The 64,152-nt window shown below is 32.5% G+C and overlaps 8 protein-coding genes across 8 annotated transcripts in view; 4 read left to right on the plus strand and 4 right to left on the minus strand.

The window, feature by feature from the left end:
• Window positions 1-80, plus strand: part of LOC133669408 (probable prefoldin subunit 4) — a 2,482-nt gene extending 2,402 nt beyond the window's left edge. The window contains exon 3 of the mRNA XM_062089529.1: window positions 1-80. This exon is cut by the window's left edge and continues 356 nt beyond it. The gene's annotated coding sequence lies outside the window, so the exon portion shown is untranslated.
• A 3,839-nt stretch (window positions 81-3,919) lies between these two features.
• Window positions 3,920-4,440, minus strand: LOC133669890 (PRA1 family protein E-like). Its single transcript, XM_062090219.1, has 2 exons — window positions 4,107-4,440; window positions 3,920-4,023 (listed from the first exon to the last, which is right to left on the minus strand). Exons 1-2 carry the CDS (start codon window positions 4,438-4,440, stop codon window positions 3,920-3,922), a joined length of 438 nt encoding a protein of 145 aa, XP_061946203.1.
• A 699-nt stretch (window positions 4,441-5,139) lies between these two features.
• LOC133669252 (uncharacterized) lies at window positions 5,140-12,687 on the minus strand. Its single transcript, XM_062089313.1, has 13 exons — window positions 12,465-12,687; window positions 12,211-12,273; window positions 11,886-12,056; window positions 10,904-11,035; window positions 10,581-10,720; window positions 10,047-10,133; window positions 9,679-9,804; window positions 9,095-9,244; window positions 8,610-8,681; window positions 7,232-7,333; window positions 6,111-6,281; window positions 5,949-6,028; window positions 5,140-5,429 (listed from the first exon to the last, which is right to left on the minus strand). Exons 1-13 carry the CDS (start codon window positions 12,484-12,486, stop codon window positions 5,375-5,377), a joined length of 1,371 nt encoding a protein of 456 aa, XP_061945297.1. The 5' UTR covers window positions 12,487-12,687; the 3' UTR covers window positions 5,140-5,374.
• Window positions 12,688-17,212: 4,525 nt separating this feature from the next.
• On the minus strand, window positions 17,213-18,009 carry LOC133669892 (uncharacterized). The gene is made up of 2 exons (XM_062090220.1): window positions 17,499-18,009; window positions 17,213-17,292 (listed from the first exon to the last, which is right to left on the minus strand). Exons 1-2 carry the CDS (start codon window positions 18,007-18,009, stop codon window positions 17,213-17,215), a joined length of 591 nt encoding a protein of 196 aa, XP_061946204.1.
• Window positions 18,010-21,636: 3,627 nt separating this feature from the next.
• Window positions 21,637-24,485, plus strand: LOC133669086 (receptor-like protein kinase ANXUR1). The gene has a single exon (XM_062089096.1). It carries the CDS (start codon window positions 21,637-21,639, stop codon window positions 24,220-24,222), a length of 2,586 nt encoding a protein of 861 aa, XP_061945080.1. The 3' UTR covers window positions 24,223-24,485.
• An 8,238-nt stretch (window positions 24,486-32,723) lies between these two features.
• LOC133669407 (probable WRKY transcription factor 74) lies at window positions 32,724-35,062 on the plus strand. Its single transcript, XM_062089528.1, has 3 exons — window positions 32,724-34,021; window positions 34,104-34,229; window positions 34,602-35,062. The coding sequence occupies exons 1-3, from the start codon at window positions 33,228-33,230 to the stop codon at window positions 34,747-34,749; spliced, it is 1,068 nt and encodes a 355-aa protein (XP_061945512.1). The 5' UTR covers window positions 32,724-33,227; the 3' UTR covers window positions 34,750-35,062.
• A 6,005-nt stretch (window positions 35,063-41,067) lies between these two features.
• LOC133669188 (histone H1-like) lies at window positions 41,068-42,113 on the plus strand. Its single transcript, XM_062089238.1, has 2 exons — window positions 41,068-41,241; window positions 41,328-42,113. Exons 1-2 carry the CDS (start codon window positions 41,179-41,181, stop codon window positions 41,805-41,807), a joined length of 543 nt encoding a protein of 180 aa, XP_061945222.1. The 5' UTR covers window positions 41,068-41,178; the 3' UTR covers window positions 41,808-42,113.
• Window positions 42,114-43,937: 1,824 nt separating this feature from the next.
• On the minus strand, window positions 43,938-48,863 carry LOC133670118 (protein WVD2-like 2). Its single transcript, XM_062090584.1, has 7 exons — window positions 48,718-48,863; window positions 46,707-47,136; window positions 45,808-45,896; window positions 45,565-45,655; window positions 45,385-45,456; window positions 45,175-45,285; window positions 43,938-44,655 (listed from the first exon to the last, which is right to left on the minus strand). Exons 2-7 carry the CDS (start codon window positions 47,130-47,132, stop codon window positions 44,359-44,361), a joined length of 1,086 nt encoding a protein of 361 aa, XP_061946568.1. The 5' UTR covers window positions 47,133-47,136; window positions 48,718-48,863; the 3' UTR covers window positions 43,938-44,358.
• Window positions 48,864-64,152: the final 15,289 nt, after the last annotated feature.

Here is a 64,152-nt window from a genome sequence, read left to right on the forward strand (position 1 = left end):
GAATCGACTTCTTCAAATGGTAATTGGATATTTTAGATTGTTGTCCAAGCTTCATGAATATAGATGGTGTATGTTTCTTACTCTCAGGTGTATCTACTATGAAGTGAACTGTTCTCTTCAAATTTTAATATTTTCTGTCTCATTTGTTATGAAAGCTGGTTTGTCTTCTGCTAGTTGTCGAGTTGCTTAAACTTAGGTTTTTTTTTTTTTAATCTTTTAATGAATAAAAGTAGTCGAAGCCCCAACAAAATTAAAATTCAAGTTTCCGTCTAGCAACAAACTATTGACAATGGACTTGCTAGGCAATCAGAAGGCCATTGCAGAATTTTCCTTTACAATTGCTTGATGTATGTCAATGATCAGATCACATATATGATTGAAAAAAAAAATAGAAATGCTGATTAAGCAAATCGGACTGTTTAATCATAAGCACCCGGCGTTTTCTTCCAATCCAAGTTAACCATTGGGGATCACTTGATACAACTCTGTAGCCTTCATTTGTGTATGGTTTACGAGCATCCACATCATCTTCATATGCCCTAAGGGCAAGATATTCACAACCATGGATGGGAGAGCATGTCACATGCTTTTAGCAAGGCACTTCCTATTTTCTCTATTTTCTGCCCCTGATTGTTTGTCACTCAGCCTTAACATAGTGTTCCAGGACAGAAGAAAAATTGTTTGTTACATAGCCTTAGCATGATGATGTTTCAGGTTACTTTTAATTAGCGTTCAGGATAGAAGAAATAGATATGTAAGAGATATAATCGTGTTTAGTTGACGAGATAGAGACAGAGACAGAGAAAAAAAAAATGTTTTCCAAACAATTTTAAAATGAATTTTTATACTTTTAAAACATAAGGTATAAATAGACATGTTTTCTCTGTCATCATTGTCTGTCTTATTGTAGAATCGGCAAAGCAGGAATTGGTTGTGACTATCATTGCCATAACATGAAAATAATTTGTTAAAAGGTTAAGATTTGTTTTATGAACCCTATATTTGCAGTTATTCTTTGAAAATAAATATAATGAAGTTTGCCTCCTTAAAGATTTACAAGATCTTTAAATAGATTAGAAAACTCTATATCTACTAAAAAATAACTTAAATTTGAAACACAAGGGGAATTAAAACAAAATGCATAATAAATTAATAAATTAAAAAAAATAAAAAATAAAATTAGCTCAAACAACAACTTTTATACCTAATTCTAAGAGATCCAATGGTCAAATCTCTCGTTATCACAGTTTTAAGATGTTAGTCTAGACTGGCGAGATCATACTTCCTCTTAGACCTAGATTTGTACTGGGTCATAATAGCATTTACTAAGCTATTCATATAGTCTGTTCGTGTTAGATTCCTACTTGAATTGTTAGAACCTTCAGTTTCTATAAGTCCAGCTACATCATTCTCTTTGAGTTAAAGAGAACTCACCCTCAAATTCTGTTTTTTTTTTTTTAAATAGGGTGTCAAATATTGAACATTAAAGACATCAGAAGTCTTTAGATGGTTAGAAAGATGAATCCTATAAGCATTGTCATTTACCTCTGTAACACCTCACAAGAACTTGTATTTTTTCCTTTAGCTTGTTGTACTCGCCCACTAGGAACCTGCCACTAGTGAGTGTTGTCTAGACTAGACATCAACCTTAAACACCACTCTCCTTGGAATCGGTGACTCCTTGATTGTAGAAAACTTAGATTGATTAGTCTAAACACCATCAATATACACAATAAAACCTAGAAAAGTGACAGTATTAATGAAGAACTTACACTTCTTGTGGTTCCTATATAACTGCTTATTTTTCATAGTGTCAAAAATAGCTCGTAAATGCTCTAAATGAGGTTTAAGAGTGAGATTATAAACTAAGATATCATCAAAATAAACTACAATAAATATGCCTAATATTCTTAATATATAATACATGAACCTCATGAATACTGAAAGCATTGGACAGGCCAAACAACATCATCATCCACTCATATAACCCATGTTAAATCACTTGGCCACCAAACACGCATCTGGTTAATGTTAAATAATCATCATGCTTTCAAGCAATCAATTAGCCAAAGCACCAATTTGACCTATAAAAAGATTAATGGTTTTAATTCTTTTAACCTCTTGGAAGGCTCGAGTGGTTTAACGTGCTAAACATAGAGTTCACATTCACGAGATTGTAAATCCTTACTTAATAATCATGTCTCATCATCATAGATTTATACATTGATGATCAGTGGTTCTCTCTCTGCTTTGGTCTCTCCTCTTTTGTTTTTATTGCTAAGGTAATTATAAGCAAATATTATAATATTTTAAGTAGTGGAATTCTATACTTTCTCATTTTTAAAGTGATGAATTGTATTTTTATTTTTTTTACTAAACACTAACAAATCTCACATGTCGTGAGACATGCATGAAATAGCAGGTTTATCTCTTTTGATAGAATTTCTGATTTATATTATTTTTCTTCTGTACTGGATTATGAGAGAGCCGAAATAAAATTTATTAAGAAATTTAATAGGGTTCCAGTTTTTCTGGTTTTTCATGACAAAAAGCCTACCATAATCGAACTAAACTGGTTCAATTTAAATCGATTCTTGATTTGATCTGGATCATATTATCAAGAAATATCATATTTAGGTTAGATTGGATTTTTTAACCTGCCCAAACCGGATCATAAACACCCTACTCACGATATGGTCATGATAATTACAAAGGGTAAGGAAGAACCTTGAAGAATTCGATGAAAATATCATCAAAGAGGGCCTTTGGTGTGTGGAATGCTTCCACTAGAATTTGAGCTCCTCCCCTCATCTCATCAAGATTCCCAGCTAACCTTCTTTAAACTTTTGCAAGAGATCCTTTTTTTTTTCTTTTTGTCCTATTGATGCCAATCATCAATATTTCTGTATATATTACAGGAAGCCATGTTATCCTTCCAAACTAGTTTTTATCAAAAAAACAACTACAGAAAAGCTGATCCCTCAATTTAGCTATTTAAGTGGCGGGAAATGCAATAAGGATCCACATATTTAACTCCTCCCCACTTGCCTATCCTTGGCAGATAACCTCACAGGGATAGCAAGCAAACGCATAGAACTGCCATGGAATCATATATATGCTTTGTTCTTGAAGTTATTAAAGGTTGGACATGTGATAGGAAGAGGAATAGGACGAAAGGGAAGTAAATTGGCTTCCCCTCTTTCTAAGCTTGATAAAAGCATTAAAACCAGGCATCCTGAGTGCTGCATCACAAACTGCGGGGATGCTAGTGTACCAAAGCACGAAAAGATAGAGTGAAGACCTACCTGATCGTGCTACTTAAACAGTCTGTCATCCACTCATCATCAACCATTACTTTACTTGAGCTTCGACTACGAGCTGGTTTAATGATTTTGAGCATAAGCCGCCACAATCAGATATGTCAGGTCCACGATAACCATTCTTCAATAAATAATACCAACAGGAGACGAGAATTTTTTAAGTTGGTTGATCATCTTGATGATTCACTTTGTGCCTGAAGAAAAACAAGTTTCCATTAACAGTCAATTGAAACAGACAAATTAGTAATCACGCTTGAATTGCTACAATAAAGCTGGCTACCAGAGGAAAAATTCCCCAAGAAAGACACAAAAATCACCTCTTTGTAACTGCTGCCAACCGACACGTTAGGAATTCGATCTTATCAACCAGCATTTTTATGGCCTTTCTTTGTAGTGGTTTTTTTTTTTTTTTTATGGTCTCAGATTTGAACCCTGTGATTATTCATATGATGGTCACTGGAGGTTTGCATGCTTATTAATTTCAAGATCTATAAAATTAATCGAGATGTATATAAACTAATTCGAACACCCACGTTAAACTAAAAAAAATAAAAGCTACAGGTTACAACAAACCAAAAATCCAAGCTACCAAAACCAAGTCACCATTCCCCAATTCCACCGTCAGCAACAAACTCCATCGTCATCTTGGGCATAAAGCCTCGATTCAAATCTCCTAAAAACAATGGGATTCCACCAACACAAGCTTCAAATCAAACAAAAATCAAGCTTCAAATCAAACAATGAGATTCCGAGTACAACCCGTTTTGGGTTGCAAAGGCCGACTACCAGCTACTGAAAGCAACCCACCTTCAACAGCACTTTCCTCGTCAAGAAACAAATCCTCGGTGCCCCTAAACGCAGCATGAACTCCAACAACAACCACCCCAATAATCGAAGCAATCAAAACATTCAAACCCACATCAGTATACGCCAATGCCACTATAGTAACCAATCCAAGAACACACAAAACAACTCTACCATCAAAACTCCTATTGAACAGCACAGCCGGACCATCACGCTCGAAATAAAGAAACAACCACGCGACAAATACCCCAATAAACACAATAATAGAAATTGGATGCCACAGAAGACTTAAAAACAGGATTGCATGAAATATCATTGCATAATTTACGCGAAAGTAATCGACGTTGTATTTGATCCGTGAAATGGATTCATCATTAATGGTTTTTTAAATAAGGAAAAAAATATAAAATTCAGGTATTGATTCGGATAGAATCAATAATTTTAATTAATTTAATGATATAATTAAAAATTTAATGATAATAAAAAAAACACCAATAATTATTTGAAAAATAAATAAATATTTGTTATTATTATAAAAGATATCTTTTAAATACCCTTAACCTCATAAAAAAATCAAAATTAAAATAAACTCGACTTTGAAATCATTATTGAGGTAATAAAACCGAGAGTACTCGAAAGCTTTTAAATCTATTCAAAAGCTTCTTACAAATACATATAACAAGTTCTAACAAGAACATACAGAATCACACATGTACTTTCTTGCACAATTTATTCTTTTTATACTTTTCTCTCTTACATTTTACTATCTCAAGCATAAAAAAATCCCTTGATTCAACAGAAAACCTACTTTGCGAGGAGAACCAAGTAAGCTCACACTTCTCATCCAAGACTGCTCGTAAAAAACCCAGTCCAATTCTAAAGTTTTCACAACTTCATATGCTGATAAGCTAGGTGATGAATTACATAATTAAGTGCAAGAAAGAGAATAGGATTTTATTTTTATTTTTATTTTTGAAAATCAACGGAAGAAGATCACTATCTTCAAAAGAAAGGGTAAAAGAAAAAACCTATCAAGTCACATGGATTCATAGCAAAATGGGAAAAGAACTCAACATACTAAATTTATGTCATTTTCTTCTCCTTTTCCTTTCTCCCCCACGAGGATTTAATACAACTAATTTGATTTTGCAGCTTCTTCCAGAATAGGAAGGAAAGAGAAAAACCAGCAAAGCTTTCATAGACAACTTTCAGTCCCTCATCTCAGTACTGATGTATTTGCCATAGACACGTCATGGTTTTCCCTGATCTGTGCCATGAAACTTTCTCCCAGCATCAACTGCTTCCCTGAAAGAAGAGGCGAGTTGCAAGGTTACAAATAAATTTATCCTAAAGATGGCATAGAAAAAGAATTAGCAATGAGTTCTGAACGTGCACGCTAGGCTAAACATGTGTCATGAAATGTAGCCTGTTATAATCTATCAGGTGTGCTCATGCAATGAGGGAAAAACTCATTTATTGCTTCTATGGGTTCTGAAAGTTCTGCAGAGGTGCTCCAAAGTACCGAAATGCAATGCAGCACAAAACAAGATTAAGTCTAGTGCAGAATGTGGAGACTGTTGCAAAATAACCATATATGAGATTAACTAACAAAAAATAAAGAATCTCCAAATAGAAAAACAAAATAAAATTGTAGAGATACCATTTAATTCACAACCAGAAATGCTTGTATTCTATGTTCATTATACAAATTCATCCCTCCACTCCTCAACAATCACACAAAGGAGTTATTTTTAAATGGAAAGAGAACAGAAGTTTGAAGGGTCAGAGAAGCAAAAATTTGTAACGTAGTTTTTGATCACATACCTAAAGGATTTCACAAGCTCCTTATTTTCAGGGTCAAGCTTCACACCCTCGTAAAAGGAATTTGCTGCTTCATCAAACCTCTGCAAGTAGAAGGCAATCAAGAAATGCTAGACAATGTAAATCAGTACAACACCCATGGAAAAAAGAAAAGAAAAGGCATACCTGCAACAAGCGCAGAGCTGCGCCTTCCCGATACCAAGCTTTTGGCCAATCAGGTTTTAGCTCTCTGCAGGCCTTTGCATCAGCTAATGCTTGGTCAGGTTTCCCCAATCGAATCCAACACAGGCTTCTATTCGAAAGCACAGCAGCATTTGTGGGATCCAGATCAATTGCCTGCAAATGCAACATCAACCTTCTATTCAGTCAAGATCCAGAAAGCTATCCAATAATGATGGTCAGTCAGTCAACTAAGAATTCTTCAATGTTGGGTATACAACTTTAATAATAAAGTATCAGAAAGCAACCACAAGCACCTAGAAAGGAACATTTGCTTGTGTTTTTCTAGATCTTCTGGCATTCCATCTAAGGCTTGACTACTTTAAAACAAAATTTGCTCCATTAAATATCCCATCTTGACATATAACCCATTCCACAAACAATTCAACTACTTTCCATATTAAAGGGAAACACAAATTTAGATTTTAACACCTAATTCTTTAGACAATCATGACTCATGTAGGGTGTCCAAAGATCCAATGTATGACATGAGTTTCGGTAAAATTTCAAAATAGGATTAGACTATCTATCCTTATATATCAGGATAATTCTCCAATATGTCCTTGAATCCCTAATTGATTCAATTTTATCCTTGAATATAAGTTAAGTTTCTAATATATTCTTTTGGCAAGATTTTTAGGCTAAAGCACAGGAAAAAGTCACGTGATTTGCACATGAAAACCTTCCGTTTGTCTAGCTTGGAAGGGCATTTTAAGAATAAAAATAGCTGTATGCACATCACATGACTAATTCCAGTAGTGTGGCCTGGAAATCTTGTCAAAAGGATAGATTAGAAACTTAACGTATATTCTAGGACAAAATTGACTCAACTCAAGATACAAGGATAGATAAGAGAATTACCTTATTAATAAGGATAGATTGAGTCCTTAACCCTTCAAAATATCTAGTAACAGGACAAAAGTCATTAAAAAGCTAGTTTCCAAATGCCAAATAGCATGTTATTTGAAAAAACTAATTTCATGCATAAGGACCGAACACTCTAATAAAAGAACAAGAAGAAGAATAAAAACTCTAAACCTCTGAAATAGGATACAGAAATGACATACTTGTGCATAATCATTCACTGCTGTAAGATATTCGTTTCGTTTGAAAGCATCATCTCCTCTTGATTTTGCTTCAGCAGCTCTCTCCTTTGCTTCAGGTAACACCTGAAAAAGTTGTTGGAACATTTATTATGGTGAGACACACACTGAAATATAATTCCAACCAAATTGCTTGAGTTGTGGGATCACTTTGCCTTGGCATAAAAGACAAGCCATGATGCAAGGTACATTTCCAAGTGAATTGCCATAAACCCCTAAAAACATCATGAATGCTAGTGTAATGCCATTCAACTCAGATTGGTCTGTTCATGTTATAACAGTAAGATTCTGGATTTGATTTTAGTTGAGGTTGGCTCTTGGGATAATGCTTCATGTTGCCTGGCTACCCAACCCTGTAACTAATTGACAGGCTCAGTTCAATGATCAGGTTGGGATTTGATACATAAAAAACTTATATCTATCTATAATGTGTATGTATTCTTCCCTTGTTCATTAAAGCTGCATAAATGAAACAAACAGGTTAGGAGGTTGCAAGATCTAATTTCCCTATGTTCCAATTGGTTATCAAAATGCAAAAGATTACAGGATAAGGAGAAAAGAGAGCCAAATCAATCTGAACTGCTTCGGTTCAACTCTGGGTTGGATTTTTGGCATTAATAAGTCATCCCAGTCTGAAAAGTGACAGAGTGACAGTTCTGATCCAACCCACTTGTTTTCAGACCCATTCATAACAAATACATAAATCTTAAATAGCATTAGCAGCACTGAGCAAGCTTCAAAATGCTATAGATAAGTGGAGCAAAGAGCCAAATCAATCTGAACAGCTGCAGGTCAATTCTGGGGAGGATTTTTGGAGTTAATAAGGTCAGCTTAGCTCTGAACGTGACAGTTCTGATCCAACCAATTTGGTATGAGGCCTATATATAACTAGTACATAAATCTTAAATAGCAGTGCTGAGCAAGCCACAGAAGGTCTGCAATTAGCATGATTTCTTGCATGTGGTTGAAGGTTCCATGATTTCTTGCTTCAAAATAAGAATAAACAGAACGGCCAAAGACATGAGCACAATTGAAGCATTTGAACCAACAAACAAAACAAATCCACTTTATCACATGCGTTAACCAACTGCCATCATTAGAAACAACTTTTATGATTGACTGCAAAATTGACAAGTAAATCAAAACTGAATTCTAAAAAACATAATTGCGCCCAATGAGAGGAAGTTCCACATAACTGATAATTGTAAGCTATTCAGTAAAACTTTGGCAAGGAAGAAGGATCCATTGTCAAGGAATAAACTCAAAAAGCATCATGACAAAAAAATCACAACAAAAGCAACATGTAACCAGCAAGAAAATTAAATTCTAGCATAAGCAGAACCTCAGGCAGATCTCTTTTAAGTGTTTCTGTATCCCCTGAAGCATCAACTTCCTTTACTTTCTGTGTTTCTTCCTGCAAAGAATTCCAACCCAATCAAAGGGAAATTAACAACAGGAAACTGCCAAGGATAAAATAAAAATAGCTGTGTGAGTAGAATAACAATATCTGGTCAAGTTAGCCTGTTATCAGGTCATTATTTCTCTCTGTTCAGTGAAAATATCTCCATAGCAATTGATGATGTGATTTCTTGTGAAAATAAAACATTCACAACCAAGAGCTCATTCATTAATAGTACAACAGATCCTCATGTGAGTATGTATGGATGTTCACAAACTTCGACCCCTCAATAAGACAGAAAATGTAAATTAGTAATTGTTAAATAGTGATAGCAGATGGAGCACATGTATTTGTGGCTTTAGCAACAAATAGGAAAGCTTATCAAGTCACATAAAATTCATAACCATATCTTTTGAGGATCACAATACCACTTTGTTAGCTTCAGACTGCATGTGTTCAAGAATTCCATCGACAGTCCACTTAGAGATGCTCTTAACTTTTGTTGTCAAGGGGAAAAGAATCTCAACAGCAGCACGGTTACCTCTTGCAGCTGCAACCTGTATTGGTTTCTGACCATCCTATGATGCAAAGAAAATTCATAATCATTCCAAGTTAAAATAAAGTTGAAAAATAATTCCATGAAAGGAAGCACCATTTACATTTTTCTTTTTCTTTTTCTTTTTCAAATGAATTACATTTACCATGAAATTGCAACATTAAGAACTTTGGAAATTTCTATGGGAAAAAAACGAACTTTAACAATGTTCGATAAAATAGAAATCCTAGGGAGTAGGAGAAAACTCTAAATTCATGAAGACAGTCAGGTATTGCTACCCTTCTGCCCCAAAGCCAACCATAAGAAAGTATTGAAAATCAAAATAAATAAAAATATATTCATCAAAAAGATATTTCCCGAACTCCAACCTGTAAAAGCATAGAGACAAACAACAAATAACACTATAAAGAAAGCTACAGTAATCCCTCAAGTAACTGAATGCAGTAGTAGCCTTACCTCATCAGTGACATTAGGATCAGCTCCAGCTTCCAACAAACAGTTCAAAATTTCTGGGCTTCCAATATCAGCAGCAATGTGCAGCGGAGTTGCTCCTCCAGAAGCAACATTCACATCTGCACCAGCCTGCACAGAAGAAATCACAAAAGTCGCTATAAATTGGTGTTAAGCTATAAGCATGTAAGCATAACAAGTAGGATTAAAGATGCTTCTACACGAATGGATGTGATCTCCTAAACAATATTCCCACGCTTTGGTCTACAGAAAAATCCGTTCACTTTATAAATTGCTATAAAACCAGTGACGCAACCAACAAGTTCAAAAAATTTGATAGCCATATACAAAATAGTTAATGATTTAGGAGATACCTGAACCAACAACTCTAGGCATGCTAATGAACCAGCTGCTACAGCTGATAATAATGGAGTTGCACCATCTTCTGTTTCAGCATTAGGCTGCAAAAGAATATCAAGAGATAAAAATAACACTATACAAAAACAATCTAGTCACACATCATTGAGAAACATAAGAGCATGTCCTGAATCAGAAAATATTTAAATAGATTTGTGGAAGTTCTGGAACATAGCAAATAACCTGTTAGAGAAATCTATACATGGGAAAATACCAAAAATGCGATAATTGTTATCCAAAGACTTGGATATCACAGGGATGACTTTTTTACATGGTTATACATGATCTATATAGTTTTTCAAGTGTCGCTACATGATATGTGTTCAGCTTGGATTGTCACATCTGCCAAATTTAAAATGGCTTCTCTCACTACATGCAATTCATGGCTGTAACTCACTCCTTTTGTCTCTCTCTTGTTTGCTTTTACAATTAGTGACACATTTAACTGATAATGAATAACATTAATACAGTGAGAAAAGGGGGGAAATTACATTCGCATGGTGCTCCAGCAACACTTTCAAAGCATCCTGTTGGCCATGCCCAGCAGCCCAGATTAAAGGAGTACCAGCATCACTTTGTGAATCAACCTCAGCACCCTTAGAAAGTAAATACTCCATCAATTCATTATTTCCTGCAAACAAAAGCATGCAATCCAATAAAGAAAAAATCTCAACAGAAGAAGCAGGTGGAATGAATCTAGGAGTAAAACTGATTTTTCTGCATTAAGCATCACAGTGCGAATCATCAGAAAGTTCAAGCAGGAAACATTATCATGCAGAAGCGCAAGACTTGCCCTGTTAAACCCCAAACATACCTATCCCTGCAGAGTGGTGCAAGGCTGTGGCCCCTAAATCACTTGGCATAACAGGATTGGCACCCTGATCAAGAAGATATTTAGCAGTGGCAGTATGTCCTTGCCGAGCAGCATGAATAATGGGAGTCTCACCTGCATATGGTACAATTTCCTTGAGATGATCTATAACAGCAAGGTATCAATAACTGCAAAACACAAATGCATGTCATCTAAATTTCTGAAAAATACTGTAATGAGATGCAAACATAAATGTGAATCATAAGAACATGATTTCGCTTAAGTTTTCTAAACAAGCAGATTGAAAGGAGGAAGTTTTCAACTTTTGTGCATGCCCCAGTTTATTTTCTCATACATTAATTCTGTCCCTGATGGCTGATACCTATGGTGCTCTTCTTTTCTTGGATCTCGTTCAGGTGTCCAATCACAAGGGGGTTAATTCTAACAGCACTTTTCAAGACCTAAATCCATTCATAGCTTTACTATGTTCAAAAATGATGGGGTAAAACTAGTAAAGCTTTGAAAATTTGTTCATGTAATACATCTAATATGCATAAACAATACATCCGAGAGAATTACCTTCACCAAGTACCCAATCTAACAGCCAAGTTGCCAACTCACCATGTTCCATAATCTAAACTGTAAGGAAGACCCACCAACAATGATACCCATTTGAAACTAAGAGACCAGGATCAGGATATTTAAGAGTTCTTATGAATTTTCTTCTAGCAACAGGGTAGTCTAAAACTTGTCCCTGCAAAGTTGATATCTAAAAACAATGACACGATTTCTCATATTGCTCAATTACATGGCCAGTCAAACCAAAAGCTGGTCTCCTTAATGCGTGTTAGTCAGTCTTTGTTCATCTCAGTAAAACGGTGCCCAGGGTTACTTAATTAAATAAAATGAAGGGATTCTCAAGAATAATAAGGAAAGGGTATTCTCAAAACTATGAGTAGGGACAGTGTGGATATAAGAAAAATACCATCTTCATCTTTTGTATCAACATCAAGCTTCAATTCCTCAATCAAATACTTGCAAACCTCAGTCTGTCCTTCTCTTGCCGCAAAATGAAGTGCCCCTCGTTTATTAGCATCCTTTATATCTGCCACAGTATTCGACATTCCGCTTCCTTCATCAAGCTGTGAAGCTATATCTGTTTAACCAAACATCAATCATCAAAATTAAACATTAAAAAAAAACAATAGACCCCATATAACCAGAATACCAATACATAATAACCTACTCCACCAAAAGGCAATGCAAGCCGGGGGGGAAAAAAGGAAAGAAAAGAAAAGTAAAGAACTTACTTTTAAGAAGATCAAGATTCCCTACACAAGCAGCAGTAAGAAAATGCTGAACTTTCTGCCTCGCTGCAATCACTCAGGACCGAAGATAAACAAATTCAAGAACTTGCATTTAGACAAAACGAGAAACCCCTAAAAAAGATATTGCTGAACTCTCTAAAATGAAATGAACTTTGTATAAAAGTTTGCATCTTTATAGCTAGTTATTTTACAATATACACACAAACACTGATGAGAGAGAGATAGAGAGAGGTAACCTGCAAGGGCTTCAGAAGCCATAGTGAGTTTCACAGATGAATGGTTTCAAAACCCACAAAACAATTTTATCTTTTTTTCGATAGTCGTTTTTTATCAATTATTAAGGAACTGGGTTTTCCGGGCTCGGTCTGAAAGAACAGAAACAGAATACTAAGAGGGTCTGTCGCACAACGCAAGGACAGTAAGCACTTCGTCCCTAGAACGTTTCCCTGTTTATGCTTCCAGAGGGAAAAGGCAAATATAGTGAAGAACGGAGTAGGGTTTAAAACTATGGTCCTCTAATTTTCATTCATATCCCAAAACGATACCTAAACCATAGAGATTTTCAATGCAAATCTCTCTACTTTGTCCCCCAGGAGCCCCAACACGAAAAAACAATATTTAATCTAGCCCCTAATGTATTGTTTCGTAATTAATTGAATTCCAAACCATTTGATTATTTGAGTCTTGCCTCAGACATTATCTTATTGGAGAGAGAAAAATCTCATCCTATTTATCCTCTTTTTTTTTTTTGAAACTCTTAAAATTAAATTTAATTTCAATAATTAAATCAATTTTTTAATTTAAAATCTTTTTAAGGGTATTTATTTAAATTCCAAATGGAATTCAATTGTTAAAAAATAACCAAGAGCAAATTAGAAGGGGAGACCCTCTGATTTGCAACGGTAATTTCTCTTGAAATTGACATTAAAAATATTATTTCAGAAATACCCTTAACACAAACCCTATTTTTTACAAAACCTTTCACTATCTATTTCCTTCTTTTTTCTAACCCTGGTAGTCATTTCAAACACTTTCTTTCATAATATAAAATAAATTGGTCCCTCTCCTGTTTTTTTTGCCAACTTTTACCTTGGGATTTTAGCAAAGTTTCTTTTTGGTCATTTTAGTTTGGAGAATAAATGTTTTAGTTTGAAATTTTATTACGTTCATGCTCTGGTCCCTGATTTGAGAAAGAATAAAGAGGGTCATCAAAAAAATTATATAAAAAAAAAAAGTTATCAATTGGCCTCATTTTATTCATGAAAAAATCATTATGTATATTGACAAGTTCCTCTGAGATGTTCTTTAACCTATATATTGTCTTAAAAAGTAGATCGAAACTTGAAAAGCTGTTTGGATTCTACCTCAATAAACGATGTGTGAATGTTTGTTTTAATGAAAAAGCTAGATAAACAATGTGTCATCCGCACAATCTTAACGAAAAAAGGAGGCCAGGTCGTGTAAAATATATACAATTTTTTTAAAAAAATAATAATTTAAAATATATTTAATTATTGTTTTGTTAAATTCTCAAACTAAATAATTATAGTCATACTGAGATGTCATCATTTTAATATTAAAAAAAATAGCATCTTGAAATTATTTTTTAAAACAAACCGAGTTTTGATTAGTCATTCAACTCATCTTTAGATTGAATATCTTTATATATGTTTGCTTTTCAACTTTATGACTTGTCTATAATTAATGTTAGAATCTCTTTATAGTAATTGTTTGTATATAAATCTCAAACTATTTTATTAATTATATGCATTAGATTTTAAGTTCATGATCAAATTTATCTTGTTTACTAGATTGGTGTATTTGCAATTCTAGGATATTTTTTTATTTGTGTTAATATTTTGTTTTTTAATATGACATGTAGCATAACGCAAATCTAAGTAGTTCAAGCTTTATTTGAAAGCCAAAAATTCATTTGAAAAAATCTCACTATTAACAAAAACTGAATGAGGAGGGAAATTTAATGTCCTCATTCTCACAAAGCATTATTCATTTTTCTTTTAATCTTATCATTCAATATTTGATTTTTTTTTATCATTGTCTCATGATTTAAGTTTTGAATTTAATAAATTAACCCGGGTTGTTTTTGTCTTTTTTTTTTTTAACTCTTCTTCAATTTCATTCTTCAACATTTTGTTTATTTAGAGTTAGGCTTCATAATTGTTTTTATGATTTGTTTGCTATAAGGTTATCCCGGTCTCCTTACCCTATCCACGGGTTTGGAGAGTTTAGTCAGGTTGACTCGGGTCTTTTCTTTTTCCTTTTCTTTTTCAATTAATTTTTTTTTAATTTCATCATTTAAAATTGAGTTGAATGGAAATTGAGTTTCATAAATTTTTTTATTTATTTTCAATGGGGTTATCCTGGTCAAATGACTCGGGTTGCGGGTTTGGTGGGTTAATTAGATTTGCTTAATTTTTTTGGTTTTTTTTAAATATTTTTTTTACTAATTTCATCCTTTAAAATTGAGTTAATTGAAAATTGGTTTGCATAATTTATTTTAATTTGCTTTATAAGGGGTTATCCTTGTCTAATGATCCGAGTCACAAAATTTGACAGGTTAATCTGGGTTAATTCTGATCAATTTAATATATTTTCATCTCAATATTAAAAAAACAAAAGATATTTTGAGATTTTTTTTAGTTAAATGAAATTTTTAATAGTTGTTCTAGTTTATTTTTAAACCTGTCAAGTTAACCATATCACATTGAGTCAACTCTCAGACAATTTATTTTTTTTATTACTAGAAATATGTTAGCAACACCTAAATATTTTTTTTACATGAAAAAAATTGATCTAACTGCAACATAATACAAACCAATGATCTAATAAAAATTCTAATAGTTCACATTGTTAACAATTAACAATAAAACACTAATAATTCACATTATTAACAAATTATAATATTAATAAAAAAAATACAAAAATGATGTTGCTTTACTATTCATTCATTATTCACCAATAAACAAATCGCAATTCATATCGCAGATTTAAAAAAAATGCATAGAAAATTAAGAAATAAAATATTAAATACATAATTGAATTATATATTTAAAAAATTTATTTTTTTAATATCAAACACGAACTTATGAATCTATAAAAAATGTAAAAAAACTTTCTACTTTTCTTCATCAAAAGTGAATTTATTGGTAATTTTTAATAATAAAAAATGAAGATATATAACAATAAGCACGCCTTTTATTTATTTTTATATATTTATTTAATTTTTCTCATTAATAATATTTATTATGCATTAAAATATATGAGATTTGATTCAAATTTCATTCTAGGAATTCAAAGTCTTGATTTTTTTTATTATCTTAGAATTAGGTTTAACAATTTTATTCTACTGGATACACATGCAATAAAAATACTAGTACTATGAATAGATGTGAAGGCAATGTTGCAGGTGAGATTAGATTGGATTTTCTTTTTAAAAAAATATTAAGTAAAAATCTAAAAAGCATGGAATTTTAATTGTATAGCCGGCATTATTTACCCACACATAAAACATTGCAGATATATTATGTATTTTTTAATAATTTATTTTGCTCTTTAAAATTTAATTTTGGGCAATTTAATCCTATTTAAAAGCCAAATACTTTTGATTTCTTAATCACATATGGAATTGGAAGAACAAGGATCATAATGAAAAGGATATCAAACATGAGTGGTGTGCTAGAAGTTTCAGGAAAGATACACTTTGATTCTCACACTTTAAAAATAACACAAATTATATATTTTCGGCATCTCAATATTTTCCAATTTAATTATGGTACAAAAATTTATTTATTTTTATTTTTAGTCTTTGATTGAGAGAGAAGAGAGGGGGGTCGCTGGTTCTGACGGCAAAAAAAGAAAAATATTGTTGACACTGATTTAGGCCATAAAAATAATCGATAATTGTGCCAAATGATTCTTTTTTTATGAGGAGAGCTCATATTAGGTGTTTTTTTTACCTTTAAGATTCGTGAAAAAACACATCTGAACTTGAGTTGATTTTTGATTTCAAGTTGATTTTGGTTTATAGAATGATTTTTTAGTGTTTTTAGACCATATATAGGTTCATCACGATTTCTAAAGTGTTTTTTAATTATTTTGGGTTAAAAATGGGTTGCCAAACAAGTTTTTGAATAAAAAAACTTTAAATTTCAATTTTCTAACCTACTGAAATTTGAGCAAAACCATATATCATATCATCTGAATTTTTTTCCACTGCTTTTATACACATTGTTTTGTTAACAAGAAATCGAGAATAGATGGACGAAATGTGACATTAACCCCACTATTTAAGAATGAAAAATGTTATATGTAAAAAAAAAAAAAAACTAAATATTTGAGCTCTGATTTAAATATTCAAATTTATTACTTTATCGATCCATTGTTCTAACCGTACGTATACAATCTCTTGTAACAATCCGTATTCTCTTTAATGAGATTCAGTTAATTTTCTTAGGTTTAAATTCTTATTGATGGTGGAAGAACACATATCACTCAATGAACAATCTAAAAATATCAAAATATATATGTAGAACTAATTATATGATCAAAGGTAATGTAACAAAAGACATTACCTTCAATGGGGATTTCGACATAAAAAAAAAAAAAGAAGAAGAAGAAGAAAGAGGCCAAATAATACTAGAATGAAATTTGCAATACCTCATGGAAACTCTGGTAAAAAAAAAATTAATAAAAAAAAGAAGAGAAATGCATCAATTTCTAACCAAGTTATCAAGAGCCAACGGCAACTTCTACTCCATTGACTGACCTTGTAAATATCGACCCCATAACGCCTCCTCGTGTTTTTGTTGGCCTCTATAATGGTAGTAAATTCTATCAAGACCCTAATGAAAATTCAAGCCAACCCCTTCTCTCTCTCTCTTCTCTCTCTTTTTGGATTTATGTCTTCGTCTGATCTAGCTCTTTTATATGTATCTCTCACTGTACAATCTATCCCACACTTTGATCAATAAGACTGCCTGACCGAACAAGCTACAGCTTGTGCCCAGTGCCTTAACTTAGTCTTAACTTGCTTTGGATCATCACCTGCATGCAGAGAATCAGAAAAATCCAAGTTAATATGATTCTGAACTCAAATATAATTAAGAAGGGAATCTTTCTTTGTTTTGAATCAAGTATATGAAATTAAAATTTATATGCTAGGAGAAGGCTTATTCAAATATTAAAAAGCCAACAATGCCAAGTACTAATTAACAACATGCAATGTTCGTAGTCGTGGAAACTTTCTTTACCTGGGCTACATATCTTCCAATCTGGATCGCCCTTAGGGCTTCCAAATGAAGATGAACGTGTGCCCATTGCTGATGATGATGGTGATTCTCCACTATGAGGTGTGGACACCGGGCTTGGCGATAGTTGCCGGTTAACGGCAAAATAAAGATCCAGTGCTGGTAACGTATTGGTCAATTGTTGCCCCTCTTCCTCTTTAAATCCAAATCCAAGCTCTATGCACCCTTTGAGCTCATTCAAGTCTTCATCTGTCAAGTCATCAGAATCTAGCAGCTTGTTTTTTCTCCCCTCCTGCATTAGTATTTGGCGGCGACGTCTCTCCCATGCTCTGTCACGTCGAGTTTCGCACATTGAAAGTTGCTTGGACAGGCGTTTCTTGTTCTTCCATATCAGGGGCGCCAATGGCATGCGCTCCAAATCATCAGAATCTGACGAGTTCAGTGATGGTAATGACGACGACGAAGACGATAACAACGTCTGGTTTTTAGCCTTAATCTCATTGCCGTTGATCATCTTACAAGTTACAAATGACAGCGAAGGAGTCTAGGCACAATTACAACTATATCATAGGGGCTAAGATATTGAGGTAGCAGCGACAGGAAAAGCTGTCTGTCGCGCCACCAAAATGGGAACAGTGTGGGACAGGGACAGGGACAGGGGCACCTCTGAAAAGCTTTCTCAACAAGGAACGAAAGGCACCAGCCCAACCAGGTCAGGCTGGAATAGATTGAGAATTGGCTTTAATGGGGAAGAGAGGGGAGAGGAAAATGGGACGCGGCTGTCAACGCCTCTGTAGGAAGGATTTGTCAGCCATTCATTTATAAGTGTCAATTTGGAGACTTCTTGTTAAATTTGGAAAGGGCAATAGCCAATTCTGGTCATTTTGTTTCTATTTTTTAGAAATTAATATGACAAACAGAAGAATATAAGATTTCTGTTATATGGACACTTCTTCTTCTTCTTCTTCTTCTTCTTCTTCTTCTTCTTTTGTAATGTTTGTTATTTGAAACTTGGAGAGCTTCTTCTTTCTTTTTTTGGATTTGTTCTGGAATTTAACCTATATTGCTGCCACCTATTTCGGATTAAGCTAGATTGGATGTTTGTTATCTGAGTTTTTTTTATAAAAAAAATAATAAAAAAATTCATCTTTTTCTAGAAGCTGGAGTTTGGGTAGCTAACAATACTAATATTAACCAACGGCTAATCCTTACCACAGAAATAAAATCTAACCCAGCCACCATGTTGATCTAAGATAGCTTACTTGACTTTTTATTCAAGCTGAGTTTCCAAGAAAAGTCAACCCAAAGTTAAATGGGCTTGACCTAATCGGCTATAACGGTCAATCTAGAATTCACTTGGCGTAAATAGATTGACTAGAAAGACTAACTCATGACATGGTGAATTTAATTTTTTTTTTCAAAAATAAAATATTGTTGTTTTGATCGATATAATTAGGTTAATTAGTTCAACACATGATTCATATCATGAATTATATTGAGTTTAATAACTTTAATCATGACAGGTACACATTATTGACATATAAATTAGACTTTTTTTTTATATTGTTTATTAGATCATTTACCCGCGCTATGTTGTAAGTCAGATTATTAAAAAAATTAAAAAAATATCCAGGTATCGTAATGTGTTTTCAAGAAAGAAAAGAAATTAAACCATGTAGGGATTGATATAATTTGACTCGGTCGACTTGACAAGTTTAAAGGTAATCTAGGCAATATGAAAAAAACATAATTTAACTAAAAGAATCTCAAGATGATATCTTTTTTATAAAAATATTAAGACGACAACATATTAGATTCGATTCAAGTCAATAAAAGTTAACATATCAAATTCATGATCTTGGCTATGAGATCGTAATAATCTCATGAAAGGCAAATTAAAAATTATATTGAAACTCAATTTTCAATCAATCTAATATTAAAAAATAATATTAAAAAAATCAATAAAAAAAAACAAAAAAAAACCCAAGTCAACCTGCTAAGCTTAGATTATGAGATCATGATAACTCAATAGAAAAAAAATTTCAATGTTTAAGGATGAAATTGAAGGGAAAAAATTAAAAAAAGAGCCCGAGTAAACCCGTCAAACCCTTGACTCGGGTCATAAAACTATGATAACCTTATAGAAAATAAACAGAAATAAACTATGAAGTTTAATTCTAAATCAACTTAAATATTGAATGATAAAATTGAAAAAAAATCAATTACAAAAAAGAACTAAAAAAACCTCGAGTCAATTAATTTAACTTGTAAAACCCACGACATAGACATAAAACTTAGATAACCTCATAAAAAAATTGAAATAAGCTATGAAGATTAATCCACACTAAATTTAATATTAAAAAAATACAATTAAAAGAAATAATCATTCCATTGTCTGTGCTTTTATGAGTAGAGTAACAATTATTTCTACTTTTCAATTAGTTCTTCTTAATATATAGTAATAATGTTCTTTCTATTTTGTAGATTATAGTCACCTTCAACAAATTGAATTTCATTGTCTAAACTATCAACCAAGATGCATGGCTACTTTTGAATTTCTCTTTAATGGTAATTTTGGTAAAAAGAATATTTTAAATTTCTCTATCCATCTTAACAATACTGTTTTTCCATTTGTAACTTTATCCTAAATTTTGATATTGAAATTTTGAATAATAATAAAAATTTTCAATTTTTTTATTAATTAAACGATTTTTTTTTTGTATTCGTGGAATTATTCATGTATAATCACAATACAATATATCACTGGACAGGAACATACTCTTAAGAAAATAAATTGCTGGTTATTTTTCTTTTCTTGAGACAAAAAAACACTCTGTCATTACACTAATGACATGATCTTATCAAAGCATTTATAATTAGAATGAACTAACCAGATTTTCTGTTAGTAAATAGAAATTAAAGATTTAAATAAGATAAATCTTACCATTGACCTTCAGTTTGCATAAAAAGATTTACAAGTCATTTTCATGTCCTTTAGATTTAAGAAGCAGCGATGGGATGAAAAAAGGGCTAAAATTTATATAAATTCAGAGGATATAAAATTTAATTTTTGGAAAATGAATTTCTCTCGGTAATGAACTGGGATTAAGCAACACAAAGCAATTAAGGATAGCTAATTATCAGTAGACTTGCCACAGCCCAACATACTGCCTTACACCATTTCTTTCGCAGCATTAGAGGGCTTTGATGATGGAGTTACCGGACTCCCAGGTGCTTAGGAACATATTAGGCCATGTTCCACCTGCTCAGGTTAGAAGCTCCTCTCTATCGGTGGCACTATCAAATCCGGCAAAGGCAAGCTTGGTTGTTGATTTAACTGCAAGAGTATATCATAAAAAAAAATAGATTTTTGTCTAGTTATCAACCCTTGCAATGACAAAAATTATTAGTTAAGAGTCATGTACATCCATTTCCACGCTTCATAACTTTAAGCACAAGACATAGTCAGCTGCACTAGCATTGCACTTCACCTGTGCAATGTGGAAGACGTTAATTCCTATTAATTAGATCGAGAGCTCTTTAATTTGGAACATATGTTCTTGCTGTGCTATGTTGTTAAATCTTGAGACCTGCTGGAAGGCTAGAGTTTTGTAATATATCTGCACAGACACGCTTTTTTGGCAATCCAGCAGGTTCTTATGCGGCATGAAAATCTGGGGACTTATCAGCTAGACAAGCCAGTTATTTTTATTCAATTTCAGTGGCTCTTTTGACAACCTGTTACAACTGTCCAAGAACTTCATTAAGCCATAGACAACTGAAGGAAACAAATGCTAAATTTAGCATGTTTTTTAGGCCCTTTAGAACCAATCAAAGCAATAGGATTTACGATTCTTGCTCCCCTTCATCAATTTCCAACTACCTGCCAGTTCCCAACAATGGGTGTTTAGCCAAACAAAACTTGCTCAATAAAATAACAGGGAAAGTTTCATCACCTCTTTTTGCCTGGTTTGATACCCTGATTTGATCCCGGCATGAGTCTCCCTGGAAGATTAAAGATGGCTTAGGCTGGTTAACTCTCCATAAAAGATAATCAAGTAGTCCCGGCGTACAGGAAAAATTCGTTTTTCCTTTCCTGTACGCCCTTTTGCATTCCCTCCCTGTCCATTTCTCTTTAGTCATGCATACTAATATCCATGCTTTGCTTTCTCTATCTTGTTTTGCTCTTGTTTTCAATGCCCTTTATGTGTCAGGTATAGGGTCACAGCCACGGAGTTTGTCTTTGGACTGTGGATCAGAAAATGGTGGCACTGATGGTGATGGGCGAAAATGGGAATCAGATGTCAAATACATTGCTGGAAATCATCCACACGCCAGAGCTCAATACCAAGACTCTTCAATTGTCTCTGAGGTTCCATACATGGATGCCAGGATTTTGACATCCGAAGTAACCTATAACCTCCCCATCATGTTGAAAACCCATTATTGGCTCAGGCTCCATTTCTATCCTTCAGAATATTCTGGTCTCAATATCGCAGACTCCTATTTCTCTGTGGTCGCAGGAGGGGTTACTCTCCTGAACAATTTTAGTGCTTCGATCACAGCTCAGGCTCTCACCCAGGCTTACCTCATCAAAGAGTATTCTCTAGCTCCCATAAATCATCAGATTCTCAATGTCACCTTTAAGCCAGCAGATAGGCCTGATGCTTTTGCTTTTATCAATGCCATAGAGCTGGTTCCAATGACTGACCTCTTTGGTTCGGGGACAATGGTGGGGTTTGCTGACCAAAATTTTGACGCGGTGAGTGCAAATTTGGAGACAATGTATAGATTGAATGTAGCAGGGCAGTATATTTCACCCACTAAAGACTCCGGTAATCTTACAAGAACCTGGTATAATGACGCGCCTTATTTATTTGGTGCGGCAACTGGGGTTAATTTGCAGACTAATGAAAGTTTCAAAGTCCAGTACGGAGAATTGACAGAGTCTGTAGCACCTCCTGATGTTTACAGAACGGCAAGAGGCATGGGATATCACAAGGACCTCAACTTGGCTTTCAACTTGACATGGCTGTTTCAGGCTGATGCCAATTTCACGTATGTTGTGAGGCTGCATTTCTGTGAGTTCCAATTAACTAAAGTCAATCAGAAAGTCTTCAACATATACATCAACAATCAAACTGCCCAGGTTGAGCCTAATGCAGCTGATATTATCGGGTGGACAGGAAAAATTGGAGTGCCAACATATAAAGACTATGCAGTTTTTGTGAAGGACAGGCCAGGCGATGAAGAAATTCGGGTGGACTTGCACCCAGCAACCTATTCGAAGCCTGAGTTTTATGATGCAACACTCAATGGAATAGAGGTATTCAAGATGAGTGATAGGAACAATAACTTGGCAGGACCTAACCCTGTGTTATCAGAAATGCAGGCTCAACATATAGCTAAAGCTAGCCACAAGAAATTTCAGACAGATCACAAAACATTAACGATTGTAGGAACTGCTGGTGGAGTTGGCTTCTTTTTTGTTGCTGCGGCTTGCATTGCTGCTTATAGAAGGAAGAAGATAATTCCTGGCTTTGATTCACATACATCTAGCTGGCTACCAGTCTATGGAAACTCCCATACTGGTACCAAATCAACTATCTCTGGCAAGAGTACTCAAAGCGGTCACCTCTCTACACTGGCTCAAGGTCTTTGTCGCCATTTCACGCTTCCAGAGATACTAAGGACAACCAAAAATTTTGATGATTCTAATGTCATTGGTGTTGGAGGCTTCGGGAAAGTGTACAAAGGTGTTATTGATCAAACAACCAAAGTGGCCATCAAAAGATCAAATCCGCAATCAGAACAGGGAGTTAATGAGTTCATGACTGAGATTGAGATGCTTTCGAAGTTGAGACACAAGCATTTGGTCTCGTTGATTGGTTTCTGCGATGAAGATGGTGAGATGTGCCTGGTTTATGACTACATGGCACTTGGGACTATGAGGGAGCATCTTTACAATACCAAGAAACCTCGTCTGTCATGGAAGCAAAGGTTGGAGGTTTGTGTTGGAGCAGCAAGGGGACTTCACTACCTTCACACTGGGGCTAAGTACACAATCATTCACAGGGATGTCAAGAGCACAAACATTCTGTTGGACGAGAATTGGGTTGCCAAGGTTTCAGATTTCGGGCTCTCAAAAACTGGTCCTGACATGGATAAGGGCCATGTTAGTACTGTGGTCAAGGGCAGCTTCGGCTACTTGGATCCTGAATACTTTAGGAGGCAACAACTAACTGAAAAGTCTGATGTCTACTCGTTTGGAGTTGTCCTTTTCGAGGCTCTATGTGGAAGGCCCGCCCTCAATCCGAACCTACCAAAGGAACAAGTTAGTCTCGCTGACTGGGCTCTTCATTGTCAAAGAAAAGGAATTATTGAGGACATCATTGATCCTCACGTCAAGGGAAATATCACCACTGAATGCCTGAAGAAGTTCGCAGATACAGCTGAGAAATGCTTGGCTGAATCAGGACCCGATCGCCCTAACATGGGTGATGTCCTATGGAATCTTGAATTGGCCCTCCAACTGCAGGACAACCCTGAAGGTTCAAAGCATAGCTCAAAAGGTGAGGAAAGTGAAACTTCTGAAGAGAGTATAAGAAACCGCAACTTGGAAATGCATTATAGCAATCTCAGCCTCGGAAGCAGTAGTGAAAAGACTGCAGAATCAGATGACTCTGGGGATATCTTCTCTCAGATTGTCAATCCAAAAGGGAGATGAAGATAGCATTACTGGTAATAGCTCTGCTACCCGGGATCAATTGAGGTCATGAAACTCAAGCATATAAAACAAGTTTTCTTGGACATCATCATCTATTTGTTGTGATTTATTAGTATTACATAATGGTGAGGCCTGTTTAAATTCATAACACTTGTACTCTACAGACAGGATGAACACACAGTCAAGTCCATCAAGCCTGCTACTCTATGGTTTACTCAATCTATGATTTAACTTATGCATTAAAGATGTATTATCTCGTAGAAGGTTTTGAATCTTTTTTCAGCTTTTTCTTTGCTTGAATTCTGCTTCATATCAAAGCTACTGCAACATCTGCTATAACCTTGAAGCATACAATATGATAGATAGGTCATGCCATGACCAAACGAGGGGCGAAGAAAGATTTTCCTGGGAATTTCTTTGTTCTGATATATGTTCTTCCTGCCACTTTTTCTTTCACTATAACAAGAAGATTTCTCATTTCTTTTCTTCTTGATCTTGGCTGTGTCTGCTTTTGCGGGGTTGAACATCCTGTTTGTAGGGATATCGTGTTCAAACCACACCTCAGTCTAAAACACTCTTTTCTTTTCATGTATTACACAACTAGTGCCATTTAATCAAATCAAACTTTGTCGTCGATTTAATCTCAAATTAAAAAAAAAAAAATAATAATAATCGAACATTGATTTGTAAAACATTTCTGGGACCCACTTTTTGGTAGTCATATGATTAATCTTATCTGCTGACTATGTTTCATTAAATAAAATCTTGATATTGCTTGCATCCACCGAAGTCGTAGTTGCGTATTGGGTTCTTGTAGAATTGAATTTTCTATTTTATTTATTTATTTACTTGAGAGAGATGAATTCTTCTATATTTCTAGAAGATGAATAATCTCGATTAGAATTATGATAATAATTGTTTTTTAAATTGAATTTTATTTAAAAATATATTAAAATAATATTTTTATTTTAAAAAATTATTTTTAATATAAATATATCAAAAAAATAAAAAATAAAAAATAAATTTAGTTTTTTTATAAAACACGGTTCATAATATAATTATTAATCATGGTTTTAACTATATTTTTTTATTTATTAATGTGAATATTCAATTTAGTTCGTGCATACTTTTACTAATCCTGAAATTAATGAGTATGTAATTTTTTAATAACTCAAAAAAATCTCAAACTTGTATTTACTGAGAATAAACTCAAGACTTAACTGTTGAATTACTCCTCAAGGTTAGTCATATAATTTAACTGTTAGGGCATATGTCACTTGAAACGAACTCAAATCCTAAACTAATCAGTGAATAGGTTAATAATAATTTGAGAAGACCTCACTATTAGACAAATTTCATGAAATGACAGGGAATACTATTTATTGATAAATGTCACCCTTAAATATTAAACAGTTTTACTTATAAGTCAATCATGGTTAGAGACGGCAGCCAACAACAGTTTGTTTCTATAATTTAAAAGTACTTAAAAAATAATAATTTTCTTTATTTTAAATTATTATTTTTTGGTATTTTTAGATATTTTGATATATTAATATCAAAAATAAAAAATACATTAAAAAACAAACCCTATAAAATTCACAAACATCCCTTAAATATATTATAAGCTGAGGAGCATGAGGTTAATGGAAGTGTTGAGTGTTTTCAAAACAAAAGTAAGCTTATCATCTACTCTACTTTTTTTGTTCAGTGGAGGGTATCGTTAAAGGCTGCATAGATTTCCAAATTATTAACAAACAATTGGACAAATATAATATCAATGATGAACCCATTTGGAATAAATCAATTCTTTTAGGTTTTATGGGGTCATTACATGGGGACTTGGACTTGCTTATCAACTGTCACACTACGACCAGTGCTGCCTAATCCTGATCTATGTTACAGGCTGTTTGTTTAATTATTATGTTTAAAATAATATTTTTTTTATTTTTTAAAAACACGATTTTAACCCTTTTTAATTACTACCTAGATTTAATTGGTATTCCCAAATCGTTGAAGTAATGATAAACTACAAATAGAGGCGTGCTCATTCTTATGGCCGATGCCAAATATAAACTTCTAAAATTATAGATCAAGTAGGAAAAACAAATACAAGCTCGATAATTTTTTTAAAATTTTTAATATTAATATTTGGAATTAACCAAGAAATACTAAAAATATTAATTTAATATTTTGTTTCAAATCAAATACATTTTTAAAACATATTCAAGTACAAAAACAAACAATGCAAACCACGAATCACTCAGCAAGTACTAGAAACATTAATTTAATATTATTTTCAAGTAAAATATGTATTTAAAACATATTCAAATACAAAGATAACCACAAATCAATCAAGAAGCACTAAAAATATTAATTTAATATTTTTTTCAACTTAAGTAAAGATTCAAAACATATTCAAATACAAAATCAAACATCCCAGAGAAAAATTGAGGAAGAGGGTTTGGTCAAGCTAGTTAAAGAAGCATGATCTTGGCTGCTTTGCTATTTCTTTAAGAGACCACATGTGGGTAGTAGTTGAGGATAGCCATGGTTGAAAACATCACTTCCCCCTCGGAGAAAGATATATAAAATATGGTCAAGTATGATAAATTTAATTAATCCAACAATTATTATTTATGATCAAACATTATGATAATCTTCGAAATTTGACTTTTGTGGCTAGTTGATGTATTTGAATTGATAGTTGCTATTGATGATTATAATTATAAAAAGAGTGTCTAAATCAAGACTCAAAATCTAATTACCATTTCGTAAATTCCAAGGGTTCGAACAGGAGGGAATCGTGAGATGATGCTGCACAAGCTAGCTAGGTAGCTAGCTAGGTATAGGATTGGCAGCGAGGAGCCTAGCCATGCCCCGTATGTGAATTAAACCTAGGTGGGGCTTCGGGAAAATAAAAAAAGTCAAGATTAATTATAATGTCTCCTTTTTATTTATATTTTAAGGGTTAGTTTTCAGAGAAGTCAATTTTACTTGGTAATGGTTTAATTGACAACCTCATACTTATCTAGAAGACCATCTTCTATTTTTGAGAGAATGGTTTTGAATAATGGGTTTTTTACCTTATTATTATTATTTCATATTTAAAAATTTTAAAAATATTGGAATGATCCACTTAAAATTCAATTTAAAAGATTTAAATCTCATTTATAAAAAAAAAAACCTTGTTTAGAAATCTCCTAGTTCTTAAGAGTAAAATAGATAGGAAGAAGTGATAGGATTTTAAATTTAAAAGCGCAATAAAAATAAATTATTCCTTTTTAAATTCACTTAATAATCTAATTAATTGAAACGCTTCAGTTTGAAAATTCAGTTTGTTTGAATACTGCACAATCTAATCAAAAAAGAAAAATTTTATGGTCTACATCCTATTATTTACTTTTTTATATCTATTTTTTAAATAAAAAATGGACAAAAAAAATTGAGGACCCACTAAAAATAATAATAATAAATTATTAAATTTTTTTTAAAGTAAATCTTATAAAATAACTAATAAGATAGTACAAAGTAATAAAATTTATGAGCAATATAAAATTTCTTATCAAAGACACATTAGAACACAATTATATTTCATTCTAAAAAATTATAAAAAATGAGTTATTTAGCAAATTTTTGATTGAAAACACAGAAATAAAAATATCATTATTTTTTTTATTAATATAGATATTCAATTTACGCATATCTTGACTAATTTCATAACTTTTAAAATTAATTAATAATCATATAAGTATTTTTATTTTTTTTATCAAAAAAAAAACAAAGGCCTTTTTTTGTTGTGTTCGTAAATAATTATAGTACCTCAAAAGACTAATCATTTACCTTGCCATTATCCAAGGTGGTGAAACGGTGATAGTTTCTGGAAGAAGATAATAATTGATTTTTAAATTATTATTATTTTTTGTTATAAAATATAAAAAAATATTTTAAATAAAAAATAAATTTTAACCACCCTCTTTTTATACAGCAATTCCAAATAACATTTCATCTCATCTCATCGGCTCTGTAAAGGGAATAAAGAATTTCTGTTCAGGTCAACGATGTCCTGACGTGGCCCCCACCACAAACCACTATACATTTTTTAATATTTTTTTTATAACTTTAACAGTTTACGGAAAAAAAGACAACAAAAGGGATGCACCAATCGAAACGATTGGGACACGTGTCTTTCCCGTATCCACGTGTCACAATCTTGGACGTCTATTTCCCAGTGGCTGTCTTGGGATGTATGTATCCACTGTCCACAGTGGACTTCTGGGTCCCACCTTTGGCAGACATTTTGACAGAGAAAAGAGGTAAACCTATGAATTGATAGCCCAAGAAAAAAACTAGAAAGTAAATTATAAAAAATAATCCCAACGTAGAAAAGAAGTGAAATTCCTTGTTAGAGAAATATAATGAGGTTGAGGAAAAATACAAAAAAAAAAGGAAGAATAAATTACTTTTTAGTCCCTATATTTTTAAAAAAACTAATAATCAGTCTCTTTAGTTTCCATAATCATAAATCAATCCTTTAACCCTGAATTTACTAATAAATAGGTAATCTTTTAATTGAAACCTAAGATAACATGCTATGTAAATAATTTTGAATAAATAGAAATCAAAGATGAAAATCTTTGAAGCAATAGGAGTAGCTTATTGTTTTCTTGAAAACATTAAATAAAAAATTAAAAGAGATAAGCATTTTGCACCATGCAAATGCACTGTGTAAAAAGCTTATTCACTATGAACTTCAATAGACTCTTTCTTTAGTTATCAATTTTTTTTTTGAGTCATTTTCGGGTCAAATTAAAAGTTAATTAGTTCTAATTTATTAACAAATGAAAACACAAATCAAAGTGAAAAACAAGAAGAAAATAGGTGATAAATTCAAAATTTAATTGAAAAACTTCACTTTGATCCTTTTATTTTTCAAGTGATAAATGTCGAGTCCCTTATATTTTCACAAATCCAGATTTGATCCAAAACATCATTTTTCTTTTTTTTTAGGTTTCTAATTTGAGAGAGAAGAGAGTTGTCAAATCTTAGTAATAGAGAGAGAAAATCTCGATTAATATTGATTCCAATCATAAAAAAATATTGATTTTGATATCAACAAATTCCATTTAACAATGGAAGTTTTACCTACGACTTATTTGTCCTTCCCCTTACCTGAGATGCTATATCTGAGATTGGAAAGTTTTTTTGATGTAGATTGATTTTTTATTTGTGGATTGGTTTTTAGGTAACTTAAGCATATAAATGTTTTTATCAAGGTCTCTAGAATATTTTCCATGTATTTTGGGTAAAAAAATGGATTGAATATCAATTTTTTAGGGGAAAAAAATAAGGATTGATTTTTTGGTGACCCTTTGTTGTAGGGGTGAGAAAAAAATCGAGTAATAAAAAAAATTGATTAAAAAAACCAGTTTAGCTAAGGGTCAGTTTTAGAAACCTGAAACAGACCAAGCCGAGCCGATTCAATTGAACCATTAACGAAACCCAGGTATAAATTTGTTTTTTCTCTTACTCAAAACCCTTATTTCTTCCACCAATCATCATCTCCCTTTGATCTCTACCTCTTTGGTCTCTTCTGATATAGTCAAGCTTGCGATAACGAGTGATTCTAAGTATTCATATGTGAATTTGCTAAAACTAGATGAACATATGCCTTAGACAAATTACATTGATGGCCTAACAGATGTATTTATAGAGTAGTGAGATAAGTCTATGCTCTAACGAAGATTTGACCGTGTTAGACCAGAATGACAGCTCAAAAAAACTATAACTTTTAATCTGATCGTTGAATCGCGCTCAAATTATTATAGGAGTTTTTGAAAGTTTTTTTCCTAAGAAAAGTCATGGAATTGCTACTCATTTCATCGGATCTTTAGATTTTAAAATTTTTTATGATTTTTTTTATTATTTTCGGATTTCATGCATTGTTTTGGATTTTATGGTTGTTTTCTTGTTATTTTTTAATTTTTATTTTTGTTTTCTAATTGAGGTAGGATTTAGACTTCATCATTATTATTTTAGAGATAATAAACTTGTGAATTTAAAAATTATATTTGCAATCCCTTTTGTTCATAAAAAATTATGTGTTTTTTTGTTTAGTGATATCTTTAACTTCCAGCTGCAACATCTCCGGTCTCCCCCCCGCCCCCCTCTGTCGTTGGTCTCTTCTCTTTGCCTCTAGTATAATGATGTAACCTCTCTTCTTCGTAAGTTTCTTCCTAAACTTTATTTACTGTTAGAGATTCTCATCCAGAGGGTAATAAAACTTATGTTCGTCTTCATCTTTAATTTTCATCTAATAAAGAGTAATAAATTATATCATGTTTATTTGTTATTTGTCAAGGTTCGCAATAACCTTTAAAAATTGCTTTCTAAAATGATATGTGTGGATTTTGTTTGGTATGTTGCTAAAATGGAAATTTAGCAAGAATAATAAATTATATCATTTTCATAATATATATGAAAATATAGACAGAATTCATTTTCCGTACACCTTCACTCACCTTATCCCACAACTTTTTTTTTTTTTTTATTAACATGAATATTTAGACCAGCTTACATGTATCTCGACTAATCTCATGAATTTTAAAATTAACGATCATATAAGTTTTCAGTGGTTCCGAGAAAATTTAAACTCGTAACCATTAAAATATAAATCCGAGACCTGACCAATTAAACTATCCCTCAGGATTATAACTCTATTTTAACTTGATATAAATCAGTCAAATTCTTTAGCATCTTGTGAGAATATTGTTAGAGTAGCCCATTTCTATCCATTAATTTCATGTAGATACTTAATTTGTAATGTTATGAAGATTATTTTGACAATTCTACAAATGAAAACTAACATGAATGGTTCTTGTTTACAGAAAACAATGAAAGATGATGATGGCTATAACAATTATGACAAAATGGTTACGAGGCTTGCACCTAAGACTTCTCATGTTTTTGTGATTTTCTTGTCATTGAGGGTGAAATACCAAACTGCATATAGAATATAGAAAGTGAACTAGCTAATGATGTGAAGTTCCTTGGTTTTTCCTTTTTAATTATTTGTTGGATAAAAAAGGAATGAATTATTAGAAAATATATATATAAAATAATAATTATGTTGGATTGTTAATAAAATAGTATGGTATTTCATGCCAACCCTAATTAAGCTGAGAAAAGCCCAAGTCCAATAAAAATACCCAATTAAATGGACACAGGTCTAGTCGATTTTGAAAGTAAAAAATTGAGATGAACCGAGGCAAACTAGTTGGTCAGTTCATAATTTAAAAAAATATATAAATTTTGATTTGGTTAGTTTTTTTAATCTAAAACCAAACCAAACTAAAAATATTTACCCCTACTTGGTTGTTGAAAATCAAGCTAGTAGATGATATGTCGTTTATATTTTTATTTTTAAAGAAAAATTAAATGACACGCTGTTCACTCTCTAATATTAAAAAAAAAAACCTAATGCATGGGCTATGCCTATTTTCATAAGACCAGATCATGAGCCAAGCCTTTTTTATAGGTCAAACTTGTATGTATGCCTAAGCACTTGATCTTATTTTTGTTATTTATTTTATGTATTTTCAACCTTTTAAAATTATAAAAAAATATATAAAAAGGCTTTTTCTACCAAATTTTTAAAACAATTAAGGCTATTTTTTATTTCAATCCCACGACCACCCATATTTTTTATTTTTTTGAAAAACATATTTTATTGTTTGATATAAAAAAAAGTCCCATGTACCTAGTTGATGTATAATTAAATAAAAGTAATTTTAGAAATAAAATTTTTAAAACTCATTAGGGTACATGATCCAAATCGTGAGTTTGAAATGTTAACTCATATTTACTTGGGGTTTTTTTATTCTTTTTTCAATTTTATCTTTCAACATGAAATTGATTGAGAATTAGACATTATAATTTTTTTTGGTTTGTTTTCGAAGAGGTTTGTATTGTCTTAGGTCATTGATATAACTGGTTAACTCGAGTTTGTCCAAGTCAATTCAATTTATTATTGTCTCAATACTTTTATAAAAAGACATAGCCTATTATGTGTCAAATTTTAAATTCATGGTTTTTTTATATAGAAAACACATTAATGATACTTAAATATAATTTTTTTTTGCATTCTAATAAAACATTATACAACCCTCTTTCTTTTTTATTTTTTTTATTATTATCCAATTTAATAAAAAAATAATTTTAAAAAATAATATTATCAAATACAATAGATTCATTACTCATGTTTATACAAATCTATCTCTTAATTTTCAATTAAATCCTTAGCTATTATCATGATTTTTTTATATTTATTATTTCATATATTTTTTTATCTAATTAATTAAATGCATGTGTAAAGTTTTTAATTTACATTTATTTTTGAAAAAAATATATCAAGGGCACATGGTTAGTAGGAATTAAGTTAAAATTTACTCAAGAAGAATAACTGCTAGTATGTTTTTTATGGTGGTACCCACATAGGATCTTTGACACAGACATGAATTTCATTTTTCTGTTTCTATGCTGAGCTCTGCGCTGAACAGTTCTGTTCTCCTCTCCCTTTGTTAGATTCTTTTCCTTTTCCTTCTTTTGATTTATTTATGCAGCAGTAGTTGTTTTCAAGTTAAAGAGAGACCCACTTATCAAATTTAACTAGGTTTGGACTTGTTTTTGTTTTTGAAGTTGTTGCCTTCTTCTTGTTTCTTTCTTTCTTTTTAATTACCATAGTTCTTGCCCATAATAAGCCATGAAAGAATGGCTAATTTTAACTTTAATCCGGGAAGTCTTTGATTCTCCTATGATGCTTTAAACTGCAAGTTGCTTGTGTTTTGAGCAACTTTTTAATGTTGCAAACAAAATAAAATTGTCAACACCTCATTTGGGTAGGTGCCATTTTGTGTTGTGATGATTGTTTTAGGTAAGTGATGGATTTGGTATTTGGGTTTTGAGGGGTTTCGACAATTAAAGTTTGGTTCTTTGAGTTTTGAGTTAGAATGGAGGAGGTTGAGGAGGTACACAAGGCAGCTATTGAGAGCTGCAATAGAGTTATTGGCCTTTTGTGTCAACAAAAAGATCAAGTCCAGGGTAGGAACTTAATGGTGGAAACTAGAGAGACTGTGTTTAAGTTTAAGAGAGTTATATCTCTTTTAAGCACTGGTTTAGGTCATGGAAGAGTAAGAAAGATGAAGAAGCTTAGACCATCTTTGCCCCAAAACATCTTCCTAGATAGTCCTAATTGCAAAACAGTTTTATCACCAAAACCTCTCCAAATGGTGCCTCCTAATTTTCTTGAAACCCCACTTACTGACATGGATGCTAAGTCTAAACCTTCTATCCAAATTTCCCAGAAAATGCTTCTTGAAAACCCAGTACTTGAGTTGAACTCAAATATCAGGCCCCCTGTGCAAATTATGCAAACAAAACCACCACAAAACTTCCAGCTTCTCCAACAGCATCAGCAGATACAGAGGATGCACTTTCAGCAGCAGCAGCAGCAGCAAATGAAGTATCAGGCTGATAGGGTGTATTCTAGGAGTAATGGTGGGATAAACCTTAAGTTTGATGGGTCTACTTGCACACCAACCATGTCATCCACAAGATCATTCGTATCATCTCTGAGCATGGATGGTGCTGTGTCTACTTTTGATGGAGACTCTTTCCATTTGATTGGTATGCCTCACTCATCTGATCACATCTCACAACAAACAAGGAGGAGGTGTTCTGGTAGAGGAGAAGATGGGAATGCCAAATGTTCTAGCAGTGGTAAATGCCATTGTTCAAAGAGGAGGTAAGATTAAAATCCCGTGTTATATTCTATATTTGTCCTTTTTGTTGATTTTATCTGTAATCACCTTTGTTTTTGTCTTAAGGAAACTGAGGGTGAAGAGATCTATCAAAGTTCCTGCAATTAGCAACAAGGTGGCAGATATTCCTCCTGATGAGTATTCATGGAGGAAGTATGGACAAAAGCCAATTAAGGGCTCTCCGCATCCTAGGTAGGTACATCTGATTTAAGCTTCATTCCAATATCCTCATGTATGTGTAGTTTATGCTCTGCAGTTGGTCATTATGTTAAATTGTCTTAGTTTTCCTTTGTTTTGTTGGGACAACTATTTACATTTTCACCAGTCCGAGCATTTTTTTCCCTTTTCACTTGCCGAAGTTATCCAGCATAATTGTATGCATCTTTGTGTTATGTAAAAATGGCCGATTAATAAGTATCATAGTGCATATTAAAAGTACGAATGTGATTCATCACTGGCATTTACCTGGGTGAGCAGTCAGAAGCTGTCTTTCTATGCTGCTAAAGTCTTAATTGTTTAGATAAGCATGTTTATCTGGTTCATCCAAAACTATCTATAATGCAGAGGATACTATAAATGTAGCAGTCTGAGGGGTTGCCCGGCAAGGAAGCACGTTGAGAGATGCCTGGAAGACCCTTCAATGCTAATTGTAACCTATGAAGGTGAGCATAACCATTCCAGGTTGATCTCATCACAGTCTGCGCATACATGAAACTTAGTGGTTATCTTCATTTGATCTCACTTCAAGAACTCAACATCCAATAGTTTACAAATCCAACCAGAACCATGTGGAGTTTCTTTGTGAATTACTACTGTAAATAACATGTGGTTCAAAGGTGAGATGGGATGTGATGGAACAAACTGTCATTAGTTGACCGGTTTTCTAAGTATTAAGCTTTACGGCGAGTCTGGTTTGAACTGCTCTTATATAGGATAGGGATTACAAATTGTAAACTTGTACTTCCTTAAAACCAAGTTGTATTTTTTATCATTCTATTTGCAAATCAAAGGTTTTTCTTGTACTATGTTTTCCTCTGTTCATAATTCTTTTAGGCAAAATAGGACAGCATGTTTTTTGAGTATAGTTTTTTGGCTTCACATTATCCAGATGGTGATGCGGCTGACTCATGCCTTATCCTTGTGTTTGCGTTTCTCAGCGCTCTTCATAAAGTGTAATTAAATGCATGCTGTTTTATCTGCTACAAGCATGTCCTTGGCATCTTCAGAGAAATAAAGAGACTTGCTCATGATTGTACAGTAAAATAAAGAGATAAACAGGAATACTATTCACTTTTTAATAAGAGGCTGAATTGTTAAAAGCATTTCCTTAGTTTCTTGTATCCAGCACAACTTAAAACAACTCGCCTGCTCTGTCTACCCAGAAATCGTTCTCATGACAAGTTTGGAGAGCTTGTATGGTCTGTAGCAACTCATTGTTATCAGAAAGATTTGAGGACGTTAGGATGCTTTTCTCAGCAAGTCCTAATGTGGCATGGCAGCTTTCAAACGAAGTCCAAAGCAGAGAAAGCAACCCCATCAAAGCCTCGAGCAATGGGCAACTTTTCCTTTCCACCGTGCCAAACCAAACCTGTCAATAGCGAATTTTGCACACATGCGTGAAGTTTTATTTGCAAATTAGTGAACTTCATATGATCCAGGAGTGGACTCCTCCTGAATCACCTGACCGTGAGAGCTAAGAACCAAGTGCATTTTCTCCCGAACTGCTCGATCACTTCCCATCATGAAAATCGAACTTCCATATCCCAGGCATGGCCCTCTCCCACACTCTCTCATTTCAACCGTCAACAAACCTTAACCTTATCCCCCACTCTCCAATTCTACCATTTGACCGTAAGGTCATTGTCAACCCTTAACCTTAGTCTAGGGTTCCCAACTCACGGATGGCACACAACAAATTGTTCAGCTGTGTTCCATGAAACACTTTATAGCCTTTATTTGAAACTGGAATTCAGGTTCGCGCATGTCTCTGTCTTGTGTTGGATGAGCCCAAACCAAACTTTGATTTTGTGGATAACATTAACCTGCTCCAGCTCTTGGTTAGTTCAATAATCCTCTTTATGAACATGTTTTTTCAAAAAGGAAACTCAAAGTTATTCAAGATGAAAGCTCAAGTTCGCGGGATATACAGGATACCATGGTGGAGATTTCAGGTGGATAGACCTCAATCAACACCTACACACTACCCAAAGACAAAGCTAATTTGCTACGAGATAGCTGCCACATTGGCCTTTCTTTACATGAGTGCAACTAAAGGAAGAAAAAAGAACGATACTCCTTGATATCTGAGAAATAGAAGCCAAGGAATTCAGTAAGGGCTCAGCCCTTTTTATGGCCATCGCCATCATGAAACTATCCAGTTCTCTTTATCAACATATTATTACTTGTGAGATTCATGCATAGTTCTGATTTTGGGTTTAGCAACTGTCCTAATCAATCTTCTGAAATCACCAAAAAAAGTTTTCCAAACAATAATTGAAAATACGTGTGAGAGAGAGTTGGAAAAGAGTATTTTGCAACAGTTTTCACTGATAAAGTGCAGAAAAATCCAAAAGCACCCAGATAAAGTTTCCCATTTCACTTGAGTGTGTTGCACGAATACCAGGTCTTCCATGCGTAGCAGGCTTGTATGAAATTGATAATGACTAATCATCTCGGGCTTGATCTCAACTTGACTGAAGGTTTTGCCGTCGTAAACTCCAATGATGCTTCCGATCATTTCAGGCACAATGATCATACTCCTAAGATGGGTCCTGACAGGCTCTGGCTTCTCACCAGGTGGGGCCTCCCTTTTCTGCTCCAACCCACCAAAAACCCCAGTAGACATCAGTCTATATTCAAAATATAACCAGCATCAAAACCCATATTGTGCGTGTTAATACCAGAAATCTCAAATTTCCTTGCTAGGCAACTGTGATTTAGGAGGTAGCTTGATAATCTCTCTTTTCTAAAGGGTCAGAACAACACAAATTGATGAATTTATCACAGGCAAGTCCCAAATGCAGATGATGCACAATTCTTTTCATCACTTATTTTGTACAGCTTTATCAATGAAAATTGAAAATCAGTGACCAGCACATGTGTGGTTGTGTGCATGAAGGGGAATAGAAATCTGCACATACACACAGTTACACCAGAATAATTTTTCCAGAATGGTCACACCACAGAGGTAGTCATCAGAACTCTATTCAATTAGTTGCTTTACATATCGTTTCCAATTGCTGTAAAATAAACCAATCTTATATATATATATATATATATATATGAACTCATGAGCTTCTTCTTCAACAACTTTTTAGGTTTTCAAAGCTCAAACCTTTAATTATTTTGCAATGTATTCTCTTGGATGAGATTTGAGAATTATTAACAAAAAAAACTTCACCTATTTCTCTTGCACCTGAAACTAACCAGGAACATGTGTGATTGAATGGTGCTTACTCTAAAGAAACATAGTTCTCTAAAAATAAAAACCACAGGTTTTCTCTAGCAGAAAACCCAGATAAATCCTTATTTTCTCATGCTATCAAACATTCGTGGCTGAGAGAAACAAGCATGCAAGCCAAACATGATTCCCTCAAAATTCTATTTAACTGATTCTAGAAAAATATATGACCAATGAGTGATGGAAGGCCCCACAAAAACATCACCAGCTATTTTATTTTTTCTATAACCGCAACCTTAATAATTTGGAGGTGATTTTATGCCAAAATGTATCTTCGGTCTGAAATGAAAGCCAACCTGTTTGGAAAGAGAAAGAATGGGAACTTAAAAAGAGAAGTAATCCAAAGAATCCAGACCATTCAAGCAAAAAAGTGATTCTCAGGCAAATTCTCTGGTAGCATGAACTCCAAAAGGTTCATAAGAGTGTACTAAGACACCTTTTGTAAGGGCTCGAATTTGATCAACAAGGAACAATCAGATGCAAACAAATCGTTTGCTTCTACATGCAATTCAACCATTCAAAGAGAACTAGTAAGCCCATAAACAAAAAAGGAAAAGTAGAAAACACTTTGACGTACAAAGCTACTAAATATCAACCCTTGAACTTGAATCCAGGAGGTTTCAGCCTGAAAAAGATAAGCCATATGTCGTCCCAGGAGAGAGTTTATTGATAAGTTTCAAAGTTTATGCAATACACAAAACCTGCACAGTTATGGAAAGTCCCTTCAAAACATCACCAAGCACCATATTTGCACCCTGAATATTTATCTAGATAACTTTTCAGGGTGCAAACGGAAACGTAGTTTTTTAAAAAATTTAAACTTTTTTTATTTTTTATTTAAAATTAATATTATTTTAGTGTTTTTAAATCGTTTTCATGCGCTAATATTAAAATTAATTTTTTAAAAAATAAAAAAAATCATCTTAATATATTTTTAATATATTTATATATTTATAATAAAAAACATTTTAATTATAATTACAATTTCAAACAGATCCTAAACATTATGAAAAAACTAATTAGCAAAATAACTAAGGCATGTTGGTGAAACCGTTCATATGAACATTCAGACCGGTTAATATAGTGTTTATGAGTATGATAACAATTATTTTTTAATATGTTTTTTTAGAAAAATATCAAAATAATAATTTTTTTTACTTTTTAAAATTTATTTTTAATATCAGCATATCAAAACGATCTAAAAATACTAATTTTAAAAAAATAATTTTAACAAAAAACAAGTTAAACCCTAACCTCAAACACTTAGGCCTGTTTTTTTTGCTGAAAAGTAGTTTTTTTTTTAAAAGTGAATTACGGAAAAATGAATTATTTTTTTATGTTTGGTAGTGTAATGAAAAATAAGTTGGAAAATATTTTCCAGTGTTTAGTTATGTCATGGAAAATAAGCTTAAAAATAACTTATTAATGTTTTATTTTTTTCAAGTTTATTAAAATAATGAGGAATAAATCTTACAAATTAAAAAGTTAAATGAAAATGAAATTGAAAAAAAATATAATTTCATAAATTATCTCAAATAAAATAAATAATAATCAAAATAATAGAGATCAAATCTAAAAAATAAAAAAATTGAAAGATCAAAAAATTAAAATAATAATAATAAATATTTCATAAATTATTTCAAATAAAATAAGTAACAATCAAAAGAATGAGTACCAAATTTGATAGATAAAAAATTTCAATTAAAAAATAATAAGGAAAAAGCAAATAACAATTATAAAAATGAGGACCAAAATTAAATATAAAAATTAAATTCTAAGGGATAAAATTGAAAAATAAATATTCAAAACAATATATATATATATATATATATATATATATATATATATATATATATATATATATATATAACAATCAAAAGTTTGAGAACCAAATTTGATATAATCAGTAAATAATATGATATTTTTAAATTTTTCACTACTTTCAAAAAGTATTTTCTGTCCAAAATAAAAATAAAATACTTTTCTGGAAACTAAGTCAAAAAAATTTTTAACTGAAAAGTATTTTTTATTAATCAAAAATTATTTTTTATTAATTAATTTTTTAATAAATAAATAAATATAATAAAATTTAAAAATAATTTTTCAAAAACCACCTATCATTGAAGAAACGTAACATTAGTTTGAATTCTAAATATAGGTTTATGGTGTTTATTTATACTATTATACTTCGATTTGGTTAAAATAAAAATTGGGTGCAAGTTATTGGCGGAGCGGCCATGGAGACAACCTTCAAGTTTAATAAGCCATGATTGTGTTGTTCGAATGCTCTTACTGATGTTCACCAAATCATTTTGATTCATTCTTTTCTTCTTCTTCTTCTTCTTCTTCATGGTTCTTCTTCAAGTTTACACATATCTCCCATCTCTGTTTACTTTTACAATATTAAATTAGGAGTTCAAGAAAATATATCTAGAGGAGCATCTTTTGAATTCAAAATGGACGGATTTGAGAAGTTCTTCTTTAGAAAAAAGCAGGGAATGAAGTTTCAATTTCAAACTAGAAACTTAACTAGCACACCAGTATAGATTCCTTCACTTAACTTTGCCAGCGTCCAGCTTGGATCTTTCTTAGCCCTTTCATTTTGCTGCAACTCCATGTTACTACCTGAGACCCATTGAGGCTTTAATGTACAAACGAGCTCCTCCTCTTCAAGGCTTTAAGCCTTCAACAAACTTTCCTCATTTACGTTTCACTTTATTGACCTGAATAGTTTTGTTGGCAGCATAAGAAATTATCAAATGTCTAGATATGATCAGCCTAGATAAAGTGAAGTATGATCCTTCTGGCATACAGTTAATCTATAGCTCGGAGAAAGCGCTTTAAACATGGCTACCTTCTTGTTTGGTGCATTTCCAATACCTCGCACCTTCAGTTGCAGAGCGTTTCCTTCTGCATACGCAATTCTGTATGCTAGAGATTTGATTAAATTTTGACCCTCGACAGTCTTGAAACTTGTATAATTATGATTTGAAACAATGAATCAAGGTCTGAATTGAAATTTCAGTAGTTATTTCATGTTCAAGTGTGTTCAACTTGAGTCACTTTTCAATCAGCGTTTGATCAACCATTTCTCATCCAAATCCCATGGTTCTTGAACCAACCCACTCCTCCGCAGCAGCAGAATCACATGATGCGAACAAGTCACAGTTTTCTCCAAAACATCTTCCTAAAATGATCTAAAACCTTACAAACTCAAGGAAAACTCTCTTTCCGACCACCTCACGATCAAAACCGAAATTCTCCCAATTCACTCAACAAAATAACCTCATTAAACACTCATTAGAAACCCTAATTCCTAATCTACAAACCCATAAAAATCTCACTAAAATCCATTAACCATACCCCATGTTACACCCATTTCAAATCACCCCAAAAACACACCCAAAACACCTCATTTCCACCGCCTCCCCCATCCTTCACTTTCCCAACGACACTCTCGACCGTCAATAACCCGCCTAATCCAACGGCCCAAATTTAAAAATATCTCGATCCTCTTCAACTCCCTTTCTACCAATCACAACCCACCTTCCCTCTCTATATAAACACTTTCCTCTTTCATATCTGAAACAATAAACCGTACCTGTCTCCCTAAAACACCTCGTATCTCTCTAGATCCCACTTGGTCGTTGTCTTCTTCTTCATCATCATAATTATCCCAAAATGTCTGCAACAACCAAAGCCAAGAAACCCAAATCCCCTCGCGCTTATCCATCTTTCCACGTGGTAACTATTTACTAATCACTGCTTAATTCACTCCTAATATTTTTGTTTTTGTTTGATTAATTACTTGAATCTCTTCTCTTTTGCAGATGATTAGTGATGCAATTTTGACGTTGAAGGAGAGGACAGGATCGAGCCAGTATGCGATAACGAAGTTTCTAGAAGAAAAGCACAAGAAAAAGCTGCCTGCTAATTTCAGAAAACTTTTATTAGTTCAACTCAAGAAACTTGTTGCTTCTCAGAAGCTTGTCAAAGTCAAGAACTCATTCAAACTACCTTCGGCTCGGCCTGCTCCTGCTAAGAAACCACAAGCCACTAAGGCCAAAACTGCCAAGTCAAAGCTGAAAACGATAACAACCACTGCCAAGTCGAAGCTGAAAAGGATAACAACCACTGCCAAGCCGAAGCTGAAAAAGATAGCGACCCCTGCCAAGCCAAAGCCGAAGCCAAAAGCCAATGTTGCAGCCAAGCCGAAGGTGAAAACTCCTGTGAAAGCGAAGCCCGCTGCTAAGCCAAAGAAGGCGATGGCAAAACCAGCTAAGGTAGCGAGGACAAAGAAGGTTGCATAACCGGGGAAGAAGGCTGTAGCGGTGAAGCTCAAGAGTGTGAAGAGAAAAGCAGCGAAGAAGTGAAGAAGTGAAGATTTTGATATAGTGTGTGTGTGTGTGTTTTTTAGGGCGTGTAGATGGGGGGTAGTGATTGTAAATTTGAAAGAAAAGGGAGGGTGCTAATGGTAGTTAGTTTTACATTAAACAGGAATGTTGCTTTTTCTAGGTTATCTTTCAGCTTGACTAATTAACTATTAGTTTTTTTTTTTTTTTGTAATTTTGGTGTTTTTTTTTCTGTTTTATTTATAAAAACTACGTCTTTTTAAAGGTGTTCTTCAATGGCGTCTTGCATATCTTGCGCCCTGTTTAACGGCGTGCTGTAGCAAACAGCGATCCGTTTTATTCAGCTGCTTTCCGTGTTTATGAAGCGCACGTTAATGATAACTGATACGCAAAGGAATGTAATTTTTGATTGCTTGGTCGCTGAGAAAGGGAAAACGGATGATGGGTTTGGATTTGTGAACTTAATTAGGTCATATATTCTAGAATGGTTTTTGTAATCGCTATATGAACCCCGGAGTAAAGGGGGGAGGGGTCTTCTGCGATGGATTTTTCCACAGGCTTAGCACAACTGCTGCCGCTGCTAGATGACGTGTGCATTGCTATCTGGGCTAAAATCCTTGCGGTTACAGAGGATGATCAATATCAGAACAAACGATGAATTGATGATATCTTGGAAGAACTAAAACCGCTATTAGATTGTTAAACGCAGGCAGGTACAGCTTCTGGTGTCTGCTGCCCCTTTCATTACAAATGAGAGAATCAGCTGATTGGGAAGAGAATCATGGACTTGAAGAGTTGCAGTTATGTCCTCGCTACAATTGATGATAGAATCATGGATGTCCTTGTCACAGTTGGGGATTCAAGTGCTTAATTGGCATGCCTGAAGAAGCGCTTTTGTTGCCGACTCCAGCCCTGAAAATTGTCCAAACCAAGAGCAAATTCCTCGGGACGAGCTCCACCACTTTGTAAATAATCTGCATCACAAGCCCCGTTTATGCATTTACTAATTAGTAACATATCCCATCTAGAAACTCTCCAAGCTTTTCAAATTTGATCATCCTAAAATCACAACTTTATTGTGTGAACGCATATAAACATGTGTTGTTTTTTATCTTGGTGCAACCAGGATTATGAACTGCGAATTTCAGACGCGTGATTTGGCATTCCAATATCGTATCGAGATATGCGTGTTTGGTGTGCATGGGCAAGCAATAAGCGAAAAGGGGATAATTGTACTGTTGCTTGCGTGATTAGCGAGAGCCATGCCTCTTCAGGCTGCAGATTCTAAATTTGAACCCAGCAGCCAGTCACCACATATACCAGCCCTTCCCTGACATGGAATTCCTGGAGTGTTAGTTGGAGCGCTGCACCACAAAAGAAGAGATTAGAGAGGAGATCAACTAAACCGCCATAAAAGGGACCAACATTTCCTAGCTATTCTGAATTGAGCTCCATTAGTGTCACAAAGTGATAGAAATTCAAACGGGAAGACACGTCTGCTTTAGGAATGCCAAATTGAGCGATTTGGCAAATACACTACCAGTACCCCTAGCTCTACAAAGAAAGTTATATTGCCATAGACACTAGTATAAAAGGGCCTTTGAGAGTTTGATGCGAGTCTTTTGGCAGTCCAGGTGCAGATTCAACACCCTCAAGCATACCTGTCTACCCCTTTTCTACAGAACTTGAATAAGACGCACTGCTCATTTGGTTATCACAACAATCCATGGCTATTCATTCTAAAAGTTTTTACATAAAATAAAAAACAAACAAAAAAATTGAAGTTTTTTTCCTTGTTTCAATTCATTTAGGAAACAAGAATGTTACTTTCTTAACCTTTTACAAAGATATTAATCCACCTTTCGTCCTTCCCTACAGACATTAACGGAGGAGTGTCTATTGACACCAGACAGAAACTAATGCAACCGAAATCGAATCAGGGAAACATTAATATTGGCATGTTACCAGTTTGCAGCAGATTCCAACATTGTATCAGTTCTACATGTATACTCTTGTTCCGTATTTAACAAAGGTGAATCCAAGAAAGACGATGAATAATCTGGATAGAACAATTAGGTAAAAACTTCATTCAAACATCAAGAACCTGGCACCGTGTACAATTTAATATAGAAGTTACGAAAGTACAGGTTCTACAAGTTAATGTTTCAAAATGAGGAAAACAACTAACAACTGATAAGATCAGAACTAATAACTTGAGTTTCCAAATAACATAGGCAGGAAAACCTCTTGGGTGAGGTTAAATCAGATGAGAACAACAGATTTGGTCCATATTAGAATCAGTAACTCTTTCGATATATAACATGATATGTACTGATATAACTTACAAAACATATACAATTCACAGACACAAACCACTTGGAAAAAAAACAAGAAGAAAAGGTCATCGCAGCTGAAAAGAAGCAGGCTATCTCCTCTCGAAGCATCCAATATGATAACTTAAGAAATTCAAGATGTTTTCCCACTTAAAGAGTTAGTAAGAACCAGCAGTTCATGACTGAACAGAGATGTCTGCATTTGTCAGCTCAGCAGTCTTCTCGGGAACTGCTTCTGCAGTAACACGTTCCTGTTTAGATCGGCCTGTGACTTTGCGAATGCCATTAGCAGTCTGTGAGCTGATCTGAACCTTAGCTTTGGCAGTGCTGGTGGCAGTTGAATCTTTGTGGTTACCGATGCTGTGGCGATGGCGAGCACAATGTTTCCCCACTTCTTCCTGAGATGTTTGAACTGCATCACTGCAGCTTTTTCTCCTGTTTAATTTTGGTGATTGTGGTCGGGTCAATGGTAACTGCAACCAAACAAAATCAAGAATTGAATTGTATTGTAAAAAAAAAGGGGGGCTGAAGGTAGATTTAAATCAATGGCTGACTTACGCAACTGTGAACCACAGCATTTTAAAATGACAATTGTTTACTCTGGCAGTTCTAAACCATGAAGCCTGAGACACCATATCAGAATGCTTTTAGACATCAAACTCCCCCCCTAAACTAAATACTAGTTACATGCCACCTTCCCTCCCTTTATACCATCAAGACGGTCTAAACTCTAAAAAAACTGTAGCCTTGAACAAAATCAAAACTCTGTACAGAGAAGAATAGATTTCTTGCTTGAATGCCATGGATAAAGCATTGGTTCATGGAAATAGGTCAGTTGCCTTCTGAATGAACTAATTAACACCAAAGCATCTGGTATCCTTTATTTGTCCTGATTTATCTATGGGAAGCAATGCCTGGATTTTTGCTAGTTTCATTTACATGTTCAAATTCAAGGACTAGCAAAGAACTAAGAATAAGATCTGGCAGAATACCTTCTTGCGTTCAACCTTGGGTGGAGGTGGCTCATAGTAGAAACTAGGTACCGGATTTGCTTTATACGCCATGTTCTTTCTAAGCTGCCTGATGGCTGCTTCTTGCTCTTCCTAAAATGAAGGCAGAGAAGTTCATTGGGTGACTACTTGAAAAGAACCATCGCAATACTTTGCTACATGCACACAAACTGGCATAAGAAAAGAGTCTACCTTGGTCCTTTCCTCAGCCTGGCTTCGCTCTTTTTCCAAAGCTCGGTGTTTTTCTTCCAATTTTGAATAATACTAGACAACAAAAACAAAGAAAACAAGATCAACACAAATCTATCAATTGAGAAAAGGTGTTATGAAGAACGTTATACATAATCATTATATAAAATAAATAAAAAATACCTCCTTCCGCTTCGCTGCACGTTCAGCAGACCTAAATGTGGGGGCTGTTCCAACAGTTACAGATTTAACAGTTCGCACAGAAGCAGCAGTACTACACATAGCTAAGGACTGCCAATTGGTAAAAAAAATATATAACCAGAATATAGCTGGATATAATTTATAAAAAAGAATTCAAGCAGTTTTAACTTCAAGGATTAAAGCACAGTTTTAAATACTAAATGTTGCTCAAATCGGACAGGATACGATGAAGCCATAGACCAACTATCTTCTTCATCATGATGCTTTTTGTTATCAGGTTGCAATGGCTTCCTTGCTGTAGAAGGTGAATTTTGCTGAAGGAAATAGCATAATTCCAAAGATCAGGGCAATTGTCAAACAAAAAAAAATTACAAAAATAGTTTTCTAGTGTGCGTGCGTGCACGTGTGTTGGCATGTGGTTGGTCAAATAATGCATTCCAGATGCCAATATGAATTATACTGCCTGGTTTATGGTACCACTCAACTTGAAGGTACAACAAAGTGAGTCATATTTACTGTCTGCGTTGAATTGACTCCAAGTTAATCAACCATGTGAAGGTTTGAAATATATAAGCTATATCTTACTGAGAAGCTCCTTGTTAGGTAAAAAACTCAACAGAATTACCCAAGGAGTGGACGAGCCCAAATCAATCAAGTAACAAAGTATGTGCTCACAACCACAATATTATCACAAGGAAGAGTCGGGGATAATGGCATGTGCATTGAAACAAAAACAGAAAATCTCACTATTTTTCTGAGCAATACGTTCCAAATATCTGAAAAACATCCCTTTATCCCCAAAGAAAGATGTTGCCACACTTTTGAAAAGAGAACCCAAGCTGTGTTCTACTTGGAGAAAACATTACACTGTCACTAGAGATTACTTCAGAAAACAGTAGATTTTCCTTTTCCCTAACCCTGTTGCACAAGGTAAGCATGAAAGTAGCTTATCTAGAAGTCAGGTTTATTACCCAATTCTGCCACATCCACTTATAGCAATAAGGTTAGCTTAATCTGACGCAAAAAAACAATTAAGTTCATCATAGAAGTTATATCAGTTTCACCCAAGTAACAAGAGTATGACAACAGCATCCACCAAATGCAATGTTGAGAGTTCCAATTACCTGTGAATTCTTCATAGTAGCAGGGGACTGAGCATTGTTTGAATTTGTGGAAGTGTTCCTGCCAACACGTTTGTCAGTTGCCAGAGCAAATGGCTGAGGGACAGTTTGACGGACATGAGCATTTCCAACACCACCAGCTTTTAGTGAGGGAGAACTTGAATTTCTATCATCATTTGATTTTTGAGCTTCAGGTTTCTCATCTTTCTCATCAGACACGTCAGCATCAAAATTTGTGCTTTTGACACCTAGCACATCTTGCTTCTCTGATTCTTCAGCAGTTTCTTTCTCCACATATTCCTTTGCTTTGATGACGCCTTCTGAAAGTTTAGGAGCAAAATGTACTCTATCATGAGATACACCATTAAACTTGACAGCAAGACCATTTGGCTTCTTCTCCATGTCTGCACACTTAAGTTCCCGCCCCATCAAACTGCACAAAAAAGATAGTCTTAATATCTTGATGCTTCACGAAGAAGACATTTTTTGCTCAAGAAAAATGTACCACTTCTTTATAATAATACGAAAACATTAAATAAAGCAAGAACTATTTGCATGTGATGCCGAAAGGTTTCAAATTCTTTTATTGCTTTGAAATTGCCAAATGTGTAAAACTCAACCAAGACACCACTTCTATCCATATCATAGTGCAGGAAAAATATCATTGTTTAGACGGAAGAAAAGACGGCATATCTCATTGCGAAAACAGTGTTTATTTAAAGAGTCAAACAGATATGCTGAGAGGGAAAAAACAGCAGAAAGTTCAAGCTGGAAAGAGAAGATCAGCACTAATTTATAACACATCAAAAAAATAAGTAGAAGGGGATTGAGACAACCACTTTAGAACATGATATAATGTGCAAACATTCTATAATCCAAAAAAATATATGAGAATTATAATTCAAAGATCCCAAAAAATTATGTGAAAAGTGAAATTCCTTGGTAAAGCTAAAAAACATCAGCAATCTTTATGCATGCCTAGTATGTATCATTTAGTTGTCCTACTAGCTTCATTTTTAGTATCAAATCCCATGCCTTACAGTTCCAAATGTTTCATCAACCACCACATCTACATTAGGCTAACTTATTGTATAACTAATAAAAAAATTAGTTGTTTTTAAAAAGTAAATAACCTTTCTTTTCACTGTGTTTCCATCAAAATTTTAGAAGGTGATTAAACTGTACGAAAATTAAAGATCAAACCACAACAAACAGAAGAGTATTTTATCCAGACAGAACCAACTCCAAAGATACTTTTGAGAATCAAAAAACAAAAATGAAAAGAGCATGTGTAGAAACAAAAGAAAAAAGTCAATTGAAGAGGAGGGAAACAAAATGCAGAAGGCGAAAACAAAATAGATTATCAACAATTTTCTTGGTTTAAAAAAGAAAAAGAATTTCTCAAGCTAGCTTAAAAATAAATCTAAATCACAATAAATATGGAAAGACCTTTTTAAAAGAGAAAAAAAAATACCACCCAGAATAAAAATACCACCACCACCACCAACTTCATTCGATAAAAAAAAATCATCAAGAGCCCAAAATCCCTACAATCCTCCCAAACCAAAGAAACGCATGTAAAAGGAAAAGAATACCTCATATAAATGGAAGAAAATAGAATAAAAACAGTAACAAGAAGAACAACAAAAACACCAGCAAAAGACCCGTCTTTTTTACTATCAAAACCAAAACAGAGAGAATCTCATAACTTCAAAACCCCCCTTAAAAATGTGAAAGACAAAAAATTGCTAAAATCTCTCCATTCTAAATAACCAATAAAACCCCTTAAAAATCCACTAAAATTGAAAAAGACATCATTTTTCCATCCTCAAATAGCAGAAATCCAAGAGCAAACCTTTTATGAGAGAGAAACCATAAAGAAACAATGACCCAAAAGATCAAAGAAACAACCTTTTTAGATCAAGCTACATTGTTTTTTTGTTTACAAAAACAAAAACAGATACACATGACACAAAACCGAAATAAACAGCCAGAATGTAATAAGATTTCTTACAACTCAGGTCCGATCTGGGAAGATCTTGAGCTCCCCCTCCTCCTCTCTCTCTCTCCCTCTCCCTTCCTCTCTAAAAATATAAACAAAGCCAAAATGTTTTCTGTGATTTTGCTTTTTTAACAGCTAAGGAAGGTTTTTGTTGTGATAGCTTTTTTTTAATGTTGAAATGTTGGATTTTATACATAGATAAGTTTTTTTTCCGTTTTAACGACGTTACTTAACTGCATGGTTACATTTTCTGTGATCTTATTTGAAAATGGAAAGACAGAGAGAGATAAATGGATAATGTGATTTTTTTATTATTATTATTAATGTTAATGCGCAGCTCGATTAATTTTATAAATTTTAAAATTAATAATTATGTAAGCTTTCAGTGACCATGAAATTTATAGCACTTGAACTAGTGATTTCTAAAAAACAAATCTAGAACCTAGTCAGTCGAATTAAAATTGGATAATATCATCTTAATATATTTTATTTGTATTCTTAATAAACATAAACTTTATGTAAATGAGTCATTATACTACAAATTAGGTTCTTAAATAATATTTGTATTATTTATAACTGATAAATGGACTTTGTAATTGATATTATTATTGTTGTTTATGGATAAATTATTTTAAATTATTAGTAAGGATTATTTTGTTAAAATACTGTATGTGTTTAAAAAAATCTTATAGTACTGGTCAAAATTTAAGTTATTCTCGTATATAAGATTATATAGTCGTTATTAATATCATTAAAATTTTATACATATTATTAAAAAAAACCATTAATTTTATTGTGTAAATATTCACACACCATCCAATGTAAACTCGAACTTTAAATAAATAACTTAATAGATGGTATAATATTTAAAATTATATGTGTATAATGTTTTTTTTTTCACGAGAAACAGTATGGAGAATTCGAGTTTACGTGAACTATTTCAAGCCTCCTAATAATATTTTTCTTTAAAAAAAAAAAGAATTGACAAAATTTCAATACTCAGGCCCTAAATTGAAAATGTCTTAAATCATGAGTAAAATGATAGGTAGTATAAACGGCGTTAAATGACGGTAGTATTGCGCCGACGTGGTAGTGGCGACACCTGCGCCAAAAAGTCCAAAGACCGCAGTACGAATCTTATTCAAAGATTTTCAATGTCTTTTTTTTTTTTCGTATTTACTTTCTTCTTTTTTTAATCTATTTCCTCTGTTCAAACATGTTACACTGACCTCAGACTTTTTTCAAGGGCTGTTTGTCGGAGATTCTTCTCCAAGGATAATAATTTGCCCGATTTACCTTTTTACCCTTCTTCCTTCCGAGTCTCTTTTTTTTCTTTCTACTTTTTGTTTTTTTTTTTTCGTTTTCTTTGACTATTATTATTATTATTATATTTCATCATGCCGAGTGGTACAAGAAGCTTATTTCTTCTCTTGGTTTTTTTAATCAAATCTTGAGACATTCTCCTAGGTTGTAATGATATTTCAAATTAGTTTTTGTATATTTATGAAGTTATTTCTTTATCGGTGCATTTAAAATGATTTTTTCCGGGCTTTTTCACAGATTTTGTTTAAATTGAACCCACAATAACATGCGAGAAAATAACCCAAATGATATTATATTATTAAAAACAATTTCCTTTTGTTTTTGTTTTAAAGTTGAACTCGTATTTTTCATGGCAGTGCATGCACGTACTACAATTACTCTGAATTAATTAGATGCCCTTATTCAAGGGTGCAAGTCGTCTAGTTTAATGCTGGTAATTACGATCATGGATTCTTCATTTAGTGCTGGCGGCACCCGTCTATCAATGGAAGAATACATGGTTTCATGGCAGGTTGCTGGATTCAGTTCGAGAAGGTTGGAGGGAATTATGAAGAAGATGATGCCTTTGAATCTCTCTTGGGGGGTGTTAATTTGTGCTCTTGCTTGACCTAATTCACACAACCCACTTTTTCACGTAATTTGCACTCTTGTTTCAAAAGTATAATGCAGCCTGAAACTGGAAAGCAGAAACATAAAAGGATACGTCAATATAATTTGTTAGAGCATTTACATTCATACTCTTTAATTTCTAGTTAGGTTTTAGCTAAAATACCTAAAATCATACTTGACAAGCTCTCTAAAATACATTATCGCATCCATGCTATTTTAATGGAGAGTTTTGAATACTATATTGTTTTTTTTAATGTATATGTTGGTTATTTTACATGTTAGTCTTCTTCAATTTATTATTATGTTGGTATTTTTATTTAGAGGTTGTTTGTTTTACAACACAACTGTATTTTTAAAAAATCTTGATTTTTTTTAAATTATTATTTTTACATGTTTTTGGATCGTTTTAATATATTTAGATTAAAAATAATTGTTTTTAAACAATGGTGATGTGGTTTTTTGTGACACTTTGAATGTTGCAAAGCCAAAGAAAGGCTATAATTAAAATTTTGTTTTAAAATGCACTAAATGGAGGAATTGTCTACTTATGCTGCAAAGCCAAAGAAAGGCGATTAATTAGCATTGCCAACTTTGATGAATCCCATGGGGCGCTACAAATATTGAATTAAATGTAGTCTATTAATCAAGTGTTTACTATCTTTAATTAAGAGATGTATATATGATCTGGTGGTTAATAATATTTATTTCCTCCATCCCAAAATTAATACTAATCTATTCTCTTAATTAAATACTTTATATATATATATAGTCAACGTACGAACTTAGTCTATGAAGAAAATTTAAACTTGATTGACGCAAAAACTTGTCTGAAGATAAATTTGACGGTCGAGCTAAAAAAGGCTGAAACATTTAACTAGTTCATCTATATATCTAGCATTGAATTTCTCAAAATTTAATTCTTCTTCCATTGATATTAAATGGCATTGAAGCATGGCGGTAGCTCTGCTGGCAATAATTAAATGGTAAAAAGACAATTAAAAAGAGAGAATATTTATAGTTTGAATCTTATAATTTATATTTCCGACCTATATATATATATATATAGTATATGATTAATTAGAGATCTTGAATTGGTGGGCTCTTCTTCTGGTTTAGCTTCTGGTTTAAGAGAGTGTTGATGATATTAAAAAAAAATGGCATTGAAGCCTCAGAGCTAATTCAAATATTCAATCTTAAACTCGAGGATTAATTACTGTCCATGCTTAATGGATTATAATTAAAAATGGTTTTTTTTTCTAACCATACAATCGCCTCTTTTTATATATAGAACACAAAATCCACTATCAATGTCAGCCCCCGTTTGATAGAAATTACAATAGGTCAAACTATTTTTTTTTCAATTTTGTTAAAATGCAGGTCAAACTAAGTCGGTCAAGTACTCTCATGGGATTTCAAAAAGAATCTCTGTGAATTGTCTCATGGATTCTAAGAAGACACATCTCCTGATCTTTCTGCCTGGCTGCCGGTAAAAGAGAGAAAATAAAGCCTTCTCCCCTTCCTCAAAGTAATAGAATGCATGCAGTTCGCGCAGAGTTTAGAGCACCAAATTTATACGTAGCTCACCTCTCGCCTTCAAGAGAAGAAGAAAAACCCGTAAATTAACCTGGAGATGGAGATGTATAGCTTAACTAATTAGATTTTAAATTTATTCATTAGAGATAATTAGTTCAAGTCTTATAAATATTAAAATCATTGAAGATTTACATATTAATTTTAAAACTTGTAAAATTAATCGAGGTAAACGTGAGTTAGTCCAGACATTTATATAAAAAAAAACCCAATAAATTAACATATTTTTCTAGCTTGGCAATTTATAGATATCACGTATATTAACTTTGGTTGGCATAGGAATCGTGACAGTATTTACATTTCTGTCGTACTATAACATATAAAGATAGGGCTGGCTTCTATGCACATGAGCTTCACGTGTAACAGTGTCGTGGCCTCGTAAAGATGCCTGGACTGGACGCATCCAGCACTTGATCTGGTAAAAAAAAAACTGTAATTTTATATTTGATTATTAAATCAGGCTTAAGATTTGTCCGTTGATTCTACGAACTTGGATATATATAAAAAAGTCACTTATTGGCAACAATAAGACAAGGTCCGGAAGACCCTTTAATTAATCATAAAAGATGTTGTTTATTTTTTGTTTTAATTATTTTTTCTTTATAAATTTAGATTTTTTCAGTTATTTTTTATTAAATTATTGAATTTCATCTTCTTGAAATATCATAACCTTTTCTACTTATTTATTTAGAATATGTTTGGAAACGCAGTGCAAAATGTGTTTCTAAAAAATTTAATTTTTTTTACTAAAATTTAATATGGTTTGTACGTTTTGAATTGTTTTGATGTATTGATATTAAAAATAATTTTTAAAAAATATAAAAAATATTATTGACATGCATTTCAGTATAAAAAATTATTTTAAAAACAACCACTGTAACAATATTAAACACATTCTTACTGTTAAAACTGTAATTTTAAGACTTTAGCCAGTTTTTATCCACACCACGCGTTGCCCTCTTTCCCCGTTCCAAGTACAACCTTGAGAAAAATGATATGTGATTTAGTTTTTGTTTGTTTTTATATCTAAAACATTTTTTTAAAAAAATAAGTTTATTTATTTATTTATTTATTTTAAATTAATATTTTTTATACTTTAAAATTATTTTAATGTGATGATATAAAGAATGACTTTTTAAAATAAATTATAAAAAAATACTTTTGAAAAAATAACCATCAAGTATATATCTTTACCTGCAATTTTTTTGGACAAATTTGATTGGCATAGTCCACAGGGCACGACTTCAAATAGACAGGCAACCTTCGGAATTTATGTCCATGGCTTTTTGTTCTTGCACGAGAAGAAGGAAGTTCATTATTTTTTCTCTATTCGACCCTCGTAGAAAAATTTAGACCTCGAACTAGCACAGTTAAAAATAGCAGATTAAAATTATCTAGGTAGTGTTCCAGTAATAAAAATTTAGGATCAAAAAATTTAATTTATTTGTAGTCTCAGGTTCGAGCCATGTGGTTGCTCATATGATAACCACTAGAAGCTTACATGATCGTTAATTTCAGAATTCGTGGAATTAGTCGAGGTATGCACAAGCTGGACCGGACACCCACATTAAACTAAAAAAATAAAACAGCAGATCAAACCATATAAGATATAAAGTTATTGCTTTATATTACTCGCAATTGAACATAATTAACGAAGATTGTGACTGTATAACACATCCAACGTCTGGATCACAAGAGTTAACTAATGCCCCTTTGTGATTTCCTAGGAACATAAGTGTGTGCACGCCGAATGACTCATTCTTTTGTCAGCTCGTCTTAAATAAAATTTATTCTTCATGTCATCATATTAAAATAATTTAAAATTATATATAAAAAATAATTTAAATAAAAAAATTAAAAGTTTTTAAAAGTAATTTTTAAACGTAAAAACAAATACACTCTTGTCCTATCATAATATTCATGGATTAATTTTTCCATCACTTCAATCATCACACAAAGAAAATTGGATTGAGATTAAATAAATGTGCAGGAATACAGAAACCATAAATCGTGATTACTGGTGGCGTGGCAGACAACTTGCCCATTCTATTCAAGGCATTGTTTAGAAGTTTCTTGACTAGCTCAGCTCCTGGTTTGATTGGAAATATTCCGTAACCAAATTAAACTACCATTTGAAATGGATTGAACTTTTGCCCTACTCTTTTTTGAATATTCCCACCTTCCATGCTTCAAAAAGTCAAAAAGATTCAACCACGGTGCCTCTCTTTCTTTGGAACAATTTCCCTCCGACCTTATAATATACTTTTTCTCCTCTGTCCTATCCTAGGAATAACATGGTCTTGCCTGTATATAAAAAGTAATTTTTTTAAAAAAATATCCACCGATGAGTTATGCGCCATGTTCACCATAACTATTTAACTATACTTTTTATTTTTTAAAAAAATTAAATTGATTTCTTTTAATGTGTTGAGGTTAAAAATAAAAAAAATCTAAAAAATTATTATTTTAATATATTTTAAAATAAAAAATACTTTGAAAAACAACTTTTATCATCCGAGGTCGATATTTTGTTTAAAATGGTAAGTAGCTAGCTGATAAATGTTAAAAAATCATCTCAATCCAATAATTTAAATTGTTAGGTGAAGTTTTAGGATATAATTTATATTATTCTCTATTACACCCAATAAGATTTGAACTCGTGACCATTTGGTCATCAAGGTTATAATACAATGTTAAATAATCATCTTAACCAAATAGTTTAAGCTGTGAGATAAAATTCTAAAAATATAATTTATATTATTATGAAGCATCTTAAACAAATTAAACCTCGATTGATTTGAGTACCTTTCATGAGAAGAGAGTTGGGTGCTTTTTTTGAAATTTGTAAGCATCTCCTTAAAGAGGATATATGGTCCCGTTTTCCTTTCATCTTCACAGACTGGGGACCAAATTATGTCTATCACTCCTCCCTCAGGGCCTGCCAATGGCGAGATATGTTCATGGCACGGACGTGTAAGGAGCGATTGGCGGCAAAAAAATTTGATTAAGAAAGAGAAGGCTGTTTAATGTACGTGTAGGTCCATGCCCGCCTTTATGCCAAATTCTCGTGCCCTTCCTAGAAGGAAGAGGCGAGAGTGGGTCTCACGGGGTTAGCCACTTGGTGTTGACCAAATTCAAACGAGGTTCAATAATATATGAATATAAATAATTTTGGTGCTATTTATGCAAGTTATGATTTGGAGTTTCTTATTTAAAAAACAAAAAAAAAAATTAAAATATCCTCAGATTTTGAATAAGAAAATCAGGAATTTGAAGCTTCGTTCTTCCAATTATTGATGCATGTATTTATATAAGTGGAAGGGATTAATGGTATATTTACATTTCAACGAGAAACAATATGATTAATCCATTGAAAAATGGTGACCCCACATATTTTCCACATTAAATTAATTATATGACTCAAAGTTTGATTTTATTTTTTTATAAAAAAAAAACACACGCAAACTATACAAATAGGTTGACTATTTACATAAGAATAAAATTGTTTGGTTATAGATTTAGAGAATCAAATTAAGCGAAAGCTCTCTGATGAATTTCACCGTTTGATATTGTATTTGAAATGACAATTAAGTAAAATTTTAAAATATATATTTACTTAAAATTAATTTTTATTATTATTTTGACATCAAATTAAGTGAAAATCTCGACATCATAACATCTTGGAGGTCGAAACAAGGAAAGATGGTGGGAATCCATGGCTGGCTTAGGAATCGAGTCAAGGTGTGACGCGAACCTAACCCACCAATTGACATCTGTGGTGCCCTAATTTTTAGCTAAATTAATCGAAGACTTTGCTTAATAAATCTCTCACGCACACAAACAGCACTATTGACTTTTGTTGGCTTAAAGATAGTAATTAGGATGAGATTATTGACTTTTAAGTGTTTAATTAATGGCTATAGTCAAAAGTGATCTCTCAATTAGTTGTCCAAGCCAATCACAAAACTTAAAGAAAGATAAGAACAAGATTAAACTTTCTCATATTATAGTTTTTAAACATTCACCCATGTGTTTTCAATATATTATTTAAAAATATTAAGAGGTTGTTTAAAAAACTACTCCCAGTTATTTTTTAAAATATTTTTTTGATTGAAAATATATTAAAATAATATTTTTAAAAAATTATTTTTGATATCAGAGCATCAAAACGATTTAAAAATATATATAAACAAATAATTTTGAACAAAAAAAATTTAAATTTAATAAAAGAAAAAATTTAAATTATTTTTGGGAACGTTTCTAAAATATTTAATTTTTTTTAATTAAACAGCAGTCCCTTCCAAGGAGTCTAATCTCAACCGCACATGTTTCTTGGTAGCTAGCCGTAAGCTGACTCGGTTATTGCTTGCGTGATGAAGAAGGTGGGACTAATGAATGAACTGTACGTCATGAAAATGGCCACCCACTGCGGGTCGTTGGCTGATCTTGCGATGTTAGGGTCCCCTTTATGAATATAATATGTACACTTTTGTTTTTGGGTAATTACTACGTTGAAAATTACAGCACTTGATTTATTATAATATATAGTTTTTGAACTAGTTTTTTTATTAAAAAAAAAACTCTAAAGGATTGGTCCGGTAATTCAAGAGATATGTTTCTTTTCTAGATTTTTGAATCCAAACCTTGAGATAAACACTCGTAAGAGTTTTTTTAAATAGATCAAATCAAAGTGAGCAGTGTGATATTAATAAAATCAAATTAAACAAGTAATAATAAAAATATAGAGATGAAATTTGATATATAAGAAAAACTAAAAGATAATGAAATTAAATAAAATATTTTAATTTAAAAATAATTTTAAATAAAATATATAATAATCAAAATAATGTATTACTCTTGATAATAAATTAATATTTTAAAAAAAAAAACAAGTGTTCTGTTCTAATTCACAGTAAAACAAATTAATGGCCATAATAATTCATTAATCCTTTTGGTTTTTTTTCTTTTTAATAGCAAAATAATATGTTTTGGATTGTAATAACAGTTACAATTCAAAATATTTTTTGTTTAAAAATATAAAATAATATTATTAATACATCAAAATAATTTTAACATATCAAAACGATAGAATTTCACCTGGGTTTACAACTCAATATTAGCGAAGAGTTTTTCTTTGCGAGTTCGAACTTGCCAAATCAACATGACCAAGCATTGCCTCAAAGACTTCAGCAAACCTATTCAATTGCTTGGTAGCATTATCTCAAGAACTTAAAGTGCAAATTATCATGTATGTATGTATGTATGTATGTATGTATGTATGTATGTATCTATTTCTCATGAGGATGATGGACCTTCGAACTATACAGCAAGACATTTTCCTCTCCGTCGTTTAAAATTGATAAAACTACACGAAGGTGACTGTCCTCCTACCTAGAACTTGATGTCAGGCCATCTCTGCAATGTACAAGAAGGGAGCATCTCTCTCTATAAATCCATGGCTGATATTGTCTCTAGTGAAGACTAAGATTGGGATAAGCACAAGATGAGTGCACACAAAGACTACGTATACCTAATGGAATAATTTAAGTGCGAGGCTTCGATCAACTTTGCTTTTCATAATTGACAAGCATGACAAGTATCTTACACGGCGTTCATGGACGAAAAAGATAAGGTAATTAAGGCTCCCTAATTATGGTACTAATTAATTTTGGATTTTAATTACTTTTTTTCTACATAGCTTGAGGTTAATATTTTGGTTAGGTTATATTTTTCATCATATTATTGTCTTTAATGGATATTAATTAATATTGGATAGAGGATAAGCATAAGACGAGTCAAGATCAGGCACACAAAGACCACCTCATGGAATAATTTCACCGTGAGGCTTCTATCAACTTTGTTTTTCACAATTTGTAAAGGGATAAGTATCTCTTTCCGACGTGATACATCTCACAAATATATTTATGAACTAGACAAATAACACAAGATTCATTAAAAAAAAGTTTACATATATCAAATATGAAGTTTGATTAAGAAAAAATCTTAACTTTATTCATGATCATTGGTTTTAGTTTAAATTTTATCAAATTACTCTACATGTCTACTTTCATAAAAGGTTTGCTTGCTATAACAAGTTGAGTTGTAAAAGATTGTTAGAGGGTGTTTGAGAGTATGGGCTCAGTTATTTTTCAAAGTAACTGTCGTATTGATCTCAATATGCCTACCAAAAAGGGCTAAATCAAGATCTCGTTCCGGCTCGACTACTGGGATGGGATCCAATTCCGAGATCAATACGACAGTGAAACTCTTGAGGCAATGATCTTATCTAGAGCTCTGCAGGGAAGGAACTGCCATCCTCTGTTTTTGGCACGTTGGGCTCTATTTCAGACGTTTCCCATGTCATTTCATGTCATTGGATTCCTCATTGGCCACCAAGTTGCATGTCATATCCACGCAGTTAGGCACGTCTTGTCTGGGTTTTCCTCTGGTTTCACAGGATTTTTGTTGTTTTTACCGTATTGGCTTCTGTTCTTACCGACCAAGCCTCTGTAGAACCATTCCAGCATTTTATTTTTTTCGGCGTTTGGACACGTAAAACAAGCTATATTTTTAAAAATTTTAATTTAAAATTAATATTTTTTAATAATCATTTTAACGTGTTCATGTAAAAAATAATTTTAAAAAATTATAATTTTAATATATTTTTAAATAAAAAACATTTTAAAAAACTACTTAACTAAACTCTCAAAAGCCACCGCATAATTTCCTGGCATCCATTTCTTCCAACCCTACCATTTGTTGTGGCTGGATCCACGTCACACTAATGGCTCGTGGCATGGTTTTTTCAACATATTAGACCATTTGTGCCGTGTGCTAGTCCAATCTATCATGTTTCAGGGAAACTTGTTATTCAATTTTAACTTTCTTCTTCATCACTATTAATTCTTTTGTAGGAGTATTTAAAAGTGTAGTAATGGTTATTTTTAAAGTATTTTTACTCGGAAATATATTAAAATAATATTTTTTATATTTTAAAAATTATTTTTTATATCAGCACATCAAAATAATATAAAAACATAAAAAAAATTAATTTAAAAAAAAAATTAATTTTTTTCAAAATACTTTTAAAATACAAAAATAAACATATCTTAATACATAATACGAAGTTTTTGAATTCCTCGTATGACCAGTATAGTTCAAGAAAAAAAATGATAAGTACAGTGCGCATGTCACGTCACAGCATATAATTTATAGTTTACTATAGCTAATAGGGACCAAGACCAGAAAAATAGTTAATTAAATCCTCAATTTCGACGCTTCAAGGTGTTCTCATTTATATATCATATCAGATCTGTTTCATTTTCTAACTTCAATTCTGTCATATTCATGATGAAATTTAATAAATTTAAAAATAATTACTTCTAGTTTCATGAATATCCTCTTGCCTTGTACCATAGGTTATATAAAAAAAAACCTTTAGGTCTAAGAGTAAGGGATCTTGTACCATAGGTTATAAAATTCCCCAATTAATCCCAAACTATCATGTCCAGAGAATTGGTAGTAGTCGATATAAAAAGTTCAAGTTTAAGAAATTTTGTTAACATCAAACAAGTTTTTTTAAATAAACAAATATAATTTTTAATTTGATTTTTAAAATAAGAGAAGGTTGAAATTTGATTAGGATGTTTTATAAACCCAATTTTATTTTAGGTCAACTCGCTTAATCATCAAATGAAATCAAAACACATACCCAAATTAAGCTCAATTAATGTTATTTTGTAATTTTTATTATTTTTCTAGTTAGTTTTTAATTTATTTTTTAATTTTCCTTGTTATTTTAGATTTTCTTCCTTTATTTGAAACTTGTTTAAATAGTTTATTAATTATTTTTGTAACCGTTTGCAATTTAATATTCTTTGTTAACCTTTTTTTGTCATGTAAAGTGTTGTAAATTTATAAAATTCAAAATATTTTATGTAATTTTTAAAATAATAAGGATAAATTATAAAATAAAATAAATAAAATAATACGGAGAGTGATTTTTCCGTCATTAAAACATTTTTTTTTCTCTTTGTAGCTATTAGGACTAAAGAAATCCTAATTTTTGTACTCGAGGCTGCGTTCCTAACCTATCATGCCTACGGAATTGTTTCTTTTTGTTGTTTTATGGGCTAGGTTTGGAACATCAAAGGATCCATCATTGAGTCGCTTGTTCTTCTGGTGTTTCTTTTTGTTTATTAATGAATATCGGCTTATAAAAAAATAAATAAATCCCAAACTACATATATATTAATAATGAAATAGCTTGTTTACATCATGGCCTAAAGCATATCAAGATCACTCTCGTTAGGACTTTGAAATCGATACATTCAATCCCTTTTTTTATTTATTTTTTATTTTTAATCATGTCAATCCCTTTTATTTTATTTTTATTAATATGGATGTTCGGACTAACTTGCACATACCTCGACTAATTCTACATGCTCTAAAGTTAACGACCATATAAACCTTCAATAACCTCGAGATTTGTGAAACTCGAACTAATAACTTATAAGGAACATGTTTAGAGCTTGACCAGTTGAGTTATACTCCTTTATTATCCAATAGATTAACCAAGAGAGAGATTAATCAACCTTTTTTTACAATATTATGAGAATTTTTTAAAAAGATGTCCGGGAGAATGAAAAGGGTTGTTTTTTTTGCTTGAAAAATATTAAAATAATAATTTATTATATTAGTACATTAAAACCATATAAAAAAATACTAAAAATAAATTAAAATAAACAATTTAAATTTTAATAAAAAATAAATTGAAAATAAGTCCGACAGCATTGTCCCCTCAGCTTTTGCTGGGTGAATATGTTAAACCAAGACTAAACGGGAGGAAGACAATGACCATTCATGAGATACGACTGTCCCCATTTTTATTATAGTCAAATGGCACCCTCGTGCACCGACAATTTATCTCACGTGTGATGATCATCCATGGAATTATCGAATTTGTTCACAAAAAGGGACCTTCTCTTGCTCACCAGAGAAGGATCCTTCTCTGTGGCTCGATTGGGACGATGAACTCGATCTGCAATTTTTTAATCACAAATCCATGTGTGGGGCTTCACGAACATATGCAATTGAAGAATTACAGCTATTGTAGCACAAAGTGATAAATCTTGTGCTGTAGCCTCGTAAATCTCGAGCCCCAAAGTGATAACAAACTGGGCTTAATCAAGGCCCAAGCTGGCCCAATTCCAAAATCAATATGTTATAACGAATTGAGTCCAATCTCAATTTTTTTATTTTTATTTCGACAAATATAAGGAAAATGGTTTTGAATCCAAAATCCAATTTGATAGTATTAATTAGCTAGAATTCGCCAGGGATACATGCTTATGGTTTTTAATAGTAATATTATCTTAAGAACCTAAAAGATGATGATGTTGGCAAATTGGAAAATATATTAACTTATAAATTGCAATGAGAGTTTTATGAATTAGCCAGCTTTTACGGTCCAATCCCAACTAACTCCAATGACTCATAAAGATCAATTTTAACCCTAATATGTGATTTATTTATTTATAGTGTCGCACGTGTGTGGTATTGCAATGATCTTTTTCCTGTACCAGTTTTTTAGTGTAGAAAAAATAATGATTTTTTATACTTTTATGGTTTAAATATTTGGAGTCACCACCTAGTGTTTTAATTGGAAAATGATCCTCCAAAAATCTAAAAATTAAACTAATGTATGTTTGGCAAAACACAAAAAAGAAAAAGAAAAAGAAAAAGAAAATTAGGGTTGTTAAAAATGTTGCATATTTAAATCAAGATATAAACTCAAAACTTACCATTTATTCATAATTCATCAACTCAATATCAAACAACACTAAAATTCAATTCAATTCTTGTTAATTTCACAAACTACATTCAAATCTCATGCTAATTGAAACAAATCAAAATAAATCCAATCATAATCAATGAATCAAGATTTAATGCTCAATTAGAAATTACAACTGTAAGATAAACTCACAATTTACCACAAGATTATCAAATCATCTCAAATAAAAACACACAACAATTCAAATCAACAATGTCTAATCAATCCAAAAATTATACACACAACAATAAACATTTTGTCCCATATTTCATAATATTTTAACAATTTTTCAAAAGCAATATGAGATTATGGATCAACCTTCCAAGGTGATTGGTGTGTCCAATATATATTGCAATCAAGTTGAAAGGGCTATTGGAAATGCAGTAAAGAGGTTGAAAAGTTCTCTAGAACAATGGTGGCTCGTGTATCATGCCATATCATCACTGTTGAAAGAAGATGACCTAGTGGGTCCGAAGCTCCTCTATATCCTTTTCACTCATGGACCAATAATGCTCCTTCACGCTCTCCAATAAAAGGGATTAAGACACTTTAAGTTTTGACTTTTTTTTTTCCTCCTGTGCTCTCTTTCAACTTTCTTTATTAATTATTGGCTAGTTGTTGTTGTTGTTGTTGTTGTTGTTGTTGTTACTGCTGCTGGTTGCTCAATATGGTGGCTGGATTTAGTAGTGAGTTAGAGGGTGACTTGTGTTTATATGTGGATGAAAGATTGTAGTCTTTATTTTATGGATGGAGGGATGGAGGAGCTGTAAGTTTTGATTAGAAACAAAGTGAAGGAATGTGGTTCACAGTGGCTATTGATTCTTGGGTCACCGTAAGGCAAGATGGTTGATTTTTGGTGGGTCAGGCGAAAAGAGACAACATTATCATTTTAGTGGAAGAATATAGAAGGTCATAGGAAGGTGGACAAACACCTGGAAGATGAAGAGTAACCCAGAATAAGAAGAGTCATCGGTAGGAAGAAGAGGTGTTGCTGGAAACTATTCCGACAACTATGAAGGAAAATGAGATATCCATGGCCTTTTTTTGGTTTTTTAAATGTGAGGGATGAAGATTTTTAGGTTTTTTTTATGTATCTATGCTAAGTGTGAGTTGAGAAAAGGAACATGAGTGGTTTTTGTGTATGTTTCTTATGTGTCAAGGCTACGGTGATGATGGATGGAAGGTTTGTCTATTCTTGATAAAATTGGTGGCTATATTGTAAAAGAAAGGTGTAGGGTGTTTTTTTATGAGTGAGACAAAGATAATTTTCTATTTTTTCTAGTATGGTTTTTAGTGAATCCTTTCAGGGTTATTTTTTTCTGGATAATACCCCATGTCCTGGATTTTTTTACTATTTATAGGCAATGTAATTTTGCCTCTTCCTTCTAATTGCTCAGTTACCAAGCAACTAAAATTCATTTTGATCCCTTATTTTCTTGATTTGTGCCTTTGGTCTCTTTTTCTTTTTATTTTTTCTTTTTATTTTTTTGGTATTTTATTTTTTTAAAAAAGACAATGTCAATATCAACTTGATGAGAAAATATAATCAAAGATTTTGAAATGAACGTGTCAATAGCTGAAATAAATAAAATTTTGAGTTTTAGATTCTTTTGATAAGACATTGAAATTGACAAAATTGACGCAAATACATCAAAAATATATATATTTTTATTTTTTTCACTATTTTTGGATTTTTTTGAAAAAATATTTTTAAAGTGTAAAAAATTAGGTTATGATATATAGCACAATTTATAATTTATTTGATCAAATTTGATTGATGATGAACGTATATTTATTTGCATGTTGGTTTGAATTAATAGGTGAACCCAATCAAAGAAAACAATTCAAACTTGAGTCTTTGTTGATTATTATTTCAAATCTCGTAACCAAAAAAGTGAGGATTAGGTTCATTGTCAAACATAAATCTCAAATAACTATTCTAGGAATTTTTACCTCTAATAAATAAAAGCATTTAGTTTACGAGAAATATTAGCATGTAGGCACAATATATATTTTTATCATAAAATTAAATAATAGCACAACCTACCTTAAACACGACATTTTATAGTGATTTTTGTTTTTCTTTTAACATA

The sequence above is a fragment of the Populus nigra genome, chromosome 12 (genome assembly GCF_951802175.1).
Source record: "Populus nigra chromosome 12, ddPopNigr1.1, whole genome shotgun sequence".
Lineage (NCBI taxonomy): Eukaryota > Viridiplantae > Streptophyta > Magnoliopsida > Malpighiales > Salicaceae > Populus > Populus nigra.

What these genes read in the sequence shown, in the direction of transcription:
- LOC133669188 (XM_062089238.1), top strand. Translation starts at nt 41,179, where the DNA reads ATGTCTGCAACAACCAAAGCCAAGAAACCCAAATCCCCTCGCGCTTAT. An exon ending in CTTATCCATCTTTCCACGTG is followed by an intron (nt 41,242 to 41,327) that starts GTAACTATTTAC and finishes TCTCTTTTGCAG; the next exon opens with ATGATTAGTGATGCAATTTT.
- LOC133669252 (XM_062089313.1), bottom strand. Translation starts at nt 12,486, where the DNA reads ATGGCTTCTGAAGCCCTTGCAG. An exon ending in GGCTTCTGAAGCCCTTGCAG is followed by an intron (nt 12,274 to 12,464) that starts GTTACCTCTCTC and finishes GAGTGATTGCAG; the next exon opens with CGAGGCAGAAAGTTCAGCAT. An exon ending in ATCCTAATGTCACTGATGAG is followed by an intron (nt 9,245 to 9,678) that starts GTAAGGCTACTA and finishes TTTGCATCATAG; the next exon opens with GATGGTCAGAAACCAATACA.
- LOC133669892 (XM_062090220.1), bottom strand. Translation starts at nt 18,009, where the DNA reads ATGATCAACGGCAATGAGATTAAGGCTAAAAACCAGACGTTGTTATCG. An exon ending in TTGGAAGATATGTAGCCCAG is followed by an intron (nt 17,293 to 17,498) that starts GTAAAGAAAGTT and finishes CTCTGCATGCAG; the next exon opens with GTGATGATCCAAAGCAAGTT.
- LOC133669890 (XM_062090219.1), bottom strand. Translation starts at nt 4,440, where the DNA reads ATGATATTTCATGCAATCCTGTTTTTAAGTCTTCTGTGGCATCCAATT. An exon ending in TGGGTTGCTTTCAGTAGCTG is followed by an intron (nt 4,024 to 4,106) that starts GTAGTCGGCCTT and finishes TTTGATTTGAAG; the next exon opens with CTTGTGTTGGTGGAATCCCA.
- LOC133669086 (XM_062089096.1), top strand. Translation starts at nt 21,637, where the DNA reads ATGCATACTAATATCCATGCTTTGCTTTCTCTATCTTGTTTTGCTCTT.
- LOC133670118 (XM_062090584.1), bottom strand. Translation starts at nt 47,132, where the DNA reads ATGGGGCGGGAACTTAAGTGTGCAGACATGGAGAAGAAGCCAAATGGT. An exon ending in AGTTGGTCTATGGCTTCATC is followed by an intron (nt 45,656 to 45,807) that starts GTATCCTGTCCG and finishes AGCTATGTGTAG; the next exon opens with TACTGCTGCTTCTGTGCGAA. An exon ending in CCAAGGTTGAACGCAAGAAG is followed by an intron (nt 44,656 to 45,174) that starts GTATTCTGCCAG and finishes GTTTGGTTGCAG; the next exon opens with TTACCATTGACCCGACCACA.
- LOC133669407 (XM_062089528.1), top strand. Translation starts at nt 33,228, where the DNA reads ATGGAGGAGGTTGAGGAGGTACACAAGGCAGCTATTGAGAGCTGCAAT. An exon ending in TGCCATTGTTCAAAGAGGAG is followed by an intron (nt 34,022 to 34,103) that starts GTAAGATTAAAA and finishes TTTTGTCTTAAG; the next exon opens with GAAACTGAGGGTGAAGAGAT. An exon ending in AAGGGCTCTCCGCATCCTAG is followed by an intron (nt 34,230 to 34,601) that starts GTAGGTACATCT and finishes TCTATAATGCAG; the next exon opens with AGGATACTATAAATGTAGCA.